General features: G+C 45.5%; 1 long non-coding RNA gene across 2 annotated transcripts; it reads right to left on the bottom strand.

Annotated features, from left to right (window-relative positions):
• Nucleotides 1-21,307: 21,307 nt before the first annotated feature.
• LOC143773278 (uncharacterized) lies at nucleotides 21,308-51,886 on the bottom strand. Of its 2 annotated transcripts, none has more exons than XR_013215126.1 (3): nucleotides 51,732-51,886; nucleotides 51,480-51,635; nucleotides 21,308-21,349 (listed from the first exon to the last, which is right to left on the bottom strand). It is a non-coding gene; the product is annotated as an uncharacterized LOC143773278 (long non-coding RNA). The 2 variants fall into 2 exon arrangements; XR_013215127.1 differs by having other exon boundaries at nucleotides 51,752-51,886.
• Between the last annotated feature and the right edge of the window lie 15,329 nt (nucleotides 51,887-67,215).

Below are 67,215 nucleotides of genomic sequence, written 5' to 3'. Positions count from 1 at the left end.
GGATTCAGGCGCCTGGCGGTCTCAAGATAAATCAAATTTTTGTGGTCAGTCAATACCACCACCTGATGTCTGGACCCCTCAAGCCAATGGCGCCACTCCTCAAACGCCCACTTCATGGCCAAAAGCTCCCGATTCCCAACATCATAATTCCGCTCAGCGGGCGAAAATTTACGGGAAAAGAAGGTACAAGGCCTCATCACGGAGCAGTCAGAACTTTTCTGCGACAACACTGCCCCAGCTCCGATCTCAGAAGCGTCGACCTCAACCTGAAAAGGAAGAGCCACATCAGGCTGACGCAACACAGGGGCAGAAGAAAAACGGCGCTTAAGCTCCTGAAAAGCCTCCACAGCATCAGGGGACCAATTAGCAACATCAGCACCCTGTCTAGTCAAATCGGTCAATGGCTTAACGACATCCGAAAAACCAGCAATAAATCGACGATAAAAGTTGGCAAAGCCCAAAAATTTCTGAAGACTTTTAAGAGAAGAGGGCTGCGTCCAATCACAAATAGCTTGAACCTTGACAGGATCCATCTCAATGGAAGAGGGAGAAAAAATATATCCCAAAAAGGAAATTCTCTGAACCCCAAAAACACACTTAGAACCCTTGACACACAGAGAATTAGACCGCAAAACCTGAAAAACCCTCCTGACTTGCTGGACATGAGAGTCCCAGTCATCCGAAAAAATCAGAATATCATCCAGATACACTATCATAAATTTATCCAAAAAATCGCGGAAAATATCATGCATAAAGGACTGGAAGACTGAAGGGGCATTAGAAAGACCAAAAGGCATCACCAAATACTCAAAGTGGCCCTCGGGCGTATTAAATGCGGTTTTCCACTCATCCCCCTGCCTGATCCGCACCAAATTATACGCCCCACGGAGATCAATCTTAGAGAACCACTTGGCCCCCTTTATGCGAGCAAACAAATCAGTCAGCAACGGCAATGGGTATTGATATTTAACCGTGATTTTATTCAAAAGCCGATAATCAATACATGGTCTCAAAGAGCCGTCTTTTTTTGACACAAAGAAAAAGCCGGCTCCTAAGGGAGATGACGATGGACGAATATGTCCCTTTTCCAAGGACTCCTTTATATATTCTCGCATAGCAGCATGTTCAGGCACAGACAGATTAAATAAACGACCCTTTGGGTATTTACTACCCGGAATTAAATCTATAGCACAATCGCACTCACGGTGCGGAGGTAGTGAACCCAGCTTGGGTTCTTCAAAGACGTCACGATAATCAGACAGGAACTCAGGGATTTCAGAGGGGATAGATGATGAAATGGAAACCAAAGGTACATCCCCATGAGTCCCCTTACATCCCCAGCTCAACACAGACATAGCTCTCCAGTCAAGGACTGGGTTGTGAGACTGCAGCCATGGCAATCCTAGCACCAAATCATCATGTAGATTATACAGCACCAGAAAACGAATAATCTCCTGGTGATCCGGATTAATACGCATAGTTACTTGTGTCCAGTATTGTGGTTTATTATTAGCCAATGGGGTGGAGTCAATCCCCTTCAGAGGAATAAGAGTCTCCAAAGGCTCTAAATCATACCCACAACGATTGGCAAAGGACCAATCCATAAGACTCAAAGCGGCGCCAGAGTCGATATAGGCGTCCGTGGTAATAGATGACAAAGAGCAAATCAGGGTCACAGACAAAATAAACTTAGACTGTAAAGTGCCAATGGAAACAGACTTATCAAGCTTTTTAGTGCGCTTAGAGCATGCTGATATAACATGAGTAGAATCCCCACAATAGAAACACAACCCATTTTTCCGTCTAAAATTCTGCCGCTCGCTTCTGGACAGAATTCTATCACACTGCATACTTTCTGGCGTCTTCTCAGTGGACACCGCCAGATGGTGCACTGGTTTGCGCTCCCGCAGACGCCTATCGATCTGAATGGCCATTGTCATGGACTCATTCAGACCCGCAGGCACAGGGAACCCCACCATAACATCCTTAATGGCATCAGAGAGACCCTCTCTGAAAGTAGCCGCCAAGGCACACTCATTCCACTGAGTAAGCACAGACCATTTACGGAATCTTTGGCAGTAAATTTCAGCTTCATCTTGCCCCTGCGATAGGGACATCAAAGTTTTTTCTGCCTGAAGTTCCAAATGAGGTTCGTCATAAAGCAACCCCAAGGCCAGAAAAAACGCATCTACACTGCGCAACGCAGGATCCCCTGGTGCCAATGAAAAAGCCCAGTCTTGAGGGTCGCCACGGAGCAGAGAAATCACAATCCGAACCTGCTGTGCAGGGTCTCCGGCAGAGCGAGATTTCAGGGACAAAAATAACTTGCAATTATTTCTAAAATTCTGAAAACCAGATCTATTCCCCGAGAAAAATTCCGGCAAAGGAATTCTCGGTTCAGATACCGGAGCATGAACAACAAAATCTTGCAAATTTTGTACTTTCGTGGTGAGATTATTCAACCCTGCAATTACACTCTGAAGATCCATAATAAACAGGTGAACACAGAGCCATTCAAAGATTAGAAGGAGAGAAAAAAAAAAAAGAAAGACTGCAGCATAGACAGACTGGCAAATGATCCAATTAAGAGCACAAAAAAAAAAAAAAAAACTCTCAGCAGACTTCTTATTTCACTCCTTTCTCAGCCAAGGAATTAACCCTTTAGTGGGCCGGTCAAACTGTCATGATCTCCATGGCTAGAGAACATAGCATAAGCCTATATAGGAACTAGCTCTTGGAAGATGGGAACTGTACTGACCATGAACTAAACCTACCGCACAACTAGAAGTAGCCAGGTAGCATGTCCTACTTTTTATCCCTATATGCCCAGCGCCGGCCGGAGAACTAAATAATGCTAGCAGAGGGAAATATAAGACCTGGCTCACCTCTAGAGAAATGCCCAAAAAGGAGACAGAGGCCCCCCACATATATTGGCGGTGATTTTAGATGAAATAACAAACACAGCAGGAAAATAGTTTTAGCAAATTTGAGGTCCGCTTTCTAGATAGCAGAAGACAGAAAGAACACTTTCATGGTCAGCAGAAAACCCTAACAAAACACCATCCAGAAATTACTTTAGGACTCTGGCATTAACTCATAATACCGGAGTGGCAATTCCTGATCAACAAGAGCTTTCCAGACACAGTAACGAAACTGCAGCTGTGAACTGGAACCAAAAAGCAAAAACAAACATGGACGAAAGTCCAACTTATCTAGTAGATGTCTGGGAGCAGGAACAAGCACAGAGAGGCTTCTGATAACATTGTTGACCGGCAAGCAACTAACAGAGAAGCCAGATTATATAGCGACACCCAGATCTGATGAGAACAGGTGAACAGAAAAGATGATGACACAAGTTCAATTCCACCAGTGGCCACCGGGGGAGCCCAAAATCCAAATTCACAACAGTGCCAGTCTTGACTCCTGGGTGTGCCACCTCTCTCCCTTTCATTCAGTGGGCCATAGAAAGCCTATTTATTTTTTTTTTTAAATATTATTGGGTTTCTAAAGTCTCCCTTAAAAAACAAAAAATACATAAAAAAACAGTGGGAGAGTAATATTGCCCTTTCAGCTTGTGTGCCAGTCTTGACTCCTGGGTGTGCCACCTCTCTCTCTCATTCAGTGGGCCATAGAAAGGCTATTTTTTTTTTGGTTTTTTTAATATTATTTGGTTTCTAAAGTCTCCCTGAAAAAAAAAAAAAAAAACATAAAAAAACAGTGGGAGAGTAATATTGCCCTTTCAGCTTGTGTGCCAGTCTTGACTCCTGGGTGTGCCACCTCTCTCCCTCTCATTCAGTGGGCCATAGAAAGCCTATTTTTTTTTTTTTAAAATATTATTGGGTTTCTAAAGTCTCCCTTAAAAAACAAAAAATACATAAAAAAACAGTGGGAGAGTAATATTGCCCTTTCAGCTTGTGTGCCAGTCTTGACTCCTGGGTGTGCCACCTCTCTCTCTCATTCAGTGGGCCATAGAAAGGCTATTTTTTTTTTTTGGTTTTTTTAATATTATTTGGTTTCTAAAGTCTCCCTGAAAAAAAAAAAAAAACATAAAAAAACAGTGGGAGAGTAATATTGCCCTTTCAGCTTGTGTGCCAGTCTTGACTCCTGGGTGTGCCACCTCTCTCCCTCTCATTCAGTGGGCCATAGAAAGCCTATTTATTTATTTTTTTAAATATTATTGGGTTTCTAAAGTCTCCCTTAAAAAAACAAAAAATACATAAAAAAACAGTGGGAGAGTAATATTGCCCTTTCAGCTTGTGTGCCAGTCTTGACTCCTGGGTGTGCCACCTCTCTCTCATTCAGTGGGCCATAGAAAGCCTATTTATTTATTTTTTTAAATATTATTGGGTTTCTAAAGTCTCCCTTAAAAAACAAAAAATACATAAAAAAACAGTGGGAGAGTAATATTGCCCTTTCAGCTTGTGTGCCAGTCTTGACTCCTGGGTGTGCCACCTCTCTCCCTTTCATTCAGTGGGCCATAGAAAGCCTATTTATTTTTTCCGTGATTTGTGTTCTAAATTCTACCTCAACACAAAAACACTACATCAATCAGTGGGAGAAAAATATTGGCCTCAGTCAGGGCTTGTGTGCCACTGCTGTGTGTGCTATCTCTCATTCAGTGGGCTATAGCAAGCCTATTTTTTTTTTTATTTTTTTTATATTATTTGGTTTCTAAAGTCTCCCTGAAAAAAAAAAAAAAACCTAAAAAAACAGTGGGAGAGTAATATTGCCCTTTCAGCTTGTGTGCCAGTCTTGACTCCTGGGTGTGCCACCTCTCTCCCTCTCATTCAGTGGGCCATAGAAAGCCTATTTATTTTTTTTTAAAATATTATTGGGTTTCTAAAGTCTCCCTTAAAAAACAAAAAATACATAAAAAAACAGTGGGAGAGTAATATTGCCCTTTCAGCTTGTGTGCCAGTCTTGACTCCTGGGTGTGCCACCTCTCTCCCTTTCATTCAGTGGGCCATAGAAAGCCTATTTATTTTTTCCGTGATTTGTGTTCTAAATTCTACCTCAACACAAAAACACTACATCAATCAGTGGGAGAAAAATATTGGCCTCAGTCAGGGCTTGTGTGCCACTGCTGTGTGTGCTATCTCTCATTCAGTGGGCTATAGCAAGCCTATTTTTTTTTTTTTTTTTTAATATTATTTGGTTTCTAAAGTCTCCCTGAAAAAAAAAAAAAACCTAAAAAAACAGTGGGAGAGTAATATTGCCCTTTCAGCTTGTGTGCCAGTCTTGACTCCTGGGTGTGCCACCTCTCTCCCTCTCATTCAGTGGGCCATAGAAAGCCTATTTATTTATTTTTTTAAATATTATTGGGTTTCTAAAGTCTCCCTTAAAAAACAAAAAATACATAAAAAAACAGTGGGAGAGTAATATTGCCCTTTCAGCTTGTGTGCCAGTCTTGACTCCTGGGTGTGCCACCTCTCTCCCTTTCATTCAGTGGGCCATAGAAAGCCTATTTATTTTTTCCGTGATTTGTGTTCTAAATTCTACCTCAACACAAAAACACTACATCAATCAGTGGGAGAAAAATATTGGCCTCAGTCAGGGCTTGTGTGCCACTGCTGTGTGTGCTATCTCTCATTCAGTGGGCTATAGCAAGCCTATTTTTTTTTTTTTTTTTTTAATATTATTTGGTTTCTAAAGTCTCCCTGAAAAAAAAAAAAAAACCTAAAAAAACAGTGGGAGAGTAATATTGCCCTTTCAGCTTGTGTGCCAGTCTTGACTCCTGGGTGTGCCACCTCTCTCCCTCTCATTCAGTGGGCCATAGAAAGCCTATTTATTTTTTTTTTAAATATTATTGGGTTTCTAAAGTCTCCCTTAAAAAACAAAAAATACATAAAAAAACAGTGGGAGAGTAATATTGCCCTTTCAGCTTGTGTGCCAGTCTTGACTCCTGGGTGTGCCACCTCTCTCCCTTTCATTCAGTGGGCCATAGAAAGCCTATTTATTTTTTCCGTGATTTGTGTTCTAAATTCTACCTCAACACAAAAACACTACATCAATCAGTGGGAGAAAAATATTGGCCTCAGTCAGGGCTTGTGTGCCACTGCTGTGTGTGCTATCTCTCATTCAGTGGGCTATAGCAAGCCTATTTTTTTTTTTTTTTTTTTAATATTATTTGGTTTCTAAAGTCTCCCTGAAAAAAAAAAAAAAACATAAAAAAACAGTGGGAGAGTAATATTGCCCTTTCAGCTTGTGTGCCAGTCTTGACTCCTGGGTGTGCCACCTCTCTCTCTCATTCAGTGGGCTATAGAAAGCCTATTTTTTTTTTTTTTTTTTAATATTATTTGGTTTCTAAAGTCTCCCTGAAATAAAAAAAAAACTTAAAAAAACAGTGGGAGAGTAATATTGCCCTTTCAGCTTGTGCGCCAGTCTTGACTCCTGGGTGTGACACCTCTCTCTCTCTAATTGTGGGCCATAGAAAGCCTTTTTTTTTTTTTTTTTTTTAATATTATTTGGTTTCTAAAGTCTCCCTGAGAAAAAAAAAAAAAATAATTAGGTGGGAGATTAATATTGACATTAGTGCTTGAGTGACAGTCCTGCGTGTGTGTCATCTCTGTGATTTTGTGCCACAGAAAACAGAGTGTGTAACATTGTGCCTGATTTTCCTTGTGGTCTCACCAACCTGTTAAGGGATATTGAAATCATACTGAAGTTATAGCTCACCGTGTAAGTTGTTTGACAGCAACAAATAAAGTTACTTTGGTTAAGATTTTAAAACAATGAGGAAGTCTGGTGCAAGAGGTCGTCGTGGGCGTTCATTGTCAGCTGGTAATGATGGTAGTGGTAGTGGAGCATCAGGTGGTCGTGGGGATAAAAATATTCCACCTAAGTCTGGAGCTGTGGAGCCAGTTTCGTCGTCAGGCTACACAAGGCCTCGAACGCTCTCTTTTCTGGGAGTAGGAAAACCGCTTTTAAAGGCGGAGCAGCAACAGCAAGTTTTGGCTTACATTGCAGACTCAGCCTCTAGCTCTTTTGCCTCCTCTTCCGAAACTGGTAAATGTAAAAGCAGCGCGTCGCTTGTGGATGTTCACGGTCAGGGACAAGTCGCTTCCTTGTCCTCCTCAGCAAAAACTACAACAAGAGAGAAGGATGCAGCAGGCGACACAACGGGTCGCTCCATGGAGCTCTTTACACATACCGTCCCTGGCTTAGAAAGTGAAACATTTAACAGGCCATGCCCATTACAAGTATATTCTGACATGGAGTGCACTGATGCACAGCCACAGCCAGAGTACTATGCTGCTCCTTTGACTCAGACCACCACATTGCCCTCTCAGGGTACAGATCCACAATCAGACCCTGATGAGACTATGTTGCCCCGCCACGAACGCTATACCACCGACCGACACAGTGACACAGACAAAGTTGCACACGAGCTCGAAGAGGAGGTAATAGATGACCCAGTTATTGACCCCGATTGGCAGCCATTGGGGGAACAGGGTGCAGGCGGCAGTAGTTCAGAAGCGGAGGTGGAGGAGGGGCCGCAGCAGGCATCAACATCGCAACAGGTTCCATCTGCCGGGCCCGTATCTGGCCCAAAACGCGTGTCAAAGCCAAAACCTGTTGGAGCACAGCGTTGCCATCCGGTTAAAGCTCAGTCTGCAATCCCTGAAAAGGGATCCGAGTCTAGGAAGAGTGCAGTCTGGCATTTTTTTAAACAACATCCAACTGATCAGCGCAAAGTCATCTGTCAAAAATGTTCAACTAGCTTAAGCAGAGGTCAGAATCTGAAAAGTCTAAATACTAGTTGCATGCATAGACACTTAACCACCATGCATTTTCAAGCCTGGACTAACTACCAAACGTCCCTCAAGGTTGTAGCACCCTCGGCCAATGAAGCTAGTCAGCAACGCAACATCCCTTCCGTCACTGTAAGGCCACCATTTTCCGCACCACCGGCAGTATCTGTGCAGGTTTCTTTGCCAGCCAAAAGCAGTCAGGGTCAGGGAATCACCAGTTTTGTAGGAGGAAATATTGCATCTAGGGCACCGGCGGAAACAATACCGTCTCCAACCGTCTCTCAGTCTGCCATGTACACCGGCACACCCGAAAGTTCCACGATCTCCAGCTCTCCAGTCCAGCTCACCCTACATGAGACTCTGGTTAGAAAAAGGAAGTACTTATCCTCGCATCCGCGTACACAGGGTTTTAACGCCCACATAGCTAGACTAATCTCGTTAGAGATGATGCCCTACCGGTTAGTTGAAAGCGAAGCTTTCAAAGCCCTGATGGAGTACGCTGAACCACGATACGAGCTACCCAGTCGACACTTTTTTTCCAGAAAAGCCATCCCAGCCCTGCACCAGCATGTTAAACAGCGCATCGTCCATGCACTCAGGCAATCTGTGAGTACAAAGGTGCACCTGACTACAGATGCATGGACCAGTAGGCATGGCCAGGGACGTTATGTGTCCATCACGGCACACTGGGTGAATGTGGTGGATGCAGGGTCCACAGGCGACATCAATTTAGGGACAGTTGTGCCTAGCCCACGGTCTAGGAAACAGTTGGCTGTAGGCGTTCGCACCCCCTCCTCCTCCTCCTCCTCGTCCTCCTGCAGAAGCTACAGCTCTTCCACAGAACGCAGTCTGCCAACCACTCCATCGGCAGATGACACTGTTGCACACCAGTTGTCCCATTATGGGCCAGCTACTGCCAAGCGTCAGCAGGCTGTATTGGCTATGAAGTGCTTGGGCGACAACAGACACACCGCGGAAGTTCTGTCCGAGTTCTTGCAACAAGAAACACAGTCGTGGCTGGGCACAGTAGATCTTGAGGCAGGCAAGGTAGTGAGTGATAACGGAAGGAATTTCATGGCTGCCATCTCCCTTTCCCAACTGAAACACATTCCTTGCCTGGCTCACACCTTAAACCTGGTGGTGCAGTGCTTATTGAAAACTTATCCTGGGTTCTCCGACCTGCTCCTCAAAGTGCGTGCACTTTGCTCACATATCCGACGTTCGCCTGTACACGCCAGCCGTATGCAGACCTATCAGCGGTCTTTGAACCTTCCCCAGCATCGCCTAATCATAGACGTTGCAACAAGGTGGAACTCAACACTGCACATGCTTCAGAGACTGTGCGAACAGAGGCGTGCTGTTATTTATTTGTGGGAGGATACACGGGCAGGCAGTAGGATGGCAGACATGGAGTTGTCAGGTGTGCAGTGGTCTAAGATACAAGACATGTGTCAAGTCCTTCAGTGTTTTGAGGAATGCACACGGCTGGTTAGTGCAGACAACGCCGTAATAAGCATGAGCATCCCCCTAATGCGTCTGCTGATGCAAAGTTTGACGCACATAAAGGAGCAGGCGTCTGCACCAGAGGAAGAGGAAAGCCTTGATGACAGTCAGCCATTGTCTGGTCAGGGCAGTGTACAGGACGAGGTAGCGGGCGAAGAGGAGGTGGAGGACGAGGAGGATGATGGGGATGAGTATATTTTTAATGCCGAACCTTTCGCGGGGGCACAGGAAATTGGTTGCGTGTCACGGCCGGGTTCTGGTTTTTTGAGGGACACAAGTGACGTAGATTTGCCTGCAACTGCCCCTCAACCAATCACAACCGGAGATTTGACAACTGGAACTTTGGCCCACATGGCGGATTATGCCTTACGTATCCTAAAAAGGGACACACGCATTACGAAAATGATGAACGATGACGATTACTGGTTGGCCTGCCTCCTTGATCCACGCTATAAAGGCAAATTGCAAAATATTATGCCACATGAGAACTTGGAACTAATATTAGCAACCAAACAATCAACTCTTGTTGACCGTTTGCTTCAGGCATTCCCAGCACACAGCGCACGTGATCGTTCTCACACGAGCTCCAGGGGGCAGCAGACTAGGAGTGTTAGGGGTGCACACATCAGAAGTGGCGTTGGACAGAGGGGTTTTCTGACCAGGTTGTGGAGTGATTTTGCTATGACCGCAGACAGGACAGGTACTGCTGCATCAATTGAAAGTGACAGGAGACAACATTTGTCCAGTATGGTTACTAACTATTTTTCATCCCTTATCGATGTTCTCCCTCAACCGTCATTCCCATTTGATTACTGGGCCTCCAAATTAGACACCTGGCCAGAATTGGCAGAATATGCATTGCAGGAGCTTGCTTGCCCGGCAGCAAGTGTCCTATCAGAAAGAGTATTCAGTGCTGCAGGTTCAATATTAACCGAAAAAAGGACTCGTCTGGCTACCCAAAATGTTGACGATCTAACATTCATTAAAATGAACCACAACTGGATTTCGAAATCTTTTGCCCCACCTTGCCCGGCCGACACCTAGCTTTCCTATGAAAAGCTCTTGCCTGTGAATTACTTTTCTAATGTCTAATTTGCTGCAGCTGATTGTACAGCATACGACATGTTTACACCTCCCTAAATGGCAAAACTCCCCACACGGGGCCGTGGTATCGCGACTTGGCGCAAGCACCCGTGAGACTGCTGTTTGTCTGAAGAGGTGGGTGTGCTCGCTTTTGGTTGACGGCATTGCTACTGGGTCCCTCATAGTACAATGTAGTGTCTCTGGCGGTGGTGGTGCGCACCCAACGTCAGACACACCGTTGTAACATGAGGGGCCCTGGGGCGGTCCCGCCGGCCTCAAGAGAGTTCCCCCCTACCCCAGCTCAAAATGTGCTCTACCACGTCCAAAATTATGTCGCACAGCTCCACCAATCTTTAGTCTATTCGCTGACATCATTCAATGTCTGGCACTGACAATACAAATTTGTAGACATCTATGATGCAACTTAAAGTAGTCTGTGTCTGTGTCCTATATTGGCACCATTAAATAGTTACTGCCAAATTACTATGTCAGAAACTCAGTAGATGAGCCCACCCCTGTACCTAAGTATGCCACCTTTTTTTTTGTTGTGGTTGTTTTGCGAGACATTAACATCTATTTATATTTTGGGAGTACTGGGACAGACACTCCTTGCACTACTCCTCCACTCACCACCAAGCTGCCTGTGTATCCATGTAACCGCTGTAAAGCTGCCATGAGCCTATTGTTTGTTATTTTAGGCCTTTGAAGCCTGTCTGCGGTCCCTCCTTCCACTAGTCCTCCACTGACCAGACCACTGCTGCCCGTGTACCCCTGGAACCAATTATTAAGTGCCTACAGCCAGCCCATTTTCTTATGTTAGGCCTTTGAAGCCTGTCTGCGGTCCCTACTTTAAATACTCCTCCACTGACCACCAAGCTGCCTGCCCGTGTATCCATGTAACCGCTGTAAAACTGCCATGAGCCTATTGTTTGTTATGTTAGGCCTTTGATAGCCTGTCTGCGGTCCCTACTTTAAATACTCCTCCACTGACCACCAAGCTGCCTGCCCGTGTATCCATGTAACTGCTGTAAAACTGCCATGAGCCTATTGTTTGTTATGTTAGGCCTTTGATAGCCTGTCTGCGGTCCCTACTTTAAATACTCCTCCACTGACCACCAAGCTGCCTGCCCGTGTATCCATGTAACCGCTGTAAAACTGCCATGAGCCTATTGTTTGTTATGTTAGGCCTTTGACAGCCTGTCTGCGGTCCCTACTTTAAATACTCCTCCACTGACCACCAAGCTGCCTGCCCGTGTATCCATGTAACCGCTGTAAAACTGCCATGAGCCTATTGTTTGTTATGTTAGGCCTTTGATAGCCTGTCTGCGGTCCCTACTTTAAATACTCCTCCACTGACCACCAAGCTGCCTGCCCGTGTATCCATGTAACCGCTGTAAAACTGCCATGAGCCTATTGTTTGTTATTTTAGGCCTTTGATAGCCTGTCTGCGGTCCCTACTTTAAATACTCCTCCACTCACCACCACCAAGTTGCCTGCCCGTGTATCCATGTAACCGCTGTGAAACTGCCATGAGCCTATTGTTTGTTATGTTAGGCCTTTGATAGCCTGTCTGCGGTCCCTACTTTAAATACTCCTCCACTCACCACCACCAAGTTGCCTGCCCGTGTATCCATGTAACCGCTGTAAAGCTGCCATGAGCCTATTGTTTGTTATTTTAGGCCTTTGATAGCCTGTCTGCGGCCCCTACTTGCAATACTCCTCCACTGACCACAATGCTGCCTGGAGTGCCTGCCTGTGTATCCATGTAACCGATGTAAAACTGCCATGACTGCCTACTGTTTGTTATTTTAGGCCTTTGATAGCCTGTCTGCAGCCCCTACTTGCAATACTCCTCCACTGACCACACCAATGCTGCCCGTGTACCCCTGGAACCTATTTAAAAGTTCATAGAGCCTAGTTATATATTTTATTTACTATTAATAAGGCCATGATGGACTATGCTGTACCACGCTACAAGCTAACCAGTCGACACTTCTTTTGCGAGAATAGCCATCCCAACCCTCCACCAGCATGTAGAAGACCGCATTGTCCATGCACTCTGGCAATCTGTGAGTACAAAGGTGCACCTGACAACAGACGCATGGACCTGTAGGCATGGCCACGGAAGATTACGTGTCCATTACGGCGCAATGGGTTAATGTGGTGGATGCATGGTCCACAGGGGACAGCCTACTAAGTCTGTCTGCAGTCCCTAATTCAAATTGTCCTCCACTGTCTAAATTGGAGCTTCCACCTTCTGGCTTTCGGCCTATAGTATCAGAAATTAAACTGCATTTGGCCTTCAACTTTGGTTAGGGCCTACTAACGGCTTCTGCCCCTCCCTGGTGTTGCCCTCAACTAAATAAAGCTGAGCTTCAACCTTCTGCTCCAAATTACCATTTTGAAAAATGCAATAGGCTTTTCCGGCCTACTAAAGGTGTCTGTCTGTGTGCCCCTGCCTGGTGTTGCCCTCAACTAAATAAAGCTGAGCTTCAACCTTCTGCTCCAAATTACCATTTTGAAAAATGCAATAGGCTTTTCCGGCCTACTAAAGGTGTCTGTCTGTGTGCCCCTGCCTGGTGTTGCCCTCAACTAAATAAAGCTGAGCTTCAACCTTCCGGCTCTCATTAAGTGGTTTTAAAAAAAAAAAATGGTGGTTAGGGCCTACTAACGGCTTCTGCCCCTCCCTGGTGTTGTCCTCAACTAAATAAAGCTGAGCTTCAACCTTCCGGCTCTCATTAAGTGGTTTTAAAAAAAAAAAATGGTGGTTAGGGCCTACTAACGTCTGTGTGCCCCTGCCTGGTGTTGCCCTCAACTAAATAAAGCTGAGCTTCAACCTTCTGCTCCAAATTACCATTTTGAAAAATGCAATAGGCTTTTCCGGCCTACTAAAGGTGTCTGTCTGTGTGCCCCTGCCTGGTGTTGCCCTCAACTAAATAAAGCTGAGCTTCAACCTTCTGCTCCAAATTACCATTTTGAAAAATGCAATAGGCTTTTCCGGCCTACTAAAGGTGTCTGTCTGTGTGCCCCTGCCTGGTGTTGCCCTCAACTAAATAAAGCTGAGCTTCAACCTTCTGCTCCAAATTACCATTTTGAAAAATGCAATAGGCTTTTCCGGCCTACTAAAGGTGTCTGTCTGTGTGCCCCTGCCTGGTGTTGTCCTCAACTAAATAAAGCTGAGCTTCAACCTTCCGGCTCTCATTAAGTGGTTTTAAAAAAAAAAATGGTGGTTAGGGCCTACTAACGGCTTCTGCCCCTCCCTGGTGTTGCCCTCAACTAAATAAAGCTGAGCTTCAACCTTCTGCTCCAAATTACCATTTTAAAAAATGCAATAGGCTTTTCCGGCCTACTAAAGGTGTCTGCCCCTCCCTGGTGTTGTCCTCAACTGAACAAAGCTGAGCTTCCACATTCTGGCTTTCGCCCTATACTATCAGATATTAAACTGCATTTGGCCTACTAGTGTGGTTAGGCCCTTGAAACAGTGTCTGCTGCTCTTGGGTTTGCTACTCCACTGAACAAAGCAATGCCGCCTGTTTAGTCCTGTTACCAATTTTGAACTGCATGTAGCCTACTTTATTCTTTGGCCCTATATCTGTTTCCTCCTCATCCTGCCCATTGCCCAGCCACTGCTAAATGAGTCTGCTGGTACATTGACCTAGACCACTACATTCCCCTTGTACTCTACACAGCCAGAATCTGTCCCTGCTGAAAGTAAGGTTCCCCTTCCCGCATGTTATACCACCTTACACAGGGACAAAGAGGAAGGTGCAGATGAAAGTGCAGGTTCCTTCATCAGGTGGGGGGGCATACTCGTTGGCGACGTCACTGGCACAGGGCCCCTCAGAGTACGCAAAAGTGTCGCTGCTGGTGGGAGGCGCCCCCGCCATGCAAACACACCGCCGTACTTTGAGGGGCCCTGTGCCAGTGGCAATGCGAACGAGTGGGCCCCCCCCTGCTTGCTCAGGATCACAGCACTTGCAACTTTTAAATACTTACCTTTCCCTGCAACACCGCCGTGACGTAGTCCGCATTTCCTGGGCCCACGAAAAACTTGAGCCAGCCCTACTCCCCCCACAACTTTCCCCCAATTCCCTATGCCCAACTATTATTATACAGTTAATTAAGATTGGCAAGCTTCAGAAACAAGAATGGATGTTTTTGGCATTAAAATGGGCACTGTAGGTGTTTTCCTGGCCTCCACTCACTGCCGACTATGCTTCCCCATTGACTTGCATTGGGTTTCGTGTTTCGGTCGATCCCCGACTTTTAGCGATAATCGGCCGACTGCACTCGACTCGACTCTGGACAAAATCGGGTTTCCCAAAACCCTACTCGATCTTAAAAAAATGAAAGTCGCTCAACCCTAGTGGTGAGGGTTGAGCGAAACAGATTGGCACTTTTCAAAAGTCGCCGACTTTTAGCAAAGTCGGGTTTCGTGAAACGCGGTACACGATCTGTAATCCAAAGTCGGGTTTTGTTTTTTTATATATATATATATATATATATATATATATATATATATATATATATATATATATATATATCATAGAGACACACATATATATATATATTTATATTTACTTCAGCGCGATAATGTTGAAAAGCCGGTAATTCAATTGCCGGCTTTTCATTTCTCCTGCCTAAACCCGACATGATATGAGACATGGTTTACATACAGTAAACCATGTCATATCCCCCTTTTTTTTTGCATATTCCACACTACTAATGTTAGTAGTGTGTATGTGCAAAATTTCGGCTCTCTAGCTATTAAATTTAAGGGTTAAATCGGGGAAAAAATTGGCTCCCGCGCAATTTTCTCTGCCAGAGTGGTAAAGCCAGTGACTGAGGGCAGATATTAATAGCCAGGAGAGGGTCCACGGTTATTGGCCCCCCCGGCTACAAACATCTGCCCCCAGCCACCCCAGAAAAGGCACATCTGGAAGATGCGCCTATTCTGGCACTTGGCCACTCTCTTCCCACTCCCTGTAGCGGTGGGATATGGGGTAATGAAGGGTTAATGCCACCTTGCTATTGTAAGGTGACATTAAGCCAGATTAATAATGGAGAGGCGTCAATTATGACACCTATCCATTATTAATCCAATTGTATGAAAGGGTTAAAAACACACACACAAAAAAGTATGCTTCCCCTTTGAATTGCATTGGGTTTCGTGTTTTGGCCGATCCCCGACCCCGACTTTTCAATAAGATCGGCCGATTTCACTCGACCCGACTTTTGAGAAAGTCGGGTTTTGTGAAACCCGACTCGATCTCAAAAAATGAAAAGTCGCTCAACCCTAGTGGTGAGAGCCAGCAAAGGAATGTAGAGTTTTCATGTGCTACAATATTAAAAAAAAGTGAGTACATAAAGTATTTTCAGGTTAAATATTTTATCAAAAGTGTAAACTTTCGGCAAAAAAATTTGCATTAAAGTCTGGAAAAATTGGAAATGCTCAGAAAATAAACTTGAGGTGACAGGAAATAGTGTGAGAGAAAGAGAGAGAACCTCGCTGACTATAGGAACTCACACTTTATACTGATCGCAAGATCTTACACTGCACAGGCATTAGAGAACACTGCTGACCGTATGAGGCTACACTCTACAGGGGAGAGAGAACCCCAATGTACATAAGAGCTCACACTCTACAGGAGAGGGAGGACCCCACTGACCATAAGAGCTTACATTCTACAGGAGAGAGAGGACCCTGCTGACCATAAGAGCTTATACTCTACAGGAGAGAGAGAACCCTGCTGACCATAAGAGCTTACATGCTACAGGAGAGAGAGGACCCCACTGACCATAAGAGCTTACACTCTACAGGAGAGAGAGGACATCTCTGACCATAAGAGCTTACAATCTACAGAAGAGAGAGGACCCCACTGACCATAAGAGCTCACACTCTACAGGAGAGAGAGGACCCCACTGACCATAAGAGCTTACACTCTACAGGAGAGAGAGGACATCACTGACCATAAGAGCTTACACTCTACAGGAGAGAGAGGGGACCCAGTGACCATAAGAGCTTACACTCTACAGGAGAGAGGACCCTGCTGACCATAAGAGCTTACACTCTACAGGAGAGAGAGGACATCACTGACCATAAGAGCTTACACTCTACAGGAGAGAGAGAGGACCCCACTGACCATAAGAGCTTACACTCTACAGGAGAGAGAGGACCCCACTGACCATAAGAGCTTACACTCTACAGGAGAGAGAGGACCCCACTGACCATAAGAGCTTACACTCTACAGGAGATAGAGGACCCTGTTGACCATAAGAGCTTACACTCTACAGAAGAGAGAGGACCCCATTGACCATAAGAGATTACATTCTACAGGAGAGAGAGAGAGAGAGAGAGAGAGAGGACCCCACTGATCATCAGAGCTTACACTCTGCAGAAGAAAGAGTCTAAGGTCAGGGTCACACTTGCAAGTGCAATGCGAGAAACTCACATCAATACCCTGCACTGCCGCCTGCACTCCGATCGGACCATATGGCTGCATGTATTTCTATGCAGCAGAATGCTCTGGTCCCGAGTGCCGGCAGCAGTGCCAGGTATTGATGAGAGAGACTAGTTTGAGTTTCTTGCATCGCACTCGCAAGTTTGACCCCGGCCTAACCCAGTGACTCTGGAGATGCACAACAAATCTGCCATAAAAATTGTTCTCCACTGGGAACCGGTGATCTGTGAAAGCCCAGGTACTGACCACCACTGTACAAGGTATGATAGTCCAAAAAATGTCATTGTTGTAGGGCATTATGGGAATGCAAAAGTATGGTAGGCTGCTCTCTGATGCTTTTGCAGTGTGGGAAATTGTGGTTGCCAAGTTTTCTTTTCTGGGAGCCGCAAACTGAACCTCAAAGTGTTCGGAATCTCATGAAACCATGAATTTCAGGAAATTCCATTCAAATTTGATCTACAGATCAATATACTCATCTCTGCTTATAATAGCAATAACAACTTATGTGCAGTAGATATCTGACACTCTAAGGATAACCAAGGTTCTGAAAGAGTTCACTTTCACAGCAGTACGAATGGTGACTAATCTCATAAAAGAACTCCATTACCATTGGCATTTACACTGCTGTACACTGTGCTCTTCCAGACTAATTCTATATTCTGCAAGCTTGGCTAAACATATTGTCTGATGAAGGATGGCAACACCAAAAACATTCAGGCAAAAGCTGATGTGTCACTTTTAAAGTGTGCAAAGTGATTTATGATACTGTATATTAATCTGATAAGAAATCCTCAGTTCCTCCACCATCTCAACCCAAGTCAACCAAAGGTCACCAGTGCATTGACGGTCAGCTGATACATGATGCCCAATTCATGACTTTGAAATTCCACAGCGTTTCAGAGAAAAACATACTTTAAAGGCACCCTGGGACAGAGTCGCACAGTAGACTAGTCAGACAGGTGGGTCACTGGTGGCTTCTCCCCACCTGCAGCCCTGGATTGATAGGTCTTTAGAAAGAAACCTGTGAATCCAGGATAGCTGATCTTGAAGTATGTTTTTTTTTCTGAAATGCTGCAGCGTTTAAGAGGCCGATATAGCTGGCTGAAATCATACAGTCAGTGTCTGATACATGGTGTTCATGGATTGGGCGGCATGCAACGTCACCGCATGCGTCATGCGCCCCTATATTTAACATGGGGACGCATGGACATGCGTTGTGTTGCGTTTTGTGACGCATGCGTCTTTTTGGGCGCACGTGTCAGGGTGCAGAGGACGCAGCAAGTTGCATTTTTTTTGCGTCCAAAATCATACAAAAAAAAAGGACGCATGCGTCACAAAACAATGCGTTTTGCATTCGTTTTGCATGCGTTGTGCGTTGCGTCGCCGATGCGTCGCCGACGCAACACACAACAACGCAAATGTGAACGTAGCCTTAATGGAAATCTGTCAGCAGGTTATCATGCTGCTCTCAGATTGCAAAGAAGAAGCTGAAAAAATAAACCCACCCCAGACTTTGAATTGGTGGATGTATGGAGGGTGAACCATTGCTTTGTTCTTTTATGCCTTTAGGCATTTGTGGGTTCTTTTTCCTACCAGGGTTATTTTCTCAGTCCACAGTGACCACCATTAATTACTCCCCTTTCTCATTCCCTGTGTTTCTCCACTTATCTTGCTGATAAAAGTACATATACACTGCATTCGTCGTTCCCTATCTTCATAATACACAGTACAAATTTCGGTACTTGATGTTTATATTTATAAATATAGTTTTTGGCTCATCCACCATTTCTTTCATGCATCTGTGAATTTTGGCATTTTTTATCTATGTATTCATTTTCCACATTTTATTAATAATTAAATAAAATTCACATGTTTTATCAGGTTTATTCTGCATTTTTTTCTCTTGACTTCTCATGTTACATAGCAAAACACTAGTGACCATTTCCCACTAATTTAATGTGTTAAGTAGAGACGAGCAAATAAATTTGAGTGGAGTGAAATTATAATTGAATTTTATACAGGAAAGACATACATCCTTATACCATGTTAGCCAGTAGATAGAAAAATATTTAGAATTGAGATTCCTCAGTGGTTGATACCTTTTAATGGCTAACTGAAAAGATGGTGACAAATTGCAGTTTTCGAGACTACTCAGGTCTCTTCATCAGGCAAAGACTAATACAAAACCTGAAGAGTCACATATTTATACATAATAGGGCACAGGAATAGTGCAATAGATAAGACAAGTGATGTGAAGCAGAACTGTCATTATGGGAGAGGGATAAACAGTTGTGGCCCTAAATATTGGAACAGTTCATAGATAAGGAATGTGAAAGTTTTATTGCTCTGTGATTGAGGTCTGGTCTACAGTTGTGATGCCTAGGGTTGAGCGAAACGGATCGGTCATTTTGATAAGTCGCCGACTTTTGGCAAAGTCGGCGTCTCATGAAACCCGACCCGATCCCTGTGCGGGGTCGGCCACGCCGGCACGCGAACTTGGCGCCAAAGTTGCGTTTCGAATGACGCGTCTAGCGCCATTTTTGCAGCCAATAAAGGAGCGGCAGAGTGATGAGATAGGTGTCAGGGGGCGTGCACAACTATCGCCATTTTTTCGCTTGCATGTTGCAGCGATTTGCAATGTGTAAAAGTAGTCTTACCGTTCCGGGGGAAGGAAGGAAGGGGAGAGAGAGAGAGAGATATTAAAAAATGGTGGTCGGCCGATTTCACTCGACTCGACTTTTAAGACAGTCGGGTTTCGCAAAACCCGACTCGACCCTAAAAAAATAAAGGTCGCTCAACCCTAGTGATGCCCCCACAAAGCACATTCCTTAGTATCCCGTTGTACATAGATATGTGACTCTTCAGATTTGTGTTATTCCATGCCTGATGAAGAGACCTGAGTAGTCTCGGAAGTTGTGATTTGTTATCATCTTTTCAGTTAGCCATTAAACGGTATCAACCACTGAGGACTCTCAAATCTTGATATTTTTCTATTTGAATTTTGTAAAAGACTGCACCTGTGAAAAAGTGGATTTTTGTCATTTGCTTCCTCGCAGATTCAGAAAAATGACGGCTGCTGGCTGCCATTTTTTCTAAACCATAAAAAGCCAGCAAAATGTTTAAGAAAATCCTTATACTTACCTTTCTGGCCCCGTTACGTCACTCATCCAGTTCTCCTTTAAAGCCGGAAGTCCAGACCTAGCATGAGAGGCCTAAGGATTTCAGAGCATGTGGTGGTGATCTCAAGATGTGGTGAGGATCAGACGAGTGACGTTGAAGATCAGAGGTGCCGGAGAGGTGAGCGGGGAGGTGAGAATAAGTGGCTTTTTGCTACATATTGTTATTTATTATGCCTATAGAGAATTATAAGGAACATTACACGGAGAATGACTTCTATGCAAATTGATTTTCCTAGACAAAAAACGCGCGAACAAACAAAATCATTTTTTTTTTTCTTGAACCACTCATGTAATATTAAGTTATTATAGTGAGGCTACAGAAAGGGCTAGGGTTTACCTAAATGCTAAAATTGAGTTTCTTGATTTCTGGAGTCAAGTTCTGCAGTTTCTAACTTCTAGCCAGACCAGGGTAAAGTAATATGAAGGTAAGATATTGAAGAACATATATTTAAGCTTTAAGAAATAAATCAGTTTAAGTTTTGAGTTCACCATTGGTTCCTCTAAAAAGGAAATTAATCTTATTCAGAGGCATCACAATAATAAATCTAATAATTGTCATTTACGATATTAGTGTCTTCTTATGTGCCAAACAGACGTTTGGGCCCCCTGAGGCTCTTGTAGGGCCTGGGTACCAGAGCTATCTATGAACACCATAATTGATTTTCCTGTATTTCCTTTTACAAAATATTATAATTAGAGATGTGGAAACCTTGCTTTTCCTCTTAGTAAAGTAAATAAAGAATAATAGCAATAGCCTTTTTATGTTTCAAAGAGCAAAAAATGCACCAGAAAATGGTGACAAGATGTTAGTGTGTGGACAGATAAGTGCAGAATATAGACATATGGTAATTAATCATTAACTGTAGCTTGTGAGATGGTGGTATGAGCGAACACATGCAACACTTTGTTATGTTGAGAAGTAAATGGACTCAAAGTCGTGTTCTACTGATCATTTGTTTTGACAAACAACCCAAAGGATCTACAGTATCAAAGCTGTTTTAGTATTGCACCAGGATAAGTACAACCAGAAACTGACAAAATGCTTTAAATGCTGATTCAATCGACCACCATATTCTGAAATTGGATTTTTCCTTCAAAGTGAAACACGAGGGTGGATAATCCACCTAAATCGTAAAGAAATCTCAAAGTATTACTAACAATTGGTATGCACGTAGGTCTACATGAGCTCTTGTATACAGCTTTATTATATTTACAAGACAAGATTTCATGAGAATATAACAATCAACACATTCAAAGATCCAACCTGATACAGCAAGAAGTTGGTAAAAATAAATATTCTGTACCTTGTTCTTCAGCCTTGGAATTACACTGTCTCCTTCAAGTACTTGGCGGTTAACAGGGTTGATCGTACCTAAAAAATAGAGTGGTATCACTGACATATGCTCCTTGCACCTACAGATATACTTACAAGCCACCATCTTCTCTCTTCCCCTCGCTGCTGCAGTTTTGTTCCACCATCTTGTGACTGCAGCTTGTTACTGACCTTAAGTCTGATGTAGCGGTCATAAGCGCTCAATGTAAGTCTTTGAGGGGCTCATTCGGTCTTTTATACAGGCTGGGCTATTTATATGGATACACCTAAATAAAATGGGAATGGTTGGTGATATCAACTTCCTGCTGGTGGCCATTCAACTGGCCCACGACGACCAATCCACTTTCCAGGAAACTGTTCATGTAGGACTGCTCGGACCTGACACCCATAATGTTGTGGTGCACCATCTTGGGTATCCGTTCTGAACATTCCTACATGAACAGTTTCCTGGAAAGTGGATTGGTCATTGTGAGCAAGTTGAATGGCCACCAAGGTCTCCCAATCTGACCCCCTTAAACTTTTATCTTTGGGGTCATCTGAAGGCAATTGTCTATGCTGTGAAGATACGAGATGTGCAGCATCTGAAACAACAGATACTGGAAGCCTGTGCTAGCATTTCTTCTGCGGTGTTACTATCAGTGTGCCAAGAGTGGGAGTAGAGAGTTGCATTGGCAATCCAACACAATGGGCAGCACTTTGAACACATTTTATAAGTGGTCATAAACTTGTAAATAACTCATGAAAGAATAAAATTACATTAACACCAAGCACACCATTGTTTCATTGTTTTTCTTGTGAAATTCTCAATAAGTTTGATGTGTCACATGACCCTCTTCCCATTTAAAAAATAAAGTTGGATCCAAAATGGCCAACTTCAAAATGGCCACCATGGTCACCACGCATCTTGAAAAGGTTTCCCACTCCCATATACTAATCTGCCACAAACAGGAAGTTGATATCACCAACCATTCCCAGTTTATTTAGGTGTATCCATATAAATGGCCCACCTTATACAGTAGATTTATATTGAAAAATCACCTCCAGATTAAAAGGAAAACATTGGAGACATCCGAAGGTCACAAGTAGCAGAAGCAGTGCCAATGGCAGAAGAAGACGTTGTCTGGTCCGTATAATACTATAGGTAGGGAACTTACATTAGTGTGACTAATGAATACACAAACTCTTTTGGGTTTTCATTGGCTGTAAGCCATAATCATCAACATTAACAGAAATAAACATGTGAAATAGATCACTCTATAATGACTCTATATAATATATGAGTTTCACTTTTTGTATTGAAGAACTGAAATAAATTAACTTTTTGATGATAGTCTAATTTTGTGAGAAGCACCTGTATATGGTAACTAACAAGTGACTTTCTTTCTGATGGAGCTGGTCACTTTTCCCGTCTTTTCCATCTGGCCCAAACCGATATGACAACTTCTTTCAGCCAGAACTCAGCTGCAGAGACTACAAGAAAGACATTTCACATCTCTTATTCCAGCCCCATCACCATCTATTCCCAACCTGCACAAACTGCTTATCCTGCTGGTACCCCAACGCTGAGCCGATGCTGTCGTATGTGTCCCTATTACTGCCCCTGCTGTGTGGTTCTCTGTGCCTTCTAAATTCTAAAGCACCCCTGTAGAATACAGCGATGCTAGGTGCAAGTGCCCTAGAAAACATTGGCCACATTTTCTCCCCTAGAAACCTAGAAAGTAATAATGCCCTCTGTGTGCCCCTTTGACAGTCACAGTAACCTAAGTTTCCTTATAAGTGCCCACTTTACATTTAATGATGTCCAGACTCTCCCCCTATACAGCTCCCCTATACACGGTATGATGACCCCTCGCTGTATAGTACTACCCACACAGTATACTGACCGCTTAGCAGCCCCCAAAGTGTTTAAAGGGAATCTGTCACCTCATTTTTTGCATGAGGCCGGACCCGGACCTGCGACGGCCATCGGACCAGGACCGTACTGGACCACCCCTGGGTGAGTATAATCTAATTAGTTTTTCTTATCTTTCAGGTTACATTGTGGGCTTATCTACAGCATTACAAAATACCCCTAATGGCTGTGGCCGCAGCTTATATGTGAAGAATGAGGTGACAGATTCCCTTTAATGACTACAACACTGTATGATGGCTCTCCCCGCTGTATGATGGCCTCCTTGATAAGCTCCATATAGTATAATGCACCAGACAGTCCCCGATATAGTATAATGCACTTCCCATAGGCCTCCATATAGTATAATGCATCAGTTCTCAATATAGTATAATGCACTCCCCATAGGTTTCTATAGTATAATGCACTTCACATAGACACACTGTATACTGTATAGTATAATGCACCCCCATAGGCAGACTCTCTATAGTATAATGCACCCCCCATAGGGAGATTCTATATAATATAATGTTCCCCCAATAGGGAGAGTCTATATTGTATAATGCACCCCTCATAGGCAGACTCTATATTGTGTAATGCACCGCCCATAGGGAGACTATATAATATAATGTTCCCCCCATGGGGATAGTCTATAATGTATACTGCATCCCCCATAGGCAGACTCTGTATAGTATAATGCACCCCCATAGGCACATTCTATATAGTATAATGCAGCCTCCCATAGGCAGACTGTATATTGTATAATGCACTCAGCAATAGGCATGCTCTAGTATAATGCACTCCCCATAGGCAGACTCTATAATATAAAGCACTGTTATGATCCTAGTGGCAAGGATAGCAAATCTGACTAGCTAAGTAACTAAACAGACAACTAGCTCTGGGGAAGTGGTAACTGAATTGACCGCAACCTGATCCTATCCGCACACAACTATAGGTAGCCGTGGAACGCTACCTGAAAATCCTAGACGTCTCTTCACGGCCTGAGAAACTGACTATTCCTAGAGGGAAAGAAAGTCCTCACTTGCCTCAGTGAAATGACCCCAAAGATATAGAATAGCCCCCCACAAATATTAACGGTGAGTTAAGGGGAAAGCACAAACGCAGAGATGAAATAGATTCAGCAAATGAGGCCCGCTAACACTAGATAGCAGAAAATAGGAAGGGAACTGTGCGGTCAATTAAAAACCCTATTCAAAATATCCACGCAGAGATTGCTCGAGCCCCTGCACCAACTAACGGTGCGGGGGAAGCAACTCCGTACCCCAGAGCTTACCAGCAGCAAGAAATCACATATTAGCAAGCTGGACTAAACTCATCATACACAGAAATCATATTGCAGACTGATGAGCAAAAAGTAATCAAACAGAACTTAGCTTCTCCAGAAGAGACTGAAAATGAAGATAATCAGGAGTAATCAGAATAGCACTGTATACATCGACAGCAGGCAACAAGTGGAAGAGAAGCAGAGCTAAATAGGAACCTCCCTAGTGAATAACGAGGCAGCTGATCCAGCCACAGACCCGCAGGATAACAAACAAAGCCACCAGGGGGAGCCCAAAAACAAAAGTCACACAATACCAACTGTGACCACAAGAGGGAGCCTGAAAACAGAGTTCACAACAAAGCACCCTTCATAGGCAGAATCTATAGTATAATGCATCCCCCCTGTTGTGAATTCCGTTTTTGGGCTCCCTCCTGTGGTTATGAATGGTACTTTTGGGAGTTCTGCCCTTGGGCTCCCTCTGGTGGTTTCGAGTGGAACTGCTGCTCCTGGAGTTTGGCATGGCAGCTGCTTTCACTAATCGGCTCCCCTGGCCTTGCTATTTAACTGGGCTCTGGTCTGTAATTCATGCCAGCTGTCAATGTTTTCTGGGTTAGACTCAGTTCTCTCCTTGGAGTTCTCTGATGGCCTGTCCATGTCAGCATAAGATAAGTTCTTGCTAGTTCTTGTACTTACTGTTCAGTTTAAAGTTATGTCTCTTTTTGTCCAGCTTGTTATTATGAAATATTCAGGCTAGCTGGAAGCTCTGGGGAAGCAGATTTGCCCCTCCACACCGTGAGTCGGTGTGGAGACTATTTTTTGTAAACTCTGCGTGGATTTTTAGTTTTTAATGCTGACCGCACAGTATCCTTTTCTATTTCTGTCTATATAGTTAGAATTGTCCTCCTTTGCTAAAATCTGTTTTCATCTCTGTGTGTGTCATTTCCCTCTCCACTCACAGTCAATATTTGTGGGGGGCTATCTTTCCTTTTGGGAATTTCTCTGAGGCAAGATAGTTTTCTATTTCCATCTTTAGGGGTAGTTAGTTCTTAGGCTGTGACGAGGCGTCTAGGGAGTGACAGGAACGTCCCACGGCTATTTCTAGTGTTGGTGTTAGGATTAGGGATTGCGGTCAGTAAAGCTACCACCTCCTCAGAGCTTGTCCGTGATTTATTTTACCACCCAGGTCATATCAGTGCTGCTCCGTTACCACCAGGTCATAACAGTACAGCTGGTCCACAATGTGTTAAATGCATCTCTAAAGAGGGAAAAGAAAGTTCTGAGTCATTTTTTTTCCTTTGTAGCTTGTTTTGTGTTTTTTTCCCTTAATCTCTGGGTGGTTCAGGATTTTGGTACTGATATGGAGGTTCAGGGTCTGTCTTCGCGTGTTGATCATCTCGCTGCAAGGGTACAGAGTATCCAAGATTATGTTGTTCAGACTCCGGTTTCTGAGCCTAGAATTCCTATTCCTGATTTGTTTTCTGGGGATAGATCTAAATTTTTGAACTTCAAAAATAATTGCAGATTGTTTTTTGCTCTGAGACCCCATTCCTCTGGTGACTCCATTCAGCAGGTGAAGATTGTTATTTCTTTGCTCCGTGGAGACCCGCAGGACTGGGCATTCTCCCTTGAGCCAGGGAATCCTGCATTGCTCAATGTAGATGCATTTTTTCAAGCACTCGGCCTGCTTTATGAGGAACCTAATTCTGTGAATCAGGCAGAAAAAATCTTGCTGGCTCTGTGTCAGGGTCAGGAAGCAGCAGAAATTTACTGCCAGAAATTTAGAAAGTGGTCTGTGCTTACAAAATGGAATGGGGATGCCCTGGCAGCTATTTTCAGTAAGGGTCTTTCTGAAGCCCTTAAAGATGTTATGGTGGGGTTCCCCACACCTGCTGGTTTGAACAAATCAATGTCTCTTTTCATTCATATTGATCGGCACCTGCGTGAGCATAAGGTGGTGCACCATATGGCGGTGTCCTCTGGGCAGAGTCCTGAGCCTATGCAATGTGATAGGATTTTGACTAGAGCAGAACGGCAGGAATTCAGACGTCAGAATGGGCTGTGTTTTTACTGTTGTGACGCTACTCATGCTATTTCTGATTGCCCGAAGCGTACTAAGAAGGTCGCTAGGTCTGTTACCATTAGTACTATACAGCCTAAATTTCTCTTGTCTGTTACTCTGATTTGCTCATTGTCGTCCTTTTCTGTAATGGCATTTGTGGATTCTGGCGCTGCCCTGAACTTAATGGACTTACATTTTGCCAAGCGCTGTGGTTTTTCCTTGGAGCCTTTGCAGAGCCCTATTCCCTTGAGGGGGATTGATGCTACGCCATTGGCCAAGAATAAACCTCAGTACTGGACACATTTGACCATGTACATGGCTCCAGCACATCAGGAAAATATTCGCTTTTTGGTGTTGCATAATTTGCATGATGTTGTTTGTTGTGAACTCTATTTTTGGGCTCCCTCTAGTGGTCACAAGCGGTACTGTGTAGTGTTGTCTTTCTGCAGGTTGGCTGCATCAGCTGGTTCGTTATCCTTGGTTGGTTTCCTATTTAGCTCACCTGGATACTCAGTTCCTTGCCTGCTATCAATGTATTCAGTGCTCTTCAGATTCCTTGTGACTACCTTGCTCCCAGTGTCTCCAAGACAAGCTAAGTTTTTGTTGTTCATTTTTTGATTATCTGCATTCATCATGTTTCTTGTCCAGCTTGCTAAAATGTGATTTCCTCGCTTGCTGGTTGCTCTAGGGGACTGAGTTTCTCCCCCCACACCATTAGTTGGTGCGGGGGTTCTTGAAATCTCAGTGTGGATATTTTGTAAGGGTTTTTTACTGACCGCATAGATCCCTTTTCTATTTTCTGCTATCTAGTATTAGTGGGCCTCATTTGCTGAATCTGCTTTCACCCCTGTGTATGTGCCTTCCTCTTACCTCACCGTTAATATTTGTTGGGGGCTTCTATATCTTTGGGGATTATTTCTCTGGAGGCAAGTGAGGTCTTTCTTTCTCTCTAGGGGTAGTTAGTTCCTCAGGCTGGCTCGAGACGTCTAGGATTTTAGGCACGTTCACCGGCTACTTCTAGTGTGTTTGGATAGGTTCAGATTTGCGGTCAGTCCAGTTTACCACCTCCCTAGAGCATGTCCTATGTTTAGTTACTTAGCTGGAGTAATTTGTGATCCTCAACCACTAAGGATCATAACAGTATAGCAGGCCAAAAAGTGTTTAATGCATCGCAGAAGTGGGATAAAAAGAAGACCTGAGTACTTTTTTTTTTTTTCCTCCCGCTTTTCCTTTGCTGCAGTCTGTTTAGCTTCTTTCATCCCCTTGAACTCTGGGTGGTTTTGAGCTCAGCTGCAGACATGAATATTCAGACTCTGACTTCTAGTGTGGATCATCTTACTGCACGGGTGCAAAGTATTCAGGATTTTGTTATTCATAGCCCTATGTCAGAACCAAAGATACCCATTCCTGAGTTGTTTTCTGGAGATAGATCTAGGTTTCTGAATTTTAAGAATAATTGTAAGTTATTTCTATCTCTGAGACCTCGTTCCTCTGATGATTCCGCTCAGCAAGTTAAAATTGTTATCTTCTTGTTGCGTGGCGACCCTCAGGATTGGGCTTTCTCTCTGGCGCCAGGAGATCCTGCATTGCTTAATGTAGATGCATTTTTTCTGGCTCTTGGATTGCTTTATGAGGAGCCTAATCTTGAGAATCAGGCAGAAAAAGCGTTGCTGGCTATCTCTCAAGGTCAGGATGAAGCAGAGGTGTATTGTCAAAAATTTCGGAAATGGTCGGTGCTTACTCAATGGAATGAGTGTGCCCTGGCTGCAAATTTCAGAGAAGGTCTTTCTGAAGCCATTAAAAATGTTATGGTGGGGTTTCCCACCCCTACAAGTCTGAGTGATTCTATGGCTTTAGCCATTCAGGTTGATCGGCGTTTGCGGGAGCGCAAATCTGCTCATCCTTTCGCGGTATTTTCTGAACAGAGACCTGAGTCTATGCAATGTGACCGAACTCTGACCAGAATTGAGCGACAAAGTCATAGACGTCAAAATGGGTTGTGCTTTTACTGTGGTGATTCTACTCATGTTATCTCAGCATGCTCTAAACGTTTAAAAAAAACGCTAAACCTGTCACCATTGGTACTATACAGCCTAAATTTATTTTGTCTGTTACTTTGATTTGTTCTTTGTCGTCCTACTCGGTTATGGCTTTTGTGGATTCGGGTGCTGCCCTGAATCTGATGGATTTGTTGTTTGCCAGGCGCTGTGGTTTTGTCCTGGAGCCTTTGGAATTTCCTATTCCTCTGAGGGGAATTGATGCTACGCCATTGGCTGAGAATAAGCCTCAGTATTGGACGCAAATGACCATGTGCATGACTCCCGTACATCAGGAGGTGATTCGCTTTCTTGTTCTACATAATTTGCATGATGTTGTCGTTTTGGGTCTGCCATGGCTGCAGGCTCATAATCCAGTTTTAGATTGGAAAGCTATGTCTGTGTCAAGTTGGGGTTCTCAGGGAATTCATGGCGATACTCCGTTGGTGTCTATTGCTTCTTCCACTCCTTCTGAGGTCCGTGAGTTTTTGTCTGACTACCAGGATGTATTTGATGAGCCCAGGTCCAGTGCCCTGCCCCCTCATAGGGATTGTGACTGTGCTATAAATTTAATTCCTGGTAGTAAATTCCCTAAGGGACGACTTTTTAATTTGTCTATACCAGAGCATGCCGCGATGTGGAGTTATATAAAGGAGTCTTTGGAGAAGGGACATATTCGCCCATCCTCTTCCCCTCTTGGTGCAGGATTTTTTTTTGTGGCCAAGAAGGACGGTTCTTTGAGACCTTGTATAGATTATCATCTTCTGAATAAAATCACAGTCAAATTTCAGTATCCTTTGCCACTATTGTCTGATTTGTTTGCTCGGATTAAGGGTGCCAGTTGGTTCACCAAGATAGATCTCCGTGGTGCGTATAACCTTGTGCACATTAAGCAGGGAGATGAATGGAAAACAGCATTTAATACGCCCGAAGGCCATTTTGAGTACTTGGTGATGCCTTTTGGACTCTCTAATGCTCCTTCTGTGTTTCAGTCCTTCATGCATGACATCTTCCGAGAATATCTGGATAAATTTATGATTGTTTATCTGGATGACATTTTGGTCTTTTCTGATGATTGGGAGTCCCATGTGAAGCAGGTCAGGATGGTGTTTCAGGTCCTGCGTGCTAATGCTTTATTTGTGAAGGGCTCAAAATGCCTCTTCGGAGTACAGAAGGTCTCCTTTTTGGGTTTTATTTTTTCTCCTTCTACTGTGGAGATGGACCCAGTCAAGGTCCAGGCTATTCATGACTGGACTCAGCCCACGTCTGTTAAGAGTCTTCAGAAGTTCTTGGGTTTTGCTAATTTTTACCGTCGTTTCATCGCTAATTTTTCTAGCGTGGTTAAACCTGTGACGGATTTGACCAAGAAGGGTTCTGATGTGACTAATTGGTCTCCTGCGGCCGTGGAGGCCTTTCGGGAGCTAAAGCACCGGTTTTCTTCAGCTCCAGTCTTATGTCAGCCAGATGTCTCTCTCCCCTTCCAGGTCGAGGTTGATGCTTCTGAGATTGGAGCAGGGGCTGTTTTGTCGCAGAGAAGCTCTGATGGCTCTGTGATGAAGCCGTGTGCTTTCTTTTCAAGAAAATTTTCACCTGCCGAGCGGAATTATGATGTTGGTAATCGGGAGTTGTTGGCTATGAAGTGGGCATTTGAGGAGTGGCGACATTGGCTCGAAGGAGCTAAACATCGTGTGGTGGTCTTGACTGATCACAAAAATCTGATTTACCTCGAATCTGCCAAGCGCCTGAATCCTAAACAGGCTCGTTGGTCGTTGTTTTTCTCCCGTTTCAACTTCGTGGTCTCATACCTGCCTGGTTCGAAGAACGTGAAAGCTGATGCACTTTCTAGGAGTTTTGTGCCTGACTCTCCGGGAGTTTCTGAGCCGGCTGGTATTCTCAGAGAGGGAGTGATTTTGTCTGCCATTTCCCCAGATTTGCGACGAGTGCTGCAGAAATTTCAGTCAGATAGACCTGACCGTTGTCCACCAGAGAGACTGTTTGTCCCGGATAGATGGACCAGCAGAGTTATTTCCGAGGTTCATTCTTCGGTGTTGGCGGGTCATCCTGGGATTTTTGGTACCAGAGATTTGGTGGCCAGGTCCTTCTGGTGGCCTTCCTTGTCGCGGGATGTGCGTTCCTTTGTGCAGTCTTGTGGGATTTGTGCTCGGGCTAAGCCTTGCTGTTCTCATGCCAGCGGTTTGCTTTTGCCTTTGCCTGTCCCAAAAAGGCCTTGGATGCACATTTCCATGGATTTTATTTTGGATCTTCCAGTATCTCAGAAAATGTCGGTCATCTGGGTGGTGTGTGATCGTTTTTCCAAGACGGTCCATTTGGTGCCCTTGCCTAAGTTACCTTCCTCCTCCGATTTGGTTCCTCTATTTTTTCAGAATGTGGTTCGCTTGCACGGCATTCCTGAAAATATTGTGTCTGATAGAGGACCCCAGTTTGTGTCCAGGTTTTGGCGAACTTTTTGTGCTAAGATGGGCATTGATTTGTCTTTTTCATCGGCCTTCCATCCTCAGACTAATGGCCAAACCGAGCGAACTAATCAGACGTTGGAAACTTATTTGAGATGTTTTGTTTCTGCTGATCAGGATGATTGGGTGACTTTTTTGCCATTGGCCGAGTTTGCCCTTAATAATCGGGCTAGTTCTGCTACTTTGGTTTCGCCTTTTTTCTGCAATTCTGGTTTCCATCCTCATTTTTCCTCGGGTCAGGTTGAGCCTTCTGACTGTCCTGGGGTGGATTCTGTGGTGGATAGGTTGCAGCAGATTTGGAACCATGTGGTGGACAACTTGAAGTTGTCACAGGAGAAGGCTCAGCGCTTTGCCAACCGCCGCCGCGGTGTGGGTCACCGACTTCGTGTTGGGGATTTGGTGTGGCTGTCTTCTCGGTATGTTCCTATGAAGGTCACTTCTCCTAAATTCAAGCCTCACTTCATCGGTCCTTATAAGATCTTGGAAATCCTTAACCTGGTGTCTTTTCGTTTGGATCTCCCAGCATCGTTTGCCATTCATAATGTGTTCCATAGGTCTTTGTTGCGGAGGTATGTGGTACCTGTGGTTCCTTCTGTTGAGCCTCCTGCTCCGGTGCTGGTCGAGGGCGAATTGGAGTACGTGGTGGAGAAGATTTTGGATTCTCGTATCTCTAGACGGAGGCTTCAGTATTTGGTTAAGTGGAAGGGCTATGGTCAGGAGGATAATTCCTGGGTTGTCGCCTCTGATGTTCATGCGGCCGATTTGGTTCGTGCCTTCCACGCGGCTCATCCTGATCGCCCTGGGGGTTTTGATGAGGGTTCGGTGACCCCTCCTCAAGGGGGGGTACTGTTGTGAACTCTATTTTTGGGCTCCCTCTAGTGGTCACAAGCGGTACTGTGTAGTGTTGTCTTTCTGCAGGTTGGCTGCATCAGCTGGTTCGTTATCCTTGGTTGGTTTCCTATTTAGCTCACCTGGATACTCAGTTCCTTGCCTGCTATCAATGTATTCAGTGCTCTTCAGATTCCTTGTGACTACCTTGCTCCCAGTCTCTCCAAGATAAGCTAAGTTTTTGTTGTTCATTTTTTGATTATCAGCATTCATCATGTTTCTTGTCCAGCTTGCTAAAATGTGATTTCCTCGCTTGCTGGTTGCTCTAGGGGACTGAGTTTCTCCCCCCACACCGTTAGTTGGTGCGGGGGTTCTTGAAATCTCAGTATGCATATTTTGTAAGGGTTTTTTACTGACCGCATAGATCCCTTTTCTATTTTCTGCTATCTAGTATTAGTGGGCCTCATTTGCTGAATCTGCTTTCACCCCTGTGTATGTGCCTTCCTCTTACCTCACCGTTAATATTTGTTGGGGGCTTCTATATCTTTGGGGATTATTTCTCTGGAGGCAAGTGAGGTCTTTCTTTCTCTCTAGGGGTAGTTAGTTCCTCAGGCTGGCTTGAGACGTCTAGGATTTTAGGCACGTTCACCGGCTACCTCTAGTGTGTTTGGATAGGTTCAGATTTGCGGTCAGTCCAGTTTACCACCTCCCTAGAGCTTGTCCTATGTTTAGTTACTTAGCTGGAGTAATTTGTGATCCTCAACCACTAAGGATCATAACAGTTGTTGTGCTGGGTTTTCCATTGTTACAGGTACATAATTCGGTGCTGGATTGGAAATCTATGTCTGTGAATAGTTGGGTGTTGTGATATTGGATTCTGGGCTCCCCGGTGGCCACTTGTGGAATTGTACTTGTGTGCATCATCCCCTCTGTTCACCTGCTCCTATCAGGATGTGGGAGTCGCTATATAACCTTGCTCCTCTGTCAGTTTCATGCCGGTCAACAATGTAATCAGAAGCCTTTCTGTGCATGTTCCTGCTACTAGACAACTCCCAGCTAAGTTGGACTTTTGTCCTTGTGTGTTTTTGCATTTTGTTCCTGTTCACAGCTGCTGTTTCGTTACTGTGTCTGGAAAGCTCTTGTGAGCGGAAATTGCCACTCTGGTGTTATGAGTTAATGCTAGAGTCTTAAAGTAATTTCTGGATGGTGTTTTGATAGGGTTTTCTGCTGACCATGAAAGTGCCCTTTCTGTCTTCTTTCTATCTAGTAAGCGGACCTCGATTTTTGCTAAACCTATTTTCATACTACGTTTGTCATTTCATCTAAAATCACCGCCAATATATGTGGGGGCCTCTGTCTGCCTTTTGGGAAAATTTCTCTAGAGGTGAGCCAGGACTGTCTTTTCCTCTGCTAGGATTAGGTAGTTCTCCGGCTGGCGCTGGGCATCTAGGGATAAAAAAACGTAGGCATGCTACCCGGCCACTTCTAGTTGTGCGGCAGGTTTAGTTCATGGTCAGTATAGTTTCCATCTTCCAAGAGCTAGTTCTCATATATGCTGGGCTATGTTCTCTCGCCATTGAGAATCATGACAGTTTGACCGGCCCAAAAAAAAGGGTTAAATTACTGGCTGAGAAAGGAGAGAAAAAAGAAGTCTGCTACAATTTTTTTTTTTTTTTTTTTTTTTTCCTCTAGTTCTGAGTGTGCTCTTAATTGAATCACTTGCTAGTCTGCCTATACTGCAGCCTTCCTCTCTTTCTCTCCTTCTTATCCTTGAATGGCTCTGTGTTCACCTGTTTCAAATGGATCTTCAGAGTGTAGCTACAGGTTTGAATAATCTCGCCACAAAGGTACAAAATTTGCAAGATTTCGTTGTTCATGCACCTATGTCTGAGCCTAGAATTCCTTTGCCTGAATTCTTCTCGGGGAATAGATCTCACTTTCAAAATTTTAAAAATAATTGCAAATTGTTTTTGTCCCTGAAGTCTCGCTCTGCCGGAGACCCTGCACAGCAGGTCAGGATTGTAATTTCCTTGCTCCGGGGCGACCCTCAAGACTGGGCTTTTGCATTGGCACCAGGGGATCCTGCGTTGCTCAATGTGGATGCGTTTTTTCTGGCCTTGGGGTTGCTTTATGAGGAACCTCATTTAGAGCTTCAGGCGGAAAAGGCCTTGATGTCCTTGTCTCAGGGGCAAGATGAAGCTGAAATATACTGCCAAAAATTCCGCAAATGGTCTGTGCTTACTCAGTGGAATGAGTGCGCCCTGGCGGCGATTTTCAGAGAAGGTCTCTCTGATGCCATTAAGGATGTTATGGTGGGGTTCCCTGTGCCTGCGAGTCTGAATGAGTCCATGACGATGGCTATTCAGATCGATAGGCGTCTGCGGGAGCGCAAACCTGTGCACCATTTGGCGGTGTCTACTGAGAAAACGCCAGAAAATATGCAATGTGATAGAATTCTGTCCAGAAGCGAGCGGCAGAATTTTAGACGAAAAAATGGGTTGTGCTTCTATTGTGGTGATTCAACTCATGTTATATCAGCATGCTTTAAGCGTACTAAGAAGCCTGACAAGTCTGTTTCAATTAGCACTTTACAGTCTAAGTTTATTCTATCTGTGACCCTGATTTGTTCTTTGTCATCTATTACCGCGGACGCCTATGTCGACTCTGGCGCTGCTTTGAGTCTTATGGATTGGTCCTTTGCCAAACGCTGTGGGTATGATTTGGAGCCATTGGAGGCTCCGATACCTCTGAAAGGGATTGACTCCACCCCATTGGCTAGTAATAAACCACAATACTGGACACAAGTGACTATGCGTGTTAATCCGGATCACCAGGAGGTTATTCGCTTTCTGGTGCTGTATAATCTACATGATGTTTTGGTGCTGGGATTGCCATGGCTGCAATCTCATAACCCAGTCCTCGACTGGAGAGCTATGTCTGTGTTAAGCTGGGGATGTAAAGGAACTCATGGGGACGTACCTTTGGTTTCCATTTCATCATCTATTCCCTCTGAGATTCCTGAATTCTTGTCTGACTTTCGTGACGTTTTTGAAGAACCCAAGGTTGGTTCACTACCTCCGCACCGGGAGTGCGATTGTGCCATAGACTTGATCCCGGGTAGTAAATACCCTAAGGGTCGTTTATTTAATCTGTCTGTGCCTGAACACGCGGCTATGCGAGAATATATAAAGGAGTCCTTGGAAAAGGGACATATTCGTCCTTCGTCATCTCCCTTAGGAGCCGGTTTTTTCTTTGTGTCTAAGAAAGACGGCTCTTTGAGGCCGTGTATTGATTATCGACTTTTGAATAAAATCACGGTTAAATATCAATATCCGTTACCACTGCTTACTGATTTGTTTGCTCGTATAAAGGGGGCCAAGTGGTTCTCTAAGATTGATCTCCGTGGGGCGTATAATTTGGTGCGAATCAAGCAGGGGCATGAGTGGAAAACCGCATTTAATACGCCCGAGGGCCATTTTGAGTATTTGGTGATGCCTTTTGGTCTTTCAAATGCCCCTTCAGTCTTCCAGTCCTTTATGCATGACATTTTCCGCGATTATTTGGACAAATTTATGATTGTGTATCTGGATGATATTCTGATTTTTTCGGATGACTGGGACTCTCATGTCCAGCAGGTCAGGAGGGTTTTTCAGGTTTTGCGGTCTAATTCCTTGTGTGTGAAGGGTTCTAAGTGTGTTTTTGGGGTTCAAAAGATTTCCTTCTTGGGATACATTTTTTCCCCCTCTTCCATCGAGATGGATCCTGTCAAGGTTCAGGCTATTGGTGATTGGACGCAACCCTCTTCTCTTAAGAGTCTTCAGAAATTTTTGGGCTTTGCTAACTTTTATCGTCGATTTATTGCTGGTTTTTCTGATGTTGTAAAACCATTGACTGATTTGACTAAGAAGGGTGCTGATGTTGCTGATTGGTCCCCTGATGCTGTGGAGGCCTTTCGGGAGCTCAAGCGCCGCTTTTCTTCCGCCCCAGTGTTGCGTCAGCCTGATGTTGCTCTTCCTTTTCAGGTTGAGGTCGACGCTTCTGAAATCGGAGCTGGGGCGGTGTTGTCGCAGAGAAGTTCCGACTGCTCCGTGATGAGACCTTGTGCTTTTTTTTCCCGTAAATTTTCGCCCGCCGAGCGGAATTATGATATTGGGAATCGGGAGCTTTTGGCCATGAAGTGGGCTTTTGAGGAGTGGCGTCACTGGCTTGAGGGGGCCAGACATCAGGTGGTGGTATTGACTGACCACAAAAATTTAATTTACCTTGAGTCTGCCAGGCGCCTGAATCCTAGACAGGCGCGCTGGTCGTTGTTTTTCTCTCGGTTTAATTTTGTGGTGTCTTACCTACCGGGTTCTAAGAATGTTAAGGCGGATGCCCTTTCTAGGAGTTTTGAGCCTGACTCCCCTGGTAATTCTGAGCCCACAGGTATCCTTAAAGATGGAGTGATATTGTCTGCCGTTTCTCCAGACCTGCGGCGGGCCTTGCAGGAGTTTCAGGCGGATAGACCTGATCGTTGCCCACCTGGTAGACTGTTTGTTCCTGATGATTGGACCAGTAGAGTCATCTCTGAGGTTCATTCTTCTGCGTTGGCAGGTCATCCTGGAATCTTTGGTACCAGGGATTTGGTGGCAAGGTCCTTCTGGTGGCCTTCCCTGTCACAAGATGTGCGAGGCTTTGTGCAGTCTTGTGACGTTTGTGCTCGGGCCAAGCCTTGTTGTTCTCGGGCTAGTGGATTGTTGTTACCCTTGCCTATCCCGAAGAGGCCTTGGACGCACATCTCGATGGATTTTATTTCGGATATGCCTGTTTCTCATAAGATGTCTGTCATCTGGGTGGTGTGTGACCGTTTCTCTAAGATGGTCCATCTGGTTCCCTTGCCTAAGTTGCCTTCTTCTTCCGAGTTGGTTCCTCTGTTTTTTCAAAATGTTGTTCGTTTGCATGGTATTCCGGAGAATATCGTTTCTGACAGAGGGACCCAATTCGTGTCTAGATTTTGGCGGGCATTCTGTGCTAGGATGGGCATAGATTTGTCTTTTTCGTCTGCTTTCCATCCTCAGACTAATGGCCAGACCGAGCGGACTAATCAGACCTTGGAGACATATTTGAGGTGTTTTGTGTCTGCGGATCAGGATGATTGGTTTGCTTTTTTGCCTTTGGTGGAGTTCGCCCTCAATAATCGGGCCAGCTCTGCCACCTTGGTGTCCCCGTTTTTCTGTAATTCGGGGTTTCATCCTCGATTTTCCTCCGGTCAAGTGGAATCTTCGGATTGTCCTGGAGTGGATGCTGTGGTGGAGAGGTTGCATCAGATTTGGGGGCAGGTGGTGGACAATTTGAAGTTGTCCCAGGAGAAGACTCAGCTTTTTGCCAACCGCCGTCGTCGTGTTGGTCCTCGGCTTTGTGTTGGGGACTTGGTGTGGTTGTCTTCTCGTTTTGTCCCTATGAGGGTTTCTTCTCCTAAGTTTAAGCCTCGGTTCATCGGCCCGTACAAGATATTGGAGATTCTTAACCCTGTGTCCTTCCGTTTGGACCTCCCTGCATCCTTTTCGATTCATAATGTTTTTCATCGGTCATTGTTGCGCAGGTATGAGGTACCGGCTGTGCCTTCCGTTGAGCCTCCTGCTCCGGTGTTGGTTGAGGGTGAGTTGGAGTACGTTGTGGAAAAGATCTTGGACTCTCGTGTTTCCAGACGGAAACTCCAGTATCTGGTCAAATGGAAGGGATACGGTCAGGAGGATAATTCTTGGGTCACTGCCTCTGATGTTCATGCCTCCGATCTTGTCCGTGCCTTTCATAGGGCTCATCCTGATCGCCCTGGTGGTTCTGGTGAGGGTTCGGTGCCCCCTCCTTGAGGGGGGGGTACTGTTGTGATATTGGATTCTGGGCTCCCCGGTGGCCACTTGTGGAATTGTACTTGTGTGCATCATCCCCTCTGTTCACCTGCTCCTATCAGGATGTGGGAGTCGCTATATAACCTTGCTCCTCTGTCAGTTTCATGCTGGTCAACAATGTAATCAGAAGCCTTTCTGTGCATGTTCCTGCTACTAGACAACTCCCAGCTAAGTTGGACTTTTGTCCTTGTGTGTTTTTGCATTTTGTTCCTGTTCACAGCTGCTGTTTCGTTACTGTGTCTGGAAAGCTCTTGTGAGCGGAAATTGCCACTCTGGTGTTATGAGTTAATGCTAGAGTCTTAAAGTAATTTCTGGATGGTGTTTTGATAGGGTTTTCTGCTGACCATGAAAGTGCCCTTTCTGTCTTCTTTCTATCTAGTAAGCGGACCTCGATTTTTGCTAAACCTATTTTCATACTACGTTTGTCATTTCATCTAAAATCACCGCCAATATATGTGGGGGCCTCTGTCTGCCTTTTGGGAAAATTTCTCTAGAGGTGAGCCAGGACTGTCTTTTCCTCTGCTAGGATTAGGTAGTTCTCCGGCTGGCGCTGGGCATCTAGGGATAAAAAAACGTAGGCATGCTACCCGGCCACTTCTAGTTGTGCGGCAGGTTTAGTTCATGGTCAGTATAGTTTCCATCTTCCAAGAGCTAGTTCTCATATATGCTGGGCTATGTTCTCTCGCCATTGAGAATCATGACAGTTGGGGTTGCCAAGGGATGCATTGTGATATTCCTTTGATGTCAATTTCCTCTTCTCCCTCTTCTGAAGTTCCTGAGTTTTTGTCGGATTTCCAGGATATATTTGATGAGCCCAAGTCTAGTTCTCTGCCTCCTCATAGGGACTGTGATTGTGCTATTAATTTGATTCCTGGCTGTAAGTTCCCTAAGGGTCGACTTTTCAATCTGTCTGTGCCAGAGCATGCCGCTATGTGGAGTTATGTAAAGGAGTCCTTAGAGAAGGGGCATATTCGCCCATCTTCGTCACCGTTGGGAGCGGGGTTCTTTTTTGTTGCCAAGAAGGATGGCTCTTTGAGGCCCTGTATAGATTATCGCCTTCTCAATAAGATCACAGTCAAATTCCAGTACCCTTTGCCTTTGCTTTCTGATTTGTTTGCTCGGATTAAAGGGGCTAGCTGGTTTACCAAGATCGACCTTCGAGGGGCGTATGATCTTGTTCGTATTAAACAGGGTGATGAATGGAAAACAGCATTTAATACGCCCGAAGGCCATTTTGAATATCTGGTGATGCCTTTCGGGCTCTCTAATGCTTCATCTGTGTTTCAGTCCTTTATGCATGATATTTTACGGGAGTATCTGGATAAATTTATGATTGTATATTTGGATGATATTTTGGTTTTCTCCGATGATTGGGAGTCTCATGTGAAGCAGGTCAGGATGGTATTTCAGATCCTCCGTGCTAATGCACTGTTTGTGAAGGGGTCTAAGTGCCTTTTTGGAGTTCAGAAGGTTTCTTTTTTGGGTTTCATTTTTTCGCTATTGAAATGGACCCTGTTAAGGTCCAGGCCATTCATGAGTGGACTCAACCTACGTCTGTGAAGAGCCTTCAGAAATTTTTGGGCTTTGCTAATTTTTATCGCCGCTTCATTGCTAATTTTTCTACTGTGGTTAAACCTCTGACCGATTTGACAAAGAAAGGTGCTGATGTGGTGAATTGGTCCTCTGCGGCTGTGGAGGCCTTTCAGGAGCTTAAGCGTCGTTTTACTTCTGCCCCTGTGTTGCGTCAGCCAGATGTTTCTCTCCCTTTTCAGGTTGAGGTTGACGCTTCTGAGATTGGGGCAGGAGCCGTTTTATCTCAGAGAAGTTCGGATGGCTCTTTGATGAAACCATGTGCTTTCTTCTCCAGAAAGTTTTCGCCTGCTGAGCGTAATTATGATGTCGGCAATCGAGAGTTGTAGGCTATGAAGTGGGCATTTGAGGAGTGGCGACATTGGCTTGAGGGAGCTAAGCATCGCGTTGTGGTCTTGACCGATCATAAGAATCTGATTTACCTCGAGTCTGCCAAGCGGTTGAATCCTCGACAGGCTCGATGGTCTTTGTTTTTCTCCCGTTTTGATTTTCTGGTCTCGTATCTTCCGGGATCTAAGAATGTGAAGGCGGATGCCCTTTCTAGGAGTTTTTTGCCTGATTCTCCGGGAGTCCTTGAGCCGGCTGGTATTCTCAAGGAGGGGGTGATTCTTTCTGCCATCTCCCCTGATTTGCGGCGGGTGCTTCAGGAGTTTCAGGCTGATAGACCTGACCGCTGTCATGTGGGGAAACTGTTTGTTCCTGATAGATGGACTAGTAAGGTAATTTCTGAGATTCATTGTTCTGTGTTGGCTGGTCATCCTGGGATTTTTGGTACCAGAGATTTGGTTGCCAGGTCCTTTTGGTGGCCTTCCTTGTCGCGGGATGTGCGTTCTTTTGTGCAGTCCTGTGGGACCTGTGCCCGGGCCAAGCCCTGCTGTTCCCGTGCTAGTGGGTTGCTTTTGCCTTTGCAGGTCCCTGGTAGGCCCTGGATGCATATTTCCATGGATTTTATTTCTGATCTTCCTGTCTCTCAGAAGATGTCTGTCATCTGGGTGGTTTGTGACCGGTTTTCTAAGATGGTCCATTTGGTACCTTTGCCTAAGTTGCCTTCCTCCTCTGATTTGGTTTCATTATTTTTTCAGCATGTGTGTTGTGAACTCTGTTCTCGGACTCCCTCCTGTGGTTGTGAGTGGTACTGTGTGAGTTATATCTTTGGGCTCCCTCTGGTGGCTCTTTTGTCATTCTGCGGGTCTGTGGCTGGGATCAGCTGCCTCGTTATCTGCTAGTCAGGTTTCCTATTTAACTCACCTGGACTTTCATTTGTTGCCTGCTGTCGTTGTATTCAGTGCTTTCTGATCTCTCCTGACTTCATTCGTTTTCAGTCTCTCCAAGAGAAGCTAAGTTTTTGCTTGTTTATTTTTGCTCATCTTTGTTCTATATGTTTCTCAGTATACGATGAGTTCGGTCCAGCTTGCTAATATGTGATCTTTCGCTTGCTGGTAGCTCTGGGGTGCAGAGTTTCTCCCCTCACATCGTTAGTTGGTGTGGGGGTTCTTGCATTCTCTGCGTGGATATTTTTTGGATAGGGTTTTTTACTGACCGCACAGATTCTTTGCTATCCTCTTTCTGTTTAGTGATTAGTGGGCCTCCTTTGCTGAACCTGTTTTCATTTCTGCGTTTGTGCTTTCTCCTTTACTCACCGTTATTATTTGTGGGGGGCTGTTCTAAACTTTGGGGTTATTTCTCTGAGGCAAGTGAGGCTTTTATTTCTCTCTAGGGGTAGCCAGTTTCTCAGGCTGTGAAGAGACGTCTAGGATTTTAGGAACGTTCCACGGCTGCCTATAGTGTGTGCGGTTAGGATCAGGTTTGCGGTCAGTCTAGTTACCACATCCCCAGAGCTCGTCCTATGTTCTCGTACTTAGCTGGTCAGATTTGTGATCCTAAGCCACTAAGGATCATAACAGTACAGCAGGCCCTAAAGTGTTAAAGTGTTTTTTTTTCTTTGCTGCAGTTTATCTTGCTTCTCTCCTCCACTTAATCTCTGGGTGGCTCTGAATTCAGCTGCAGACATGGATATTCAGAGTTTGACTTCTAATATGGATTATCTTACTGCAAGGGTACAAAGCATTCAGGATTATGTCGTTCATAGTCCTATGTTAGAGCCTAAGATACCTATTCCTGAGTTGTTTTCTGGAGATAGATCTAGGTTTTTGAATTTTAAGAATAATTGCAAGTTATTCCTTTCTTTGAGACCTCGTTCCTCTGGTAATCCAGCTCAGCAAGTTAAAATTATTATTTCTTTGTTACGTGGTGGCCCTCAAGATTGGGCATTCTCCCTGGCACCAGGAGACCCTGCATTGCTGAATGTGGATGCGTTTTTTCTGGTGCTTGGATTACTTTATGAGGAACCTAATCTTGAGGACCAGGCAGAAAAGGCTTTGCTGGCCCTCTCTCAGGGTCAGGATGAAGCCGAGGTTTATTGTCAGAAATTTAGGAAATGGTCAGTGCTTACTCAATGTAATGAGTGTGCCCTGGCAGCAATTTTCAGAAAAGGTCTTTCCGAAGCCCTTAAGAATATTATGGTGGGGTTCCCCACGCCTGCGAGTCTGAATGAGTCAATGGCTTTGGCCATTCAGATTGATCGGCGTTTGTGGGAGCGCAAACCTGCGCACCATCTGGTGGTGTTTTCTTAACAGAAACCAGAGTCTATGCAATGTGACAGGATTCTGACCAGAATTGAACGGCAAAATCATAGACGTCAGAATGGGTTGTGCTTCTACTGTGGTGATTCTGCTCATGTCATCTCAGATTGTTCTAAGCGCACAAAGAGGATCGCTAAATCTGTCACCATTGGTACTGTACAGCCTAAATTCATTTTGTCTGTTATGTTGATTTGTTCTCTGTCATCCTACTCTGTTATGGCTTTTGTGGATTCGGGTGCTGCCCTGAATCTGATGGATTTGTCATTCGCCAGGCGCTGTGGTTTTGTCTTGGAGCCTTTGCAGTTCCCTATTCCATTGAAGGGAATTGATGCCACGCCATTAGCTAAGAATAAACCTCAATACTGGACTCAAGTGACCATGTGTATGACTCCTGCACATCAGTAGGTGATTCGCTTTCTTGTGTTATATAATTTGCGTGACGTTGTCGTGTTAGGTCTGCCGTGGCTACAGGCTCATAATCCAGTCCTGGATTGGAAAGCAATGTCTGTGTTAAGTTGGGGTTGCCAGGGAATTCATGGCGATGCTCTTTTGGTATCAATTGTTTCCTCTACTCCTTCTGAGGTGCCTGAGTACTTGTCGGACTACCAGGATGTATTTGATGAGCCCAAATCCAGTGCCCTACCTCCTCATAGGGATTGTGATTGTGCTATAAATTTGATTCCTGGTAGTAAGTTCCCTAAGGGACGATTGTTTAATTTGTCTGTGCCAGAACATGCCGCTATGCGGAGTTATGTAAAGGAGTCTTTGGAGAAGGGACATATTCGCCCGTCCTCGTCCCCTCTTGGTGCAGGATTCTTTTTTGTGGCCAAGAAGGATGGTTCTTTGAGACCCTGTATAGATTATCGCCTTCTAAATAAAATCACGGTCAAATTTCAGTACCCTTTGCAATTGTTGTCTGATCTATTTGCTCGGATTAGGGGGGCTAGTTGGTTCACCAAGATAGATCTTCGTGGTGCGTACAATCTTGTGCGTATAAAGCAGGGCGATGAATGGAAAACAGCATTTAATACGCCCGAAGGCCATTTTGAGTACTTGGTGATGCCTTTTGGACTTTCTAATGCCCCTTCTGTGTTTCAGGCCTTCATGCACGACATCTTCCAAGAATATCTGGATAAATTTATGATTGTGTATCTAGATGATATTTTGGTCTTTTCGGAGGATTGGGAGTCCCATGTGAAGCAGGTCAGGATGGTATTTCAGGTCCTGCGTGCCAATGCCTTATTTGTGAAGGGCTCTAAATGTCTCTTTGGAGTCCAGAAGGTTTCCTTTTTGGGCTTTATTTTTTCTCCTTCTACTATTGAGATGGACCCAGTCAAGGTCCAGGCTATTCATGATTGGACTCAATCTACATCGGTTAAGAGTCTTCAGAAGTTCTTGGGTTTTGCTAATTTTTACAGTCGCTTTATCGCTAATTTTTCTGGTGTGGTTAAGCCTTTGACGGATTTGACCAAGAAGGGTTCTGATTAGTGTTGAGCGATACCGTCCGATACTTGAAAGTATCGGTATCGGAAAGTATCGGCCGATACCGGCAAAGTATCGGATCCAATCCGATACCGATACCCGATACCAATACAAGTCAATGGGACTCATGTATCGGACGGTATTCCTGATGGTTCCCAGGGTCTGAAGGAGAGGAAACTCTCCTTCAGGCCCTGGGAACCATATTAATGTGTAAAAGAAAGAATTAAAATAAAAAATATCGCTATACTCACCTGTCCGACGCAGCCGGGACTTCAGCGAGGGAACCGGCAGCGTTGTTTGTTTAAAATTCGCGCTATTACTTGGTTACGTGAATTCCCGGCTTGTGATTGGTCAGGTCGGCCATGTTGCCGGGACGCGGACCAATCACAGCAAGCCGTGACGAAATTACGTCACGGCTTGCTGTGATTGGTCCGCGTCCCGGCAATATGGCCGCCCTGACCAATCACAAGCCGTGACGTCACGGGAGGCTGGACACGCGCTCATTTTAAAATGGGCGCGTGTCCAGCCTCCCGTGACGTCACGGCTTGTGATTGGTTGCGCCGCGGTCAACCAATCACAAGCCGGGAGGCTGGACGCGCTCATTTTAAAATGGGCGCGTGTCCAGCCTCCCGTGACGTCACGGCTTGTGATTGGTTGCGCCGCGGTCAACCAATCACAAGCCGGGAGGCTGGACGCGCTCATTTTAAAATGGGCGCGTGTCCAGCCTCCCGTGACGTCACGGCTTGTGATTGGTTGCGCCGCGGTCAACCAATCACAAGCCGGGAGGCTGGACGCGCTCATTTTAAAATTGGCGCGTGTCCAGCCTCCCGTGACGTCACGGCTTGTGATTGGTTGCGCCGCGGTCAACCAATCACAAGCCGGGAGGCTGGACGCGCTCATTTTAAAATGGGCGCGTGTCCAGCCTCCCGTGACGTCACGGCTTGTGATTGGTCAGGGCGGCCATATTGCCGGGACGCGGACCAATCACAGCAAGCCGTGACGTAATTTCGTCACGGCTTGCTGTGATTGGTCCGCGTCCCGGCAACGTGGCCGACCTGACCAATCACAAGCCGGGAATTCACGTAACCAAGTAATAGCGCGAATTTTAAACAAACAACGCTGCCGGTTCCCTCGCTGAAGTCCCGGCTGCGTCGGAGAGGTGAGTATAGCGATATTTTTTATTTTAATTCTCTCTTTTACACATTTTAACATTAATGTTGTTGCGATACCCGATACCCGATACCACAAGAGTATCGGAATCCCGGTATCGGAATTCCGATACAGCAAGTATCGGCCGATACCCGATACTTGCAGCATCGGAATGCTCAACACTAGTTCTGATGTGACTAACTGGTCCCCTGCGGCCGTGGAGGCCTTTCAGGAGCTGAAGCGCCGGTTTTCTTCGGCTCCAGTCTTATGTCAGCCAGATGTCTCTCTTCCCTTCCAGGTCGAGGTTGATGCTTCTGAGATTGGAGCAGGGGCTGTTTTGTCGCAGAGAAGCTCTGATTGCTCTGTCATGAAGCCATGTGCCTTCTTTTCAAGAAAATTTTCGCCTGCCGAGTGAAATTATGATGTTGGTAATCGGGAGTTGTTGGCAATGAAGTGGGCATTTGAGGAGTGGTGCCATTGGCTAGAGGGAGCTAAGCATCGTGTGGTGGTCTTGACTGATCACAAAAATTTGATTTATCTCGAGTCGGCCAAACGGTTGAATCCTAGACAGGCTCGTTGGTCGTTGTTTTTCTCCCGTTTCGATTTCGTGGTCTCGTACCTTCCTGGTTCGAAGAACGTGAAGGCTGATGCTCTTTCCTGGAGTTTTGTGCCTGACTCTCCTGGAGTTTCAGAGCCGGCTGGTATCCTCAGAGAGGGGGTGATTTTGTCTGCCATTTCCCCAGATTTGCGACGGGTGTTACAGGAATTTCAGGCGGATAGACCTGACCGTTGTCCACCAGAGAGACTGTTTGTCCCAGATAGATGGACCAGCAGAGTTATTTCCGAGGTTCATTCTTCGGTGTTGGCGGGTCATCCTGGGATTTTTGGTACCAGAGATTTGGTGGCTAGGTCTTTCTGGTGGCCTTCCTTGTCGCGGGATGTGCGTTCCATTGTGCAGTCCTGTGGGATTTGTGCTCGGGCTAAGCCTTGCTGTTCTCGTGCCAGTGAATTGCTTTTGCCTTTGCCGGTTCCGAAGAGGCCTTGGACGCATATTTCCATGGATTTTATTTCGGATCTTCCGGTCTCTCAGAGAATGTCTGTCATCTGGGTGGTTTGTGATCGTTTTTCTAAAATGGTCCATTTGGTACCCTTACCTAAGTTGCCTTCCTCCTCCGATTTGTTTCCGCTGTTTTTTCAGAATGTGGTTCATTTGCACGGCATCCCTGAAAACATTGTGTCTGACAGAGGATCCCAGTTTGTGTCCAGATTTTGGCAGTCCTTTTGTGCTAAGATGGGCATTGATTTATCTTTTTCGTTGGCCTTCCATCCTCAGACAAATGGCCAAACCGAGCGAACTAATCAGACCTTGGAAACTTATTTAAGATGTTTTGTTTCTGCTGATCAGGATGACTGGGTGACCTTTTTGCCGTTGACCGAGTTTGCCCTTAATAATCGGGCCAGTTCTGCTACTTTGGTTTCACCTTTTTTTTGTAATTCTGGTTTTCATCCTCGTTTTTCCTCGGGTCAGGTTGAGCCTTCTGACTGTCCTGGGGTGGATTCTGTGGTGGATAGGTTGCAGCAGATTTGGAACCATGTGGTGGACAATTTGACATTGTCACAGGAAAAGGCTCAGCGCTTTGCTAACCGCCGTCGCTGTGTGGGTCCCCGACTCCGTGTGGGGGATTTGGTGTGGTTGTCTTCTCGTTATGTTCCTATGAAGGTTTCTTCGCCTAAGATTAAGCCTCGTTTCATCGGTCCTTATAAAATTTTGGAAATCCTCAACCCTGTGTCATTTCGTTTGGACCTCCCAGCATCGTTTGCCATTCATAATGTGTTCCATAGGTCTTTGTTGCGGAGGTATGTGGTGCCTGTGGTTCCTTCGGTTGATCCTCCTGCTCCGGTGCTGGTTGAGGGAGAATTGGAGTATGTGGTGGAGGAGATCTTGGATTCTCGTATTTCAAGACGGAGGCTTCAGTACTTGGTTAAGTGGAAGGGCTATGGTCAGGAGGATAGTTCCTGGGTTGTCGCCTCTGATGTTCAAGCGGCCGATTTGGTTCGTGCCTTCCATGTGGCTCATCCTGATCGCCCTGGAGGCTCTGATGAGGGTTCGTTGACCCCTCCTCAAGGGGGGGGTACTGTTGTGAACTCTGTTCTCGGACTCCCTCCTGTGGTTGTGAGTGGTACTGTGTGAGTTATATCTTTGGGCTCCCTCTGGTGGCTCTTTGGTCTTTCTGTGGGTCTGTGACTGGGATCAGCTGCCTCGTTACCTGCTAGTCAGGTTTCCTATTTAACTCACCTGGACTTTCATTTGTTGCCTGCTGTCGTTGTATTCAGTGCTTTCTGATCTCTCCTGACTTCATTCGTTTTCAGTCTCTCCAAGAGAAGCTAAGTTTTTGCTTGTTTATTTTTGCTCATCTTTGTTCTATATGTTTCTCAGTATACGATGAGTTCGGTCCAGCTTGCTAATATGTGATCTTTCGCTTGCTGGTAGCTCTGGGGTGCAGAGTTTCTCCCCTCACATCGTTAGTTGGTGTGGGGGTTCTTGCATTCTCTGCGTGGATATTTTTTGGATAGGGTTTTTTACTGACCGCACAGATTCTTTGCTATCCTTTTTCTGTTTAGTGATTAGTGGGCCTCCTTTGCTGAACCTGTTTTCATTTCTGCGTTTGTGCTTTCTCCTTTACTCACCGTTATTATTTGTGGGGGGCTGTTCTAAACTTTGGGGTTATTTCTCTGAGGCAAGTGAGGCTTTTATTTCTCTCTAGGGGTAGCCAGTTTCTCAGGCTGTGAAGAGACGTCTAGGATTTTAGGAACGTTCCACGGCTGCCTATAGTGTGTGCAGTTAGGATCAGGTTTGCGGTCAGTCTAGTTACCACATCCCCAGAGCTCGTCCTATGTTCTCGTATTTAGCTGGTCAGATTTGTGATCCTAAGCCACTAAGGATCATAACACATGTGGTTCCTTTGCATGGCATTCCGGAGAATATTGTGTCTGACAGAGGTTCCCAGTTTGTTTCTAGGTTTTGGCGGGCCTTTTGTGCTAGATTGGGCATTGATTTGTCTTTTTCTTCAGCATTTCATCCTCAGACAAATGGCCAAATCGAGCGAACCAATGAGACCTTGGAAACCTATTTTAGATGCTTTGTGTCTGCTGATCAGGATGATTGGGTGGCCTTCTTGCCGCTGGCCGAGTTTGCCCTTAATAATCGGGCCAGTTCGGCTACCTTGGTTTCGCCTTTTTTTTGTAACTTCGGTTTTCATCCTCGTTTTTCTTCGGGGCAGGTTGAGCCTTCGGACTGTCCTGGTGTGGATTCTGTGGTGGACAGGTTGCAGCGGATTTGGACTCAAGTGGTGGATAATTTAACGTTGTCTCAGGAAAAGGCTCAACGTTTTGCTAACCGCCGTCGGTGCGTTGGTCCCCGGCTTCGTGTTGGGGATTTGGTCTGGTTGTCTTCTAGTCATGTTCCTATGAAGGTTTCTTCCCCTAAGTTCAAGCCTCGCTTTATTGGTCCTTATAAGATTTCTGAAATTATTAATCCGGTGTCTTTTCGTTTGGCCCTTCCAGCTTCTTTTTTCATTCATAATGTGTTCCATAGATCTTTGTTACGGAGATATGTGGTGCCCATGGTCCCCTCCATTGACCCTCCTGCTCTGGTGTTGGTTGACGGGGAGTGGAAGGGTTATGGCCAGGAGGATAATTCTTGGGTTTTTGCCTCCGATGTCCATGCTGCCGATTTGGTTCGTGCTTTTCATCTGGCTCGTCCTGATCGGCCTGGGGGCTCTGGTGAGGGTTCGGTGACCCCTCCTCAAAGGGGGGGTACTGTTGTGAATTCCGTTCTTGGGCTCCCTCCTGTAGTTATGAATGGTACTTTTGGGAGTTCTGCCCTTGGGCTCCCTCTGGTGGTTTCGAGTGGAACTGCTGCTCCTGGAGTTTGGCATGGCAGCTGCTTTCACTAATCGGCTCCCCTGGCCTTGCTGTTTAACTGGGCTCTGGTCTGTAATTCATGCCAGCTGTCAATGTTTTCTGGGCTAGACTCAGTTCTCTCCTTGGAGTTCTCTGATGGCCTGTCCATGTCAGCATAAGATAAGTTCTTGCTAGTTCTTGTACTTACTGTTCAGTTTAAAGTTATGTCTCTTTTTGTCCAGCTTGTCATTATGAAATATTCAGGCTAGCTGGAAGCTCTGGGGAAGCAGATTTGCCCCTCCACACCGTGAGTCAGTGTGGAGACTATTTTTTGTAAACTCTGCGTGGACTTTTAGTTTTTAATACTGACCGCACAGTATCCTTTTCTATTTCTGTCTACATAGTTAGAATTGTCCTCCTTTGCTAAAATCTGTTTTCATCTCTGTGTGTGTCATTTCCCTCTCCACTCACAGTCAATATTTGTGGGGGGCTATCTTTCCTTTTGGGAATTTCTCTGAGGCAAGATAGTTTTCTATTTCCATCTTTAGGGGTAGTTAGTTCTTAGGCTGTGACGTGGCGTCTAGGGAGTGACAGGAACGTCCCACGGCTATTTCTAGTGTTGGTGTTAGGATTAGAGATTGCGGTCAGTAAAGCTACCACCTCCTCAGAGCTTGTCCATGATTTATTTTACCCACCAGGTCATATCAGTGCTGCTCCGTTTCCAACAGGTCACAACACCCCCCTTAGGCAAACTCAATACTGTATAATGCAACCTCATAGGCACTCTATATTGTATAATGCACCCCCCATAGGCAGACCATATAGTATAATCCTCTCCTCATAGGCAGACTCTATAGTATAATGCACTCCTCATAGGCAGACTTTATAGTATAATGCAGCCCCCCATAGGCAGTCTCTATAGCATAATGCTCTCCCCATAGGCAGACTCTATATTGTATAATGCACCCCAATAGGCAGACTCTATATTGTATAATGCACCCCCTATAGGCAGACTCTATAGTATAATGCACCCCTCCATAGGCAGACTCTATAGTTTAATGCACCCCCCATAAGCAGACTCGATATATAGAATAATGCACCCCCCATAGGCAGACTCTATAGTATAATGCAGGCCTCATAGGCAAATACTATATAGTATAATGCAGCCCCCATAGGCATACCCTATATAGTATAATGCACCCAATAAAAAATAAATATTCACCTTTCCTCCTGGTTCCTCTGCTGCTCTGAGTCCCCGCACATCTCCTGACAGCGGGCACCAAGTAGTGACATCATCACGTCCACTGTCAGTGTCTGCGTCAGGAACGTTAAATGCTGAGAGGGGGATGATGGGAGAGGGAGCATAATGCTCCCACTCTCATCAATGCGGTCAACTGTATTGGAATCTAGCCGATAGAGTTGAACTTGCAATGACGGGTGGGGGCCCACTGCTGACACCGGACCCCTGCCTGCTCAGGGGCCCCATATCTGCCGGGTGCAAGCGCTGGGAGATCAATTCTCCCTGCTCTGCAAAACAGTGTAACTTTATAGGCGGGCTGTGCACGCCTATATGATTACAGTAGCGTAGCTCTGGGTAGGCCCCCCTCAGAGTGTGGGGCCCGGGGCAACCGACCCCTCTGCCCTCCCGGTAGCTAGGATACTGCTCCCCTATGCTCTTACAAGGGATGTATCATTTCTATTAGGGTTGATACATTTTAAATTTTACTAATAAATGTTAATTTTTAAGATCGGTTTTTTTGAGTTCTTTTGCTTTTTGGTTGCTTGTTTAATTGCTTATAAGGTTTTTCTCCTTCAGTTAGCATTATGTAGAGTTTAACGTGCTTTGTGTAAATTACAGTGGGTTCAAATTTTTAAAAACTGCTTGGCCTGGTACAGTTCACAAAATATTTTTGGTCAAAAAATTGACTATTGTCATATATACTGTAGAACAGGCTTTGTGTGAAATTTTTGTTGGTTTGAAATAAAAACTAAAATTGGCCTGCTACAGGTGTACAAATTTAGCTGTTCAAAATGTGACTATTATCATATATACTGTAGAACTTGGTTTGTGCCAAGTTTCGTTGGTTTGAAATAAAAACAAAAATTGGCCTGCTAAAGGTATAGAAATTTGGTTGCTCAACAATTTAATATTGTCATATATACTGTAGAACTTGATTTTTGGGCAATTTCATTTGTTTGAAATAAAAAGCAAAATTGGACTGCTATAGGTGGACAAATTTAGTCCCTCAGTACTCAGTCCCCAGCTGCCGTTATTGCTCCTGGTGTGGAGTCCCCACCTTGTACCAGCACGTGTCCAGAAACATCACCCATGTCGATACGAATATGGTTACTGGGATTGGCCACTTAACGACCGACATGTGGACAAGAGCTTGTGGCCTGGGAAACTACATTTCACTGATTGAGTGAACTTTGTGGATGCCAGGGCCGAGTCCTACCCTAGAACAGCACATGTGCTACCAACGCCGAGGACTTCTATCAATGTTTCCTCCATCTCCAACACCAGTTCCTGCTCCACCTACTCCTCTTACTCCATCCCTGACATGCTATCTCAGAACACACATCAGCTGGAAGCTCTGCAGCACTGCCACAGGGGAGAAGTAACAGGCTCTGCTGAATCTAATTTATCTAGGAGACAAACCGCACACCATGGCACTGTTACTGAAAGGAGTAACAGACCAGACGGATCTGTGGCTTATGGCAGCTGAACCTGCAACCAGGCATGGTTATGTGTGATAATGGCCGTAACCTGGTGGCAGCTGTGAAGATTGGCAATCTCACACACGTAACATGCTTGGCCCACATGTTCAACTGGGTATTTCAATGATTTCTGAAAAACTATGAAGATTTGCCAGAGTCAAGGTGTGGTGTTCTCATGTACTGTATGGCTGAGTGTTGTACTCCTGACAGGGTATGATGTATCTTACGGTGGCCAAGCTTTCTGTCAGGCGAAGAGTCTGTCCTTCAAAAATTACACACACACAGGAAACTCCACAATACAATGTTTGCATGGTAACTGCGTCTAGGCAGAAGATGATGATGGTGGCAGCAGTTCGTGCATTTGAGCCCCAGTCATGAAGTATCTGTAAGAATTTAAAACAGAAGTCTTTTTACTGAAGGTAATGGGGCAAATTATTATTTGCAAACAGCATGAATCTGAGGTACAGGATTAAACTCACGGTTGATGATTGCTCTGTACCTGCAGACAGGCAAATCTTAGTAACCTCTGGTTTTATTAAGTCTGAATGCATCTTCTTCAGCATCTCTGTTTCTGCCCTGAGGTAATTTTTCTCCTAGAGGTGCAATGGTAGTCTTCCTCATATGAAGAATATTAACTCCCCTTATTCACCTACAAAATGGCTTCCTCTTCTCAAGATGTCCGACCACCAACTGCCACTTCAAAAAAAACTATCTCACAGGACTTGGCTCCTCCACCTTCCATGTGACCGTAGAGTTGCAGTCATTGGCTGACTGCCCTGAGGCGTTTTTCCAGAACCTTCTGCATATCATAACAGAGCTGAGTCACCTGATCAAGCCTGTGAGAAGTTTAACCCTTTTTGTGCTTACTGTCAGCAGGTTTCATAATGTATTTAAAATGCACAGTCCACATAAAAATTCACAGCATTTATATGAAAACACACTATATATACGGTATTCCATAGAAATGGCCACTTTGTGGGCTACCACAAAGGTATGCCACATCTGTGGTCATTTCTGCAAGTGACGTACAGCTACCGCCGCTCTGACAGTGCTGCAGCAGCGCATGCAAGTGCCAACTCACCGAAAAGTGTGCGATATCAGCACGAGCTGGATATTCTCACTGCACATGCTGGCATTGCTTTGTGAGCAGCAAAGACCAGCTCCAACCCACCATTGGTATTCCGGTCAGCCTCCACTCATAACAACGGAAGATTGGGCATGGATGTTTGGCATTTGTGGAGTTCTACAACACCTTCATCATCATAACAATCCTGCTTCTGTGCCTACTTAAACAGTCGCTGCTGACAATTAAACATGAAGCTTTGCATGAGGACCAGGCAAAGATAGAGGAAGATATAAGACAGGGATATACTACCCAGCCCAACGCCATCTCATCTGCTCAGCGTGAATTAGGTAACAATGAGTACTTGAAGGCTGAGGAGGAGGAAGAGCTGAATTTGGCTGGTGCAAAAGAGCCTTCAAGGAGTTTTCCCCATGCTGTTCTCCTTCCATTCAGCACTTTTTCCATCCATTTCAACATTTTCACTGCCCCCAGACCCAATTGTAAGGACTGCCAGTAAAATGCTTGAATATTTTCCATTCACTCCAGTTATACTCATTACTCAAAATGAGTATCCGAGCATTAGGAATTGCTATGTTTGAGTAACGAGCATCCAATCATTTTAGTGCTCGCTCATCTAAAAAGTTGTGCTCAAAAGTTTACATACCCCGACACAGCGTTGGACTGGAGCACCTTGGGGCCACAAGAGAAAATCATTCTTGGGGCCAGCTATGTAGCTACATAGAAATAAATACAAGACCACCAATTGTGTGGCAAAACATGCTAATATCAGGGTATAATATAAGTACATGTCTTAATTATGTAGCAGGGGTTGGGGTAGCCACCTCATAAAATATAAAGTAGCCCCCTCATAGAATATAATGTAGCCCCCCCTCATAGAATATAATGAAGCCTCCCTCATAAAATATAATGTAGCCTCCCTCATAGAATATAATGTAGCCTTCCTCAAATAATATAATGCAGCCCCCACAATATATACAGCGACCTCCTCATAAGATATAATTCAGCCCCCCGTAGAATATAATGCAGCCCCCTCATAGGGTATAACGCAACCCCCTAATATAGTATAATGCAGCCCCTCCACAGAATATAATGTAACCTCCTTAGAGTATAATGCAACCCTCTCATAAGATAATGCGTTTTTAAATAACAACCACACATTTTAGAGTTAACAACATGATCATGTGCCAAAGATATATATAAAGGTGGCTGGACTACTTCAACCCATCATCAAAAACTGAATATATACTACACAAAGATGATGTCAAGGTCATTTGTTTAATTAGAAAAATGCAAAAAACTTTATTAATAAAATATAGTGTATGGGGATACGAGAAACACATATACATAATTGATCACATCATGAAATGCAATAAAAAATAATTTGGCCACGCCAGGACCTGATACCATACACAGGGAATAGTAATAGTCACATGTTTATATAGTAAATCACCCTCCCTTACACCAAAAAACCTCCTAATGAGGAAAACCACTACTACACAGAAAAATGTCAGTATGACCACACTTTTAGTGTTCCCAAAACGCTGGGTGCTCTACCTGAATATTATCAATGGTACAAATCTTTACTAATAATTAGTGTTGAGCGATACCGTCCGATACTTGAAAGTATCGGTATCGGAAAGTATCGGCCGATACCGGCAAAATATCGGATCCAATCCGATACCGATACCCGATACCAATACAAGTCAATGGGACTCAGGTATCGGACGGTATTCCTGATGGTTCCCAGGGTCTGAAGGAGAGGAAACTCTCCTTCAGGCCCTGGGAACCATATAAATGTGTAAAATAAAGAATTAAAATAAAAAATATCGCTATACTCACCTGTCCGACGCAGCCGGGACCTCGGCGATTGTAAGCGGCAGCGTTGTTTCTTTAAAATTCGCGCTTTTACTTGCTTACGTGAATTCCCGGCTTCTGATTGGTCAGGGCGGCCATGTTGCCGGGACTCGGACCAATCACAGCAAGCCGTGACGAAATTACGTCACGGCTTGCTGTGATTGGTCCGCGTCCCGGCAATATGGCGCCGTGACCAATCACAAGCCGTGACGTCACGGGAGGCTGGACACGCGCGCTTTTCAAAATAAGCGCGTGTCCAGCCTCCCGTGACGTCACGGCTTGTGATTGGTTAATGGCGGCCATGTTCCTGGGACGCGGACCAATCACAGCAAGCCGTGACGTAATTTCGTCACGGCTTGCTGTGATTGGTCCGCATCCCGGCAATATGGCGCCGTGACCAATCACAAGCCGTGACGTCACGGGAGGCTGGACACGCGCGCTTTTCAAAATAAGCGCGTGTCCAGCCTCCCGTGACGTCACGGCTTGTGATTGGTTAATGGCGGCCATGTTGCCGGGACGCGGACCAATCACAGCAAGCCGTGACGTAATTTCGTCACGGCTTGCTGTGATTGGTCCGAGTCCCGGCAACATGGCCGCCCTGACCAATCAGAAGCCGGGAATTCACGTAAGCAAGTAAAAGCGCGAATTTTAAAGAAACAACGCTGCCGCTTACAATCGCCGAGGTCCCGGCTGCGTCGGACAGGTGAGTATAGCGATTTTTTTTATTTTAATTCTTTCTTTTACACCTTTTTACATTAATGTTGTTTCGATACCGATATCCGATATTACAAAAATATCGGATCTCGGTATCGGAAATTCCGATACAGCAAGTATCGGCCGATACCCGATACTTGCAGCATCGGAATGCTCAACACTACTAATAATAAATTAGACTAAGCGCTGAGTAATATATAGAGCACAAGGCAATCCAGTATTTGCAGCTCAGTCTAAGCAACCCAGCCTTTAGTATAATAAGTAGCGGTTGTTAAAAGATATTTACCAATAGGTTGTAGGGTAGTAAGTATGGGCCGGTACCTGGCGCGTCCGCCCGACGCGCGTTTCGGACCTTCCTTCTTCGGGGGGCCTGTGTGTCACTAGATAGAAGCCTCTTTTATACTACCGCCGCAGCTGTAATCACCCTACCCCTCATAAGGTATAATGCAGTCCCCCATAGAATATACTGTAACCCCCTTATAGGGCATAATGCAGCCCCCTCATATAGTATAATGTAGCCCCCCAGAATATATTGTAGCCCCCTTAGAGAATAATGCAGCCCCTACACAGAATATAATGCAGCCCCCCAAAATATATTGTAGCCCTGTTATAACGTATAATCCAGCCCCCTCATATAGTATAATGCAGCCCCCCTTATATAGTATAATGCAGCCCTCCTCATAGGGTATAATGCTGCCCCCCTCTAGGGTATAATGAAGCCCCCCCTCATAGGGTATAATTCAGCTCCCTTATATAGCATAATGCATCCCCCTCATAGGGTATAATGCACCCCTTACCTCCATCTTTGTTCTCCACCTCCACCCCATCACTGTCCTGATCACCACCTTCATCATTGCCTTCTAACCCACCACCCCTATTGTAACCCTTTCTACCACCTCCATCATTGCTCATATAGTATAATGCAGCCCCCCTTATATAGTATAATGCAGCACCCCTCATGGGGTATAATGCTGCCCCCTCATAGGGTATAATGCAGTCCCCCTCATAGGGTATAATTCAGCTCCCTTATATAGCATAATGCAGCCCCCTCATAGGGTATAATGCACCCCTCCACCTCCATCTTTGTTCTCCACCTCCACCCCCATCACTGTCCTCATCACCACCTCCATCATTGCCTTCTAACCCACCACCCCTATCGTAACCCTTTCCACCACCTCCATCATTGCTATCTCCCCCACCACCCCATCATTGCCTATTCCACCACCTTCATCACTACCTCCTCCTCCACCACCATCATCATTGTCCTTTCCACCACTACCAACATTGTCCTTTCCACCACAACCATCATTGCCTTCTCCCCAGCACTCCCATAATTGCCCTTTCCACCATCTCTATCATTGATTTCTCCCTCGCCATAACCATCATTGCCCTCTCCATCTCCTCCATCATTGCCTTCTCCCCCACCACCCTATCACTTCTCTCCCTATCATCCACATCATTGCCCTCTATAATGCACACACAGCACCGCACCACACACACACAGCACCGCACCACTCTCACTCACACACACACACACATACACACACAGCACCGCATCACATACAAACACATGCACGCAGACGGACAGACACACAGCACCACTCACCTCTCCCCACATTCTCCGCAGCAAGCTGTCGACCCTGTATGCCAGCAGGTGTAAGTGCCTGAGCCCACTGGAGAATCCTCCTGTTCCCCGGTGGGCCAGTCTGGCCCTACACAAGCAGAATTTTTACTTCCTTGGCCTTTTTCTGAGAATACGAATGATAACAGCAAAACTTTTTCTCCACTGGTAGTGGTTGAGAGAAGCTGTTTATTGTCAAACTACTGTGTTTTATCTTTTTAAATTGTAATGACAACCTAAAACATCCAAATGACCCTTATCAAAAGTTCACATACCCCATTTCTTAATACCGTTTTTTGCCCCCACTAACATCAATGAGAGCTTGAAGTCTTTTGTGGTAGTTGTGGATGAGGTTCTTTATTTTCACAGATGGTAAAGCTGCCCACTCTTCTTGGCAAAAAGCCTCCAGTTCCTGTAAATTCCTGGGCTGTCTAGCATCAACTGTGTGCTTGAGATCTCCCCAGAGTAGCTCAATGATATTGTAGTCAGGCGACTGAGATGGCCACTCCAGAACCTTCACTTTGTTCTGCTGTAGCCAGTGACAGGTTGTCTTGGCCTTTTTTTTTTTATTGTTGGCATGCTGGAACATCCAAGTACATCCCGTGCGCAGCTTCTGGGCTGATAATTGCAAATTTGCCTCCAGTATTTGCTGACATTGTGCTGCATTCATCTTTCCTTCAACTTTGACAAAGTTTCCTGTGCCTTTATAGCTCACAAGTGCCTCCTTATTGTGCACCTTGAAACAGCCACACCCCCAGTTTTCAGAGAGTCCAGTTTTCAGCTGATGTTATTTGTGGGTTTTTCTTTGCATCCCAAACAATTTTCCTGGCAGTTGTGGATTTAAATTTTTGTTAGTCTACCTAACCGTGGTTTTGTTTATACAAAGCCCCTGATTTTCCATTTGTTATTAATAGTTAAAATGCTGCTGACTGGCATTATCAATTTCATGGCTATCTTTTTGTATCCCTTTCCTGTTTTCTACAGTTCAACTACCTTTTCCCGTAAATCCATTGACAATTCTTTTGCTTTCCCCATTACTCACAATCCAAAAATGTCAGTGGCTGGATGAAAGATGTAAGAGTCTGTATGTATCCCAGAAACTCACTCAGCTTTTATGCACAAACACTGATTACAAGCAAACAGGTCACAGGTGAGGATGTTACTTTTAGTAGCCATTCAAACCCATTTGTGTCAACTTTTATGCATATTATCAGGCCAAAATCACCAGGGTATGTGAACTTTTGATTAGGGTCATTTGGACGTTTTGAGTTGTCATTATGATTGAAATAGAGTAAGCACAGTAGTTGGACAATAAATGGCTTCACCCAACCACTAACTGTAACCACCGTGCCGGCATCACTGCATGGCCTTCCATCCCCCACCTGCCTGATATATCAACTCACTCACCCAGTGGCGTAACTACAAAGTCATGGGCCCCGGTGCGAACTTCCAAATGGGCCCCCCCCCCACCTTCCCCTAGATACGCCTCGGACTGTTGCAGGAATCTCCTGCACTGCAACATGGTGTTGGGTGCCAGCACAGCCCGCACAGTGGTATATCCAGCACAGCCCGCACAGTGGTATATCCAGCACAGCCCGCACAGTGGTATATAGAGCACAGCCCGCACAGTGGTATATCCAGCACAGCCCGCACAGGGGTATATCCAGCACAGCCCGCACAGTGGTATATCCAGCACAGCCCGCACAGGGGTATATCCAGCACAGCCCGCACAGTGGTATATCCAGCACAGCCCGCACAGTGGTATATCCAACACAGCCCGCACAGGGGTATATCCAGCACAGCCCGCACAGGGGTATATAGAGCACAGCCAACACAGGGGTATATAGAGCACAGCCAACACAGTGGTATATCCAGCACAGCCCGCACAGGGATATATAGAGCACAGCCTGCACAGGGGTATATAGAGCACAGCCCGCACAGGGATATATACAGCACAGCCCGCACAGGGATATATACAGCACAGCCCGCACAGGGATATATACAGCACAGCCCACACAGGGATATATACAGCACAACCCGCACAGGGATATATACAGCACAACCCGCACAGGGATATATACAGCACAGCCCGCACAGGGATATATACAGCACAGCCCGCACAGGGACATATACAGCACAGCCCGTACAGGGGTATATAGAGCACAGCCCGCACAGCCACTGCATAGTACTGCACAAGAGTTATGGCCCCATAAGATGCTCCGCACAGCCACTGCCCCTTATAGTGCTGCACAAGAGTTATGGCCCCATAAAATGCTCCGTACACAGTCACTGCCCCTTATAGTGCTGCACAAGAGTTATGGCCCCATAAGATGCTCCGCACAGTCACTGCCCCTTATAGTGCTGCACAAGAGTTATGGCCCCATAAAATGCTCCGTACACAGTCACTGCCCCTTATAGTGCTGCACAAGAGTTATGGCCCCATAAGTTGCTCCGCACAGCCACTGCCCCATATAGTGCTGCACAAGAGTTATGGCCCCATAAGTTGCTCCGCACAGCCACTGCCCCATATAGTGCTGCACAAGAGTTATGGCCCCATAAGTTGCTCCGCACAGCCACTGGCCCATATAGTGCTGCACAAGAGTTATGGCCCCATAAGATGCTCCGCACAGTCACTGCCCCTTATAGCGCTGCACAAGTGTTATGGCCCCATAAGATGCTCCGCACAGCCACTGCCCCATATAGCGCTGCACAATTGTTATGGCCCCATAAGATGCTCCGCACAGTCACTGCCCCTTATAGCGCTGCACAAGTGTTATGGCCCCATAAGATGCTCCGCACAGCCACTGCCCCATATAGCGCTGCACAATTGTTATGGCCCCATAAGATGCTCCGCACAGCCACTGCCCCTTATAATGCTGCACAAGAGTTATGGCCCCATAAGATGCTCCGCACAGCCACTGCCCCTTATAGTGCTGCACAAGAGTTATGGCCCCATAAGATGCTCCGCACAGCCACTGCCCCTTATAGTGCTGCACAAGAGTTATGGCCCCATAAGATGCTCCGCACAGCCACTGCCCCATATAGTGCTGCACAAGAGTTATGGCCCCATAAGATGCTCCGCACAGTCACTGCCCCTTATAGTGCTGCACAAGAGTTATGGCCCCATAATATGCTCCACGCAGCCACTTGCCCCTTATAGTGCTGCACAAGTGTTATGGCCCCATAAGATGCTCCGCACAGTCACTGCCCCTTATAATGCTGCACAAGAGTTATGGCCCCATAAGATGCTCCACACAGCCACTGCCGACTGCCCCTTATAGTGCTGCACAATTGTTATGGCCCCACAAGTTGCTCCGTATAGCCACTTGCCACTTGCCCCTTATGCTTTTGCTGCCATAAAAAAAAAAAATCACATACTCACCTCTCTCTCTTCGCTCAGGACCCCGGGCACTTTCAATATTTACCTGGCTGCTCCTCGTGCGGCTCCGTCTTCGGCACTGACGTTCAGCAGAGGGCGCGCACTGACTACGTCACCGCGCCCTCTGACCTTGAACGTCACTGCCAGAGGACGCTGATGACAGAGCCGCACCGGAATGAGGAGAGGTAAATATCGCCCAGAGGAAAATACTCACCAGTCACCACCAGTCACCTGTCCTGCAGGCTGCTCCTGGCGCTGCGTCCCTGCTTTTTCCACCTCTGCATCTTCTTCCTGTATTGAGCGGTCACATGACCCGTTCATTACAGAAATGAATATGAGGCTCCACCTCTATGGGAGGTGGAGCCGCATATTCATTTCTGTAATGAGCGGGACCATGTGACCGCTCAGTGCAGGAAGAATCTGCAGCGCTGGAAGAAGCAGGGACTTCCAGGGACCGCGCCGGGAGTAGGTAAGTATAATTAGAGAGCGGTGACGGCTCCCTGCTGCGGGTCACTCACAAATGGTGCAATCATGGGTCATTTCATTCTCCGGCTTCACTACTGTCCATGGGGCCCCTAAGTAGTCTGGGCCCCGTCGCAACTGCGACCGCTGCGACCGCGGTAGTTACGCCCCTGCACTCACCCAGTGCCATGCTGTGAGATCTGTATGCTGCTGGCTCCATGCCACGCGTCCATGGCTGCTTACTCTGTGTATACTTCCTGGCTGTGTGCATAGGGGGGCGATGCTGGCAAATCCTGATTCTTATTGAGAATGTGTGCACCTCCCTAAGGTGTCCCTGGTCAATTACTTAGTGGCCTCTGATACTTAAGGCATCCTCACACATTGGAGCATGCCTGAGCAAACTATTTCCCTCAGTTAGCAATTTCTACTGAGCTGCCAGGTTGTGTCTGTTTCCTGTCTCTGAGGGCTGCAATTTGCAGGCCTATATCTGTGTCTAGTTTGTGTATCTGTGTCTGTTTCTGTCTGTACTCTGGTCTACTTCCATTCATGTCTGAACTCTGGTATATGTTTGTTCCTGTTCCTGCTTTGTTTGTTGCTATTTCCACTCTGCTGTGTGTATCTCTTCATTATCCTTCTGCTCTGTTCGCCACTGTCTGTGGCTCTGCACCTTTCTGCTCTGTTCACCACTGTCTGTGGCTCTGCATCTCTCTGCTCTGTTCGCCACTACCCATGGCTCTGTGCTTCTCTGCTTTGCTCGCCACTACCTGTGGTTCTCTGCCTTCTGACTTTTGGCTTTGCCTTCTGTGGTTCTGCTCTTGGCTCCACCTCCAGCATCTCCTCTCTTGGCTCCGCCTCCAGCATCTTCGCTCTGGGTTCCACCTCCAGCGGCTCCTTCCTTAGCTCTGCCTTCTCCTTCTCTGCCCTTAGCTCTGCCTTCTCCTTCTCTGCTCTTAGCTCTGCCTTCTCCTTCTCTGCTCTTAGCTCTGCCTTCTCCTTCTCTGCTCTTACCTGTGTTTCTGTTCCAGGCTCCGCCTCCCATGTTTCTGCTATTGGCTCCGCCTCCTGCTTTTAACCCTGCCTCCTGGGGTTCAGCTTTGCATCCGCTCTTGCTCCACCTCTGTTCTGCAACTTGCCGTACAGGTCTCTAACTGTTTCTTTATATTCACTAGTCCGAACAGGTCCCTACCTGTTCCCATATACCCTCCAGTCTGAACATGATCTTACCTGTCTCCATACACCCACCTGTTTATCAGTTCCTACCAGAGTATCAGCCCTGTCCATCTTACCTGCCAGTGTGCCAGTTGTGCCCGCCTGTCTGTGTCTCTGCTGTGCCCGCCTGGGCCTCTGCCGTACCAGTCCATCTTACCTGCCAGTGTGCAAGTCGTGCCCGCCTGCCTGTGTCTCTGCCGTGCCTGCCAGTGTCTCTGCCATGCTCGCCTGTCTGCCAGAGTGCCAGTCATGCCCGCCTGTCTGCCAGAGTGCCATAGTTTTGGTGTTATCATTCATATCCTCTGAAAAAAAGGCCAAGAAAACAAAAATTCTGCCGGGGTATATAAACTTTTGAGCACAACTGTAAATACGAAATGTTGTATAACCACATCATACAGATGCTAGTTAGATATTGAGAAATAAGTATGTAGGGTATTGAGGCTACTGTTTATGCCCAATGAAAATGTGGCTCACTGGTTGAAAATGTTGTATGTCTTAGTATTTGATCTTGGTCTGTATATTAAGTATAATTAGCTTCGTATATACTACCTTTGGATTAGCCTCAATGTTCTCTCCATGTCTCTGTCACGTGTGACGTTTAAACTTTGCCCCATTGAGAACTTACTGATTTATGATGTTTATTGTTTAATTCTCTGCTTGCCTCAGTATGGAAACTTGTGGTTATTTGTATTACAGCACATGTATGTGCGTCACAGGTTTGAGGTCTTATCTTGAATCTGTTGTAAAAATAGATCAAGGAGATTAAAGAAATTTAAAGAAAATGCTGACATTCATAGGAACGAATGAAAGATGCGTCATGAGAGTTCATATAAAACAGGACTTTGGAAGTAAAAATGATTGTAAGCATTGGAATGTCAAAACAATGGATATAATGGAGGACAAAACAATGGGCTTTATTATTATTATTACTTAGTTTTAGAGCACCGCTGATTATATGGTGCTGTTCATGAAAAGGGGTTACATATAGTGTTGAGCATTCCGATACCGCAAGTATCGGGTATCGGCCGATATTTGCGGTATTGGAATTCCGATACCGAGTTCCGATATATTTGTGATATCAGAAATCGGAATCGGAAGTTCCCAGTGTGTGGTTCCCAGGGTCTGGAGGAGAGGAGACTCTCCTTCAGGCCCTGGGATCCATATTCATGTAAAAAATAAAGAATTAAAATAAAAAATATGGATATACTCACCGCTCCGGCGGCCCCTGGACCTTACCGATATAACCGGCAGCCTCCGTTCCTAAGAATGCAGTGAGTTTAGGACCTGCGATGACGTCGCGGCTTGTGATTGGTTGCGTGAGCGGTCACATGAAGGTCCTTCACTCCTCATTCTTAGGAACGGAGGCTGCCGGTTACATCGGTAAGGTCCAGGGGCCGCCGGACGGGTGAGTATATCCATATTTTTTATTTTAATTCTTTATTTTTTACATGAATATGGATCCCAGGGCCTGAAGGAGAGTTTCCTCTCCTTCAGACCCTGGGAACCATCCAGGATACCTTCCGATACTTGTGTCCCGTTGACTTGCATTGATATCGGGTATCAGTATCGGCGATATCCGATATTTTTTGGATATCGGCCGATACCATCCGATACCGATACCTTTGAGTATCGGAAGGTATTGCTCAACACTAGTTACATATAAAAAACAAATATAAATTACAGAGAGCAAACTAACAATGAAAGACTGCTACAGAAAGGAGAGAACCTTTCCCTCTTGGGCTTACATTCTACAAGATAATGGGGAAGGAGACATTAGGTTGAGGGGTTTGTAGCATTTCTGATGGTGGTAAGGTGACAGGGGGGTCACTGCAGACTGTAAGCTGTTTTGAAGAGGTGTGAAGTGTTGAGGAGCAGAATTCCAGAGGTTGGGGGATATTCAGGAGAAGCCTTGGAGGTGATTCGTTGAGGACCATATAAGTGTGAAAGAGAGAAGGAGGTCTTTAGAGGTGGAGAAGATATCTGGAGATTAGGTCAGAGATATATGGAGGAGATAGATTATGTATGGGTTTCTAGGTCAATGTTAGTAATTTGAACTGGATATGTTGGGGAATTGAGAGCCAATGAAGGGATTTGCAGAGAGGGAGGGAGAGGAGTAGGGAATAGAAAGGCAGATTAGTCAGGCAACAGAGTTGAGCATGGGATGCAGAGGTGCGAGAGTGATATCTGGGAGGCCACAGAGAGGGATATTGCAGAAGTCGAGGTGAGAGATGATGGTATGAACTTAAATTTCAGTAGATCCAGGGTTGGGGAAAGGATGGATTCTGGAAATATTTTTGAGTTTGAGGTGACAGCAGGTGGCGAGAGCTTAAATGCGCAGCTTGAAGAACAGGGCAGAGTCAAGGGTTAGTCCAAGGTAGCGGACTTCCAGTACATGGGAAAGCGTGATCACATTTATTGTGATAGATCTGGTAGGAGATAGGTGAGATGGAGGAAAGATGAGGAGTTCAGTTTTTTTCAACATTAAGCTTTAGGAAGTGTGATGAGAAGAATGACATGACTGATAGACACTCTAGGATTCTGGACAGCAGAAAGGTGACTTCTGGGCCGGAGAGGAAGATATGACTATCATCAGCACATAGCTGGTGCTGGAAACCATGGGACTTTATGAGTTGTCCCCTGCCAAAAGTATAGATTGAGTGTTTTACAAGCAGGTGGCGCGCGTAGCTCATCGACCCACTGTGCCGTGGACTGGACTAAGCAGCTACCTTGGTGTTCAATTGAGCCTCTAATTGTGAGATCAGGCTTGTGCGGCAGGTAGCCACTAGCAATAGCACTACATTGACAAGAGTAAAGGTCTCAGGACAGAGCCTTGAGGGACACAGACAAAGACAAGGTGGGATTAGGAGGTAGTTTGGGAGCTGCTGATGCTTAATGTGCGGTTGGAGAGGTGTGATGACATCCAGGATAGGGCAAGGTCTTTGATGCCAGGGGAAGATAGAATTTTTAGTAGGAGGGAGTGGTCGACTTTGTCAAAGGCAGAGGGCAGGAATAGAAGGAGGAGCACAAATAATTGTCTGTAAGCTTTGGCAAAAAGTTGTTAGCAATTATTGTCAGGGCAGTTTCGGTGGAATGGCTGCGAGTCGGAAGCCCATTTGTTAGTCATCAAAGAGTGAGTTAGATAAAAGATGGGATCAAGGTTCAGCATGCAAATGTTGTTTGAAGATTTTGGAAATAAATTGGAGCAGTGATATGGGGCAATAGCTTGATGCAGAGGTCTGGTCAAGGGATGGTTTCTTCAAGATAGTTGTGATTGTGGCATGTTTGAAAGTGGAAGGAGAGGTACTAGAAGGTACCAGAAGTTAACGATTGGTTGAAGAGATGGGTTTGGGCTGGGATAAGTGTGATGGTGATGTTGGCGGAGAGGTGGGAAGGGGTCGAGGCACAAGTGGTAAGGTGCGCATTTGAGAGAAGATGAGTAAGCTCTCCTTCAGTGATGGTGGGGAAGAAGGTTATGGGGGAGGGGCAGTGGCATGTTATACATAGGATGGGCAGTAAAGATTTGCCTTGTTAGGGTCAATCTTATTTTTGAAATGTGCTGCAAAGTCTTCTGTGGCAAAGTTTTCTTATTTAGCAGAGGTGAGGGCCAAGTTGAATGTTAAAATTGCTTGTTTGAATGTGTTGATGTCTTCCTGTGAATGCATTTTCTTCCGGCGCTGCTGCGCAAACCTGCACACTTGCCAATTTTTTTATGAGGTTGTTGTGCCAGGGTTGTCTATGCATTCATTGCGCTCTGCCATGCCAGAGAAGAGCGACTGAGTCAATAGCTAATACTAGAGTGGCGTTGTAGAAAACAATATGACAAATGACAAAACAATGGACATGATGGAGGGTAAAACAGTGGACATGACACAGGCCAAATCAATGGATATGATCGAGGGCAAAACAATGGAAATGACAGAAGTCTAAACAATGTACATGATGGAGGAGCAAACTATGGACATGAAAGAAACAAAAAATAGGCTTGATAAAGGACAAAACAATGGACATGGTGGAGGACAAAACAGTGGAAATGAAGGAGAGCAAATCAGTGGACATGACAGATGACAAAGCAGTGGAGATGATGGAGGACAAAACAGTGGACATGACGGAGAGCAGAACAGTAGACATGATGGAGGATAAAAAAATAACAAAAGAGAAGACTAAACAAAGGATCAAATACAGTATATGTTATTGGCATTTGATGTAGACTATTGCAGTAATTTTGCAGCTTTCAGTCTGGTACAGCTTCATTCTTTTCACTGTTTCCCTGTGCAATCACTGTATCTAACAGTGAAATAAGGGTACTGTCTCACAGTGGGACTTTTGTCGCTACGACGGTACGATCCGTGACGTTCCAGCGATATCCATACGATATCGCTGTGTCTGACACGCAGCAGCGATCAGGGACCCCGCTGAGAATCGTACGTCGTAGCAGATCGTTTGGAACTTTCTTTCGTCGCTGGATCTCCCGCTGTCATCGTTAGATCGGTGTGTGTGACACCGATCCAACGATGCGTTTGCTTGTAACCAGGGTAAACATCGGGTTACTAAGCGCAGGGCCGCGCTTAGTAACCCGATGTTTACCCTGGTTACCATCGTAAAAGTAAAAAAAAAAAAACAGTACATACTCACATTCCGGTGTCCGTCAGGTCCCTTGCCGTCTGCTTCCTGCTCTGACTGAGTGCCGCCGTACAGTGAGAGCAGATCACAGCGGTGACGTCACCGCTGCGCTGTGCTTTCACTTTACGGCGGCACTCAGTCAGAGCAGGAAGCAGACGGCAAGGGACCTGACGGACACCGGAATGTGAGTATGTACTGTTTTTTTTTTTTTACTTTTACGATGGTAACCAGGGTAAACATCGGGTTACTAAGCGCGGCCCTGCGCTTAGTAACCCGATGTTTACCCTGGTTACCCGGGGCCTTTGGCATCGTTGATCACTGGAGAGCGGTCTGTGTGACAGCTCTCCAGCGACCACACAACGACTTTCCAACGATCACGGCCAGGTCGTATCGCTGGTCGTGATCGTTGTAAAGTTGCGGAGTGTGACAGCACCCTAACTGTAACCCTAAAAGCCATGCAATTACCATTGTCCAGGTGGTTTTGCAAGTGAAACATCTGTTTCTCTGCAAGATTAAGAGATTGTGCAGGGAAACAGTGAAAAGACCAGTACAGTGGAAAGCACTTTCCTACATGATTTATTTGCATGACTAATTGCCTTGCAGTGATGGGCTGTGTGCTCTGTCCTAATTCCCAAGACAAGGGGTTGATCCCTAATGTTCAACATATTATCTACTGAATGGACGATCGCTTAGCCCACAGATTTCAGTGCTAATTCATTTACTAACTTGTATGAAGGCATGAAAGTCATCCTTCTGTAATAGTAACACCATATTTTTCCCCTTGATTACCTATTTGAAGCAAATCCTTAACTGGACCAACTGCCAATTCACTTACCTTGTTCTTTGTTTGAGAGCCTGAGAAAGTGCGAAAGGTACCAGAAGACGGTCTTCTTCTATTAAATCTGCATGTTGGAAAATGGTAAAGAATGTAAAATGGGCTTTCTAAAGTAGACAACTAATGATGAGCGAATACATTTGGCACTATTTGTTACTCGCACGAATAGTACACTATTCGGGCTA

The sequence above is a fragment of the Ranitomeya variabilis genome, chromosome 5 (genome assembly GCF_051348905.1).
Source record: "Ranitomeya variabilis isolate aRanVar5 chromosome 5, aRanVar5.hap1, whole genome shotgun sequence".
Classification (NCBI taxonomy): Eukaryota; Metazoa; Chordata; class Amphibia; order Anura; family Dendrobatidae; genus Ranitomeya; species Ranitomeya variabilis.
The sequence above is the reverse complement of the archived record's forward strand: the minus strand, read 5'-3'. Positions and strand labels throughout refer to the sequence as shown.